The sequence below is a fragment of the Geospiza fortis genome, unplaced genomic scaffold (assembly GCF_000277835.1).
Source record: "Geospiza fortis unplaced genomic scaffold, GeoFor_1.0 scaffold166, whole genome shotgun sequence".
In the NCBI taxonomy this organism is placed as follows: domain Eukaryota; kingdom Metazoa; phylum Chordata; class Aves; order Passeriformes; family Thraupidae; genus Geospiza; species Geospiza fortis.
Window position 1 is genome coordinate 9,149,948 of NW_005054310.1, and position 72,089 is coordinate 9,222,036.

At 35.8% G+C, this 72,089-nt stretch overlaps 1 protein-coding gene across 1 annotated transcript; it reads right to left on the reverse strand.

Moving 5' to 3' along the window:
* Positions 1 to 8,420: 8,420 nt before the first annotated feature.
* Positions 8,421 to 40,322, reverse strand: SLC16A7 (solute carrier family 16 member 7). The gene is made up of 4 exons (XM_005419250.2): positions 40,077 to 40,322; positions 20,603 to 20,746; positions 18,265 to 19,077; positions 8,421 to 15,888 (listed from the first exon to the last, which is right to left on the reverse strand). Exons 1-4 carry the CDS (start codon positions 40,288 to 40,290, stop codon positions 15,617 to 15,619), a joined length of 1,443 nt encoding a protein of 480 aa, XP_005419307.1. The 5' UTR covers positions 40,291 to 40,322; the 3' UTR covers positions 8,421 to 15,616.
* Between the last annotated feature and the right edge of the window lie 31,767 nt (positions 40,323 to 72,089).

Here is a 72,089-nt window from a genome sequence, read left to right on the forward strand (position 1 = left end):
CAGAGAGAGTCAGAAAGTTGTAGATAGCCACATAATTGAAAATTCTCATATCCTTACATAAAAAGTTGCTTCAGCACATTAACCTGATATTTGAGGAGCCTTTTTTTTTAATGCATACAATTGGCTGTACTTTAGTACACCTCTTGAAACTACTTTAAAAGATGTAGAGAGTCCCAACTGGACTTCTTACAAGAAGACTTGCATCACTCTTTAAAGATTTAAAACTAAATTTCTATTCTCCTGAACTCAATTCTAAGCTGCAGTTTTGAATTTTGAGAAGGCCAAAGACGCCTTTCATTTCTTTTGTGAAAGTACGGATTTCATGAACAGAGCAGCAAGTGTGCTTTTTGACTTTACACAACTTTGATTGCCAGAACATTTCAGGGCCATTTCTTTAATCTTCTGAGAAGATTCTCTTGATGACTCAGATTATAAAGATAGATCTCATTTACTGATCTGTGCAAGCAGATGAAGTTTCTGACACTTTCATATATAATCTTCCTAACAGAAGAACTTAAGTAGATGAAATATAAAATAGACAGTTAATTATGAATATAGAAAAACTGCCTGAATTAAATGAGGATTGTTCCCTATGAGCAGAAAAGCTTTAGAAGTTGAAATATGAAACTTTTTTAATGATTAATATTTTAAATTGAAGGGAATCAAATGGAAATTCAGCTGAAAGTTAACTGGAGAGCTCCATAGAAATCGTATATTTAGTATAGCAGATTCTTATGGAACTTTGCGCATACATGCTAGGGAAAATGAAAGTGAAGAGATAAAAGCTGGATTCAGAATGGAGATTTTAAATTATTTGATTGGGATGAGAATTTTTTGTGTTAGTGATGAACTTGACTGACTCTTTTTACAACCCTATTTTCTTTAAATGTAAAGAGATCAGGAAAATAGTTCTGTAAAGTATTTGCTTTCTGAAGCAAATTAATTAATTTTTATGTTTGTGTTTGTTATATTTATATTTATATATACATAATATTCCTGGGGATTAATTTAAAAATTGAAATTCTCTGCAGTCACGGTCAGTTTCCAGAACCGCTAGCTGCATAAGAGCTGATAGATTTCAATGGTAAGATTTACCCAAAGAAATATATGCTGGTAGTTTCAAAGCTACTCCTGACATCTCCAGCTGAGAGCCATCAACTCATTTAAATCAAGTTGCCATCAAGCAAAAAAACCTGTAGAACAACTCTGAAATTTCCAGAGCTCCATGTAGACTCTTGGTTTTCATATGTATTCAGAAATTCAGTAAATCCAATGCTTTAGATGAACATCACGATAGGTATGTTCATTCTTGCTCTGTATTAAAAGCTCAACTGTAGAAGGCCACAAACTGTCTTCTTAAAGGTCTATTTGTTTCAACTCTTCTATATTGTAATTGAAATAATATTGTGAATAAAAAGTGACATTCAAAATTGCACCACAGCAATGCATATACTTTGCATTTAACCTGTAAATCTCTGTCATGTACTGCAACTGAAGGCAGGAGGCTAATTGTGATCTCCATTAGTTCATAAAATGTTTCAGAAACATTATTGTCAACTGAATCAGAGACACTTTACACTTCATAAACCAGACATTAACTAAGAAACAGAGCTGATCATGTCTGTGGATTGCACTCCTTACTCCCTTCTTCCTTTTATTTGTGCTTTTGAAACCAAGACTTTGGAGAACAACAGACTTGCTAATCCTGACAGGACACAGACATTTTCATTGTAGCATTCCACTCAGCAGCTCATTTGATTGTCCACAGGCACAGGTGGGTTGGAAAAGCTGAAGCAACAACAGCATGTGGCTCTAGAAGACCTCCTCACTCTCTTTGCTCATCTAATAATCTTACTAACAAAGCTAGCTTGAAGTGCTGCTCATCAGTCCATACTCCTCACACAAACACTCCCTTCAGAGCTGCTTTCAGGAAGATGCAAATAGCAAAAATAATTTGTAGTTTTGAGAGCTATTTGCTTGCTGATGTGGATCAGCTGGGTTAAAGGATAGCAGAACAGAGATGGTGTAGGTGATACTTAAACAGAGACAATATGTTTCTCTATTTCAAGTAATTTATTTCTCTATCTTAAAGCAAGTGGCTACTGTGACATAAATATTTCACTGAGTGACTACAACATAGTAGGTAACAACTAGTCATGCAGAGGCAAAACCATATTGCAGTAAGAATACAACTCAGCAGAAATTACATATATTTTCAGTTAGAAACCATTCTGAGAGACACAAGAGTGCATTTAGAAAGTCCCTGTGAAAGAAAAATGTGAGAGAAGTAGCCAGGTAAAGACCAGCTCCTAGATTCCACTTACCTGCTTTTAGCTTAGATATTATTCACACATTAATGGGAAAGCAGAGATTTTCCCCTTTGTTGCATCTTGTCTCGAGACTAGGAACTATGAAAAAGTAATATAGTAATAAATCCCATTAAAAAAAAAAAAGAAAAGGTGCATGAATAGAGAAATAGAGAAATGTCTTTAAATTTATCGGTTTTTTTTCTGAACCACGAAGATCTTTTCAGGCCAGAGGTGTTAGAAGGTGAGTAGCTGCGTTGTACATTTTCTTCAGGGATGTAGCAATTTCATGCTGAGAACTTATTGCCTGCAATTCTGTAACAGGGGAAGTGGTTCTTCAGCTGCTAAAAGGTGACATGGAAAACAGTGTGTGTTCTAAGAACATAAAAATGTTAGTGATCACTGATATTATCCCTTGAACTCATAGCTTTCACCTTTCTTTACTCAGGTCTCTAGCCATGACTTCTTGTATACTTATAAAGGTAGGAAAATAGGCCTAGAAAGTTGCTTGGAAATTTCCTGTAATAATTCATAGTACACACATGAAACAAATTTAAATTATCTTGCATTTTAATTTCTTTTTATTTATACTGTGATTCTATTTAAAAGACCAATTTTCTAAAGGTATAAGCTATCCTGTAAATTACATATTAAAAAAAAGTATTTTCAGGAGTGGAAGAGAGATCTATGGAGGTGTTCTGTGATTCTGTTACAGTTGAAATTTGGTTTTTGTTCCTTTCACCCAGCCTAAGGTAATTCCAGCATGTGATTACTAAGAATTTTCCCAGTCACTTGTGTTGGTCAAAAAAGTTTTGACCAAGAATGTATTTTTCCATAAGGTGACCAAACCCTTAGCAGAGAAACCATCCTCAGTACACGCACCCTTACGTGCAAGAATCTATTCACAAAGACCTTTGATTGATTCATGTGAGTTTTTTCATGCTTTTGGTAAAATATATCAGAAAGAGAATTCCCCAATTAAAAACTTTCCTTTTCCCCTCTCTGTTTTGTTCAGCCACACTTAAGGTTACAAATGCAAAAGAAAGAACCATGCAAACTATTTAGCCTGAGAGTTTTGCGATCATCCCTTGGCAGGGTTTGGGGCAGAGTGAGGAAGAGTCTGGACTGTGTTTAAAACAGATACTTCTTGATGTAACCCAGTGAGACAAGCCCCTGACCTGAGCACCTTGCAGCACTGAAGCAAGGCATTGCTCAGCAGTGTATTGTGGATGCTTAACTGTGTTCTGGAGAAAGTGCAAAAAGTGTGAGGCCAGCAATTTCCACTTCAGGCTCTACAGTCAGCTCTCTTGTCAGCACTCCGGGGAAGGTGAGAGAAAGGTTGTCCCGGATGCCTAGCAGTGACTGTTGCTTCAATAAACAGAAAACACATTGCTGAGTCTGAGGACAGAGGTGTGGGAAGAAGTTATTAACAGATACTCAAACAGGGGTTGTAAATGGCTTCAGGGTGATTCATGCTTGTTGTTGATGCCCTACACCAACTGAAGTGCTTAAAACAGTTCTCTGGTTGTAAACTCCTGTTAGTGTCACTCTTAAGGACAATGAATATGTCACACCTTCAATACCTAGGACGACATACTTCTGCTAACAGCCCACTTGCAACCCTTTGCCAGATGCACTGAATCTCCAGGTTGCTGCTGCTGCTGCTGTTACAAAAACAGAACTTAAAAATGAGATTCAATATGATTCCCTTGATTAATTTTAAGAGAAACATCTTGCTTTAATAAACCTGAGTAGATTCCAGAATTAAGACCATTTAATGACACTGTTACTTATGGGAATAACATTGCCAGAAAGATTAACTCTCTATGAAAATAATTGCTACTTTGAGGCAATTTCTCATTTTCAGTAACCTTTTGTATCCACATGAAACTTCTATGCCTCTGGGTTTGTGGGTGGGAAGAAAAATACCTAGTTCTGTGAAGCAGTCATTTTCAATTAGCAGTGCGGCCTGGCAGCCAGGAGGGCCGACCATGTCCCAGAGTGCATCAGGCACAGCATGGCCGGCTGAGCAAGTCCTGCTTTGCTCTGCACTGCTGTGGCCTCACCTTGAATATTGTGGGCAGTTTTGGGTGCTAAGGATATAAAGCTATTGGAGAGTGCCCAAAGAAGGTCAACAAAGATAGTGAAGCATCTGGGCAGGAAGCCTTGAGTAGAGGCTGAGGTCATTTGGTCTGCTCAGCCTGGAGAAGAGGAGACTGAGGGGAGAGCTCACTGTTGTCCACAACTCCTTCATGAGGGGAAGAGGAAGTGCAGACACTGATCTCTGCTCTGTGGTGACCAGTGACAGGACCTAGGGAAATGGCCTGAAGTTGTCAGGGGATGTTTAGGTTGGGTATTAAAAAAATATTTTTTTACCCAAAAGGTGACTGGGCACTGGAACAGGCTCTCCAGGGAAGTGGTCATGGCACCAAGCCTGAAAAATTGTTTGGACAACACTCTTGGGCACCTGGTGTGGGATGTCTTTTCCAGGACTGGAACTCAATGAGTTGAACTTGATGATCCTTGTGGGTCCCTTCATGAAATTGTACCTCAAACAAATGCAATAAATCCAATGTTAAAGTAAACAGAAAAAAAAATCACAAAAAAAACCAAAAACCCTATGGATTTTATTAATATCCAACAACAAGGCCTTTTATTGTTTCCAGTGGACAGCAGATGAGTGAAAAGAAATCGATTATCAATGCCAATCTACTTTTTTCCCCAGTCTTTTAAAAGCTGTGGGTATTGTGACTTTTCAAAGCAATGCATTTGCTGTGAAACACTCAGGGAATTGGGAATCCACAGGGGATTTTTGCTGTGCAAAAGCAATTTTTTGTGTACTGGCAATTATTTTTACTGGTGTTCTTTCACTTTGCATAAAATATTTGATGTTGGAAGACATATAGTCCAGATAGTAGAGTGTCACTATGCAAACTGAAATGAAAGATGGCTCATTTCTGTGGCAGGAAAAAAGTATGACTAGGAGACAAACTCAGTCCTGAATCCCCAGCAGCTTCAGAAGAGGGAATCATGGGGTCATTCATATTAAGAAGAACTGAATCTGTCTCTCAATATGTCTGATGAATAATGTGATCATTGCTAAACTCTGTTGTTTCATAAATTGAATCCAATTTTCCTTTTATGTCCATTTAGAAGGTTCAAAATGGAATTGAAAATCTTTGTTTTGTAATTAAGGCAAATAAGCACTTTTTCTGTGAGGGGAAAAAAACCTCTTCATTTCATCCTCAACCATTTTCCCCCAATTATTCAGTTCAGTGATTGAACTGAAAACCTATGGTGCCTAACTGCTATTCATTTATCATTCAGGCCAAACTGGAATTGCTATTATTAATCAAAGTACATTATGATTGTTGACAAAATGAATCACTGTTCCTCCAAAATAAACTCTTTGTAAGTGAAAACTGATACATGTATGATATATCAAAAAAATGTTGCCATTTCTTTTGGTACCTAGCTACAGCTTTAGGGTTCTACAGGACCATTTCTGAAAAGATTTATTTTGTGGAAAATACAAGCACAAACAAATTAGTGATATCTCAACTAGATTATTCATGATAAATGTTTTCTTTTAGTATTCAGTTAAAACTATTTCAAAAGAAAGCTTTGAGAGTTTTACTATGTTTTCATAACACATTTTCCTAAGTATTTCACATTAATTTTGTGCTGAAAATTTAATGCCATATAAAAGTTTAATTAAATGCTTGTGTAGTTTGTAGGTTTTCATGAACTTTCATGAGGACGGTAAAACAGAAACAGATTTTGCTGATGAACTTCTGCTTGTCTTAAATTAAGAAACAAGTAAAGCAGCATTAGCAAATTTTCCATTCCAATTTCATAAACATTAAAGCGTTGAAATAGACTGTGCACATTTCCAGCTTATGAAAAAAGATTTGAAGGGGAAGTAGGAATAGCAATAAGAACTGACTTCAACTCTATATAGTTGATACACAAGGCATGAAAATTATTCTGCTGTCACAGGTTTCATATATATATATAAACATATATTGCTTGATTAACTATGTTTACACAATTTCCAGGGGTAAAAAATTATAATTAAATTCTGAAAAAAAGAAACACATAAAAGAAAGAAAATTCATAGGTGTTTTTTAATGAAACAAAATAAATCCCTGTATAGATATTACTCTTAAAAGCACTCAAATTAAAACTGACAATTTCCAGGCAATAAAATCTAATTTGATCTTAAATTGAAATAATATTGGTAGGATTTTAGGATGATAACTGCAAATGCTGAGCAGTGTCTCCTCTGGGCATGCATTTTGATTCATTTTTTTCTTTTTGGAGACTTCATATTTTCCAAGAAATTTCTCAGAGGTCCTTTTTATCATACAAGGTCCAAACTATTGGAAAATAAGTTTATTTTGTGTTTTCTTGTTTTGGTTTTTGGGGTTTTTTTGGGTTTATTTTCCTTACTGTTGTTGTTGGGAGATTTTACAACTGAGACAGTTTGTGTATGGATGTTCACTCCTTCTGTCACACCCCCAAAAACTCTCCTTGTCTTGTCCCTGAGCAGCAGGGTTAGTGTGTACAAACCTGACCTCAGCAGATGAGCTTGTGGGCTGTGGCCTCCTCCACCATGAACCCAGGCAGAGATGATTTTCAGCACAGCTGGTGTTTGGCTTCCCTTGTGAATTCAGTCTTCTCCCTCGGCCTTGTTTACTTCTCCTTAGACCTGAGATATTTTGACAGAAGTACCACCTTTATCTTATCTGAAATTCCCATCAGAGTCCAAATTCCTGTCTGGAGGCATATTTAGGGAGGGGTGGCCTTCAGTGGACAGTAGTCCCTACAGTGGACAAAGGTACTTCGATGATCTTAACAATGTTTAAAACAGTAATCATTGATTCAGTCTCTCGCATTTGCATGATCAGTATCAGTGACAAAGTTAGGAGGAGAAGAAAATATGAAAGAAGTGAAGTAACTTAATTACCTTCAAGTCCCATTTAGTCTAAATTCTGACTAAATCCCAGAAAAGAAAATCATCTGAGTATTAGTTTTGACAAATTAATCTAAATTCTCATAGATTAATGTGAAACATTGATTTGAGGTAATACAAGTTATAGGAATGATTTTTCTGAAATCAGTATCTATAGAGGCAACATATCCTTAGGCATGAAAGTGATATCAGCTGTGTCTTTGAGCAGGGTTAAATATCATATCTTGTTCATTGTTTCAAAGGGACAATTTTGCTACTAGAATTTTTAAACATTTTTTTTTCTTTTGCTTGGTCAATGCCTGAAAATGGATTTTTATGATTATTAAAACAGATATGCAACTATTACAAGGATCCATAATCTAAACAAAATCTAAACATATTTCAGTAGCTGAATCAAAACTTCTGTATCATGAAGATTATATGTATAATTCTTTGAAAACAGATTTTACAGTTATTAGAAATATAACCATTTGATAGTTATTTCTTTCTTATTTGATAGTTCATTTTTTATATCTTTGTTTTCTAGTAGCCTTCTGTGCATCTACCTAAAAAGTGTGTAGATGGTATGCAAAGGTGCATCTTAATACTGTCTCTAACACTCCCCATAACACCTTAATTGTAATTATCCAATCATATTCTGTAAATAACAATTTAACTGGGGCAAGCAATCGTAGACTGAAGACAATTTACAAAAACATAGGAACCGATGACATTCAGAGGATACAAAGTAAGACTTATCTACACTATTTCAAGATGCAGATAAATTTCTCTTCTGTAGTGAAATGAGTATTGGTGACTAAGGAATAACATTCCATGTACATGGAATGTAGGAATACATCCAAGTCCAAGTAATGGGGAAAAGAAAACCTGGTGTCCAGATGGCATTTTAGTTATGTATGAGAATAAATCCTAATTATGGTGAAATTAGGAATAGCAAGGGGTTGGTACAATGTTTTGTTACTAGTAGTAGCTTTTCTCCACAGGAAATCTCGAAGTTCTGTTTCTGTATGCAACAAGAAGATTTGAGATCTTTGCTACAACTGCATAGTGAATCAATCTAAATATCTATGAATATTTGCACACTCTGAAGGTGTAAATAATATACTATTAAGAAGACTAAGAAAATAGAATTTACATCCTTTCAGAAAAACTTGACATGGAAATTTTATTTTCATTTTTCTTTTTTTCTCCCAATTGCTTATTATACACAATTTTCATTGTAATTTCCCATAAATATATATGGACAAACTTGACATATTACACAGTAGTACAGGCCTGGAGTAGAAGTTAATGAACAAAAATGGATTTAAATACAATTTAATGCAATGCATAAGCACTTTACAGGGTTAATATACATTATGAACAATGAATTTTGTCAGGTCAAAAAAAGGATTTGGCATCTAGAAAGTTATCATTCACTCATATCTCTTTGGAACATAAATAGCACCTCTAGCTAATAAATGATTGTCAAAAAAAAATCTAGCCAATATATTCAAGTAAAAACCATACAGTATTGCAAAATACAGAAAGGAAGAAACAACTTTATTAGTCAACAACAATGGTTACTGCACGTTTAATTATTGCATAGCAATACCAGGTTCTGTTGATAAACTGCAGATATGGTGAACTTTCCAAGTAGGCTGTAAGTGGAAAATGCAGCTGTATCACTCTTCAAGGAAGGGAATTTATGCAAATTACTTATGTACTACTCTGAAAAATCTCCCAGTAATTTTAAAGTATAACTTTTTTAAAGAGTGAGAGCCAAATGTAGACTTTTCATAGGCTTGCCTACTCGCAGACAAATTAAAACCACCAAAACCTGTAAAAGGTATGATATATTGTCAGTGTTTTTAATTACTAATGTTCTGGAGTATTTCACATATTAATCTAACAGGAATATTGTTTGCAGGGGCTTGAGTATTCTCACTTTCCATACTTGTTACAAAAAATATCATGTCCACCAATATTTTGTATGAACTGGTCATACATATCACATCAGCTGAAAACTCAGTATATTGGTTGCTGTCTGATCAGAGATCATTTAGTTATTATTTCCACAGCAATGACACCCCACCAACAAGTTCACCAACAATGTAGGTTTTGCCATCTATGTCAATGAACATTCTCAGTGATCTTAGGCTGCTTTGAACTGTCACGGTTGGAAACCAGTGTTACGTAATACTGCAGCTTTTTGAATTAATTTCTACTATAAATAAATCTAGCAGAAACTGAAAAATAGCATGTGCTCTTACAAAAAAGCTTCAAATTTTTCTGCCATTTGTGGAAGTTTTTTATTTGCTTACAATTGTGTTTCATTTATCAGGCACAATATGCAACTTACTCTAAAATATTATATATATTTTATATATACATAAATATATATAATATATATAAATTATAGTTTTATATATAGGGGAATACATATATACACATACCACATCTGCATATATATTCCCTTATATATGTCCATATATACATTCACAGACGACATAAACCATTTTCTCTGGAAATAAGGAAAATGAAGGTTATAAACTGCTCAAAGAAGGCTTGAACGGAAATAAATAATTTCCTTTGGGGTTAACAGACTTGTTTGGATACTTATTCAAATATATCCTCTGTATTTTATAATCTACATTCAGAGTCTATGGTGGGATTTTTAAAAAATTTATTTACATAGGCTATTAAAATAATACATGTTGTGCGTTAATTTAGGGACTGATTCATTGGGAATATTATGCAGGCATAGAAAATTTGCCAGCTGTAACAAATCCTGTGTTTAATGTGTTATATCTGATGGTCCTGAGATTTGTAATGGAGAAAATAAGGCTGAAGTCTCCACTGAAGCCACATCACCTCCAATGTCTAGTAAAGTTCTTTGATTGGTATTTTTGTTTTGGCTTTAGTGGAATATGTACTAGGTCCTAGAAGGCAAGAATAGTTTGAAGAATATCTTTGAGGGAACAATCATCTCTGGTTTTGTAAAGAGCACATGAAGAATAATTATCATTCCTTGACCCCAATCTAATATTTTGTGACTACTTCCTTCAACTGCCCTATTAAAGGAAAAGCAAGCTAAAATTTGCTATTATTTCTAAACACATTTTATTTTTCATGGATGCAAAATGTTCTGTAATAGTTTTATAAACTGTTTGGATATATTAACTTTGTTACTTTCCCTAACTCAGAAATCGTAAGAAAACAAAAAGGAATAGTGGGCCAGCATCTCACAGAAAAATCATTAGACTTTCGATAGCTAAATGACACACTGAGTTTTTAAACCAGATCAGTGATGCAAAAAATTCACAGGTAAGGATTAAGATTAAAGATATGTGAACTGATACAAAGATGTGGACACAGATATGCCCTGCCTTGAAAACAGAAATGTAAGCAGCTTTAAATATTTGGGAGACTTTCTAATAGTCTGTACAGGTTTTACCATTATGCATTTTTTTAACTCTATTCTTCCAGGGTTGTGCAAGTCTCCAAACTTCAGCTGAGAGGTAGATGATGAGAAAAATTTGAACTGCAAAACTACAACATGCAAATTATGTTGAAATCACACAGCAATGCTTATGCAAATTCTCATCAAAAATGTGATAGTACATGCAAGCACTTTCATTTTATATATATTTGCACAAATATCAGAAGTGCACCCACCCCCAAAAAAATTCCAAACAGCCTTTTTAAAACTGGTAAGCCATCTCTGAAAATAATTATTTTAAAATTCCCTTTATATTCCTCTCTATGAGTAGAAAAATAGTCATCTATAGAGAAACTAACAAAAATTGCCTGATTCAATTTTGTTATAGGCAAAATTGTCGGTGTCATTTATAACATGTTCATCTATAAAAGTGGTGACTGGCTTTGTTTAGTGAAATCCTGATAGCAGTCCAAAATCTGGCTGCATATAGTATCTTTAACTTATGTATCCCAGTAATATCTCTCCATTAATATTCACAGCCAGACATGAAAGAAGGAAGTGAAAAATGTTGCATTTGGCAACACAGAAAATGTGTCATTACAGGAAAAAAACCCAAGAAATATTTAAGGATAAGTCGCTACATCCCCAGTCCAAATTTTTTGTTACATCAAAACAAAGTATGGGGTGGTGGAGGTGGGGAATGTTTAAAAGGAATGAGAATTCTCTGGGAGGAACAATCATGTGCACATTGCCAAATGCTTTTTAAGCACAGTGGATGCTCATATGTAACACGACCATTAAAATTCATGTGAATTTTGCATTGATGTGAATCAGTGAAATTGCTGCCATTCACTTCAGCATAAGTGAAGCTGTACCTCCTCTCAATAAGGACAGCGTCACTTAAAAAAATCTATTTGAAGATAAAGTAAGATTTTCCCTAGCCCTGTCAAAGCAGTTCACAAAACACACTCCTGAAATAAAAGCATTGTAGTCTTTCATAAAAAAAGATGCATTTCTGAACTTCATGGAAATACAGAATTAACAACAATTGCAACCACAGTTCAATGGGGAGAGATAGGAGGGGTGAAATTTTGATACGCTCCTGAAATAGTACTGAGAATTATTAGTGAAGAGTCTTTCTCTGGAGTTGAAAAGGGTAATACAGGAGAATTCTCCAGCTAATAGAGTATATGACATAAAAAAACCCAAAAGAGAGAGAAGTATCTGCAAATGTATTCAAAACAACTTGAAATTTAACCCTGATATGAAATTGGGGAAAATATTATTGATGCTATCCACCTTCTTACTACTTTTAAAATTTTCACATTATATTTTCTAGAAGAGAAAAAGGGCAATCAGGCTTAGCAATACTGTACCAGAGAAATTAAAAGAATGAAGTACACATGAGTATAAAGGAAAACAAGACCAATTACGGATTTGCTTGTGCTGACTGAGACTACAGATTCTTAGAGCGCATAAGAGACGCATGTGCTAGAAAGTTGGGGTAAATTTCTTCATCACTGATCAGGGGAATGTGTTAGTACTGACCCTTCAGTGGTTCAAACTGAGGGTGAGGTAATTAAGAGAAACCAGAGCAATTCAGAGAAATTATGTATATACCCAGGTCTAATCTCAAAAGCAGAAATGTAGCAATGAAATGATTTACAGTACAAATTACAGGTCAGTGCAAGTAGGAGTGATATTCAGGAGTTTGAAGGCAAGTTATACTCATTTTGCTACTTGAGGTTCAGAATAAAGTTGATTCAAGGCAATTTATTATTATCACTACTTTTAGGAATAAGAGCTACCTGTACTAGGCAATTGCCCCTTTAGGACCTGTCATTTGGAAGACACAGGTTTTTAATTTGAGGCAGTTTTTGCATAGATACAGTTCCAATTTTCTTCACTCATTTCTGGGTTTTAACTTCTTTACTATTCAGTAATATCAAGAGTATGCTGATGGGTTTTATTTTGTTGCTATTATTAAGAGAAAGAGTAATGAAAGAGGTGTAAGGAAATGTTTAACTTGGCTCTTCCTACTTTATATCACTCTAGTTGCCTGCCACATCATTTTGCCTTATGGGTTTAAAAACTGCACATTGTTGAGTGGTGGTAAAGCAGCTCTTGCACTCCTATTAACTTTTAACATAATGGACCAGAGATGAAAGAGTAGCATCTCTGTAGAGTGTTTACAGAAATTTTTATTTCCTCTGAGATAGTGAGATAATTTTTGCAACTAGTGGTCAGATGTGTCTGTGGCTCAAGGAACTTTGTTTTTCCCTTATTTCCTATGCCATGTTGTTTTGTATTCTGAGATCCTGCATAGAACAGGCAAGTTGCCTGCATATTTCCTGAGAGACTTTTTTTTATCATCATTTTTCTGAATCCTTTATTTACTCAACAGCAACTTTCAACAGCCTTCAGTCAAAAGCTGACACTTCTTGTATTCTACCCTTATTCTTAATCATGCTCCTTTATTGCAAAGAGATAACAATAAGCACCTACAATTTTACCTCAGACATTTTGGTTCAGTTCCTGTATTAATCTCTTTTCAAATAATCTCTGCATTTCTATCAGTGGCTATCGAGAGCAGAGTGATGTTCTTGATGAGCACTCTTCAGCTAAAATTTCAGTTCATCTTTCATAATCCAGTATTTATAACTGATAATCCTCACTGTATGAAAGCTTAGTATCTATGAAACTCATCCCTTTCTGGCTACGGGCACACAAGGCCTTCACAGCTCCTGGAATTCACTCAGTATGTTTGTACAGCCATAAAGAGAGCAATGCTTCATGTCATGGGGTTCTGGCAAGGCTAAGGTTTGGATGGAGGTGCAATGTATTTACTTCCTCTCTGAAGCTGGGGCTTGGGAGCGGAACTGTAATTTTACTGGGACTGAATCATTCCTCTTTACAAAGTACACAGCTTGAGTCTGAACATGCAACCCATATTTTATCCCAAAACTCTGAAATGCACATATTTTGATTCTGATGCTCCTAAAAATTTATAGGATTTGTTGGAGAAGTTTGGTTTTCCTGAATATAACTAGGCAAAAAGTAGGTACTTAATTCTGTACCATGATGAGAGTAGATTCATATTTCTCCCCAAAACAGTGATGAGAAAATTTTAAAAACTCAGCATTATTGTGGAACTTTATAAAATGATAAACCAGTAAAACAGAAGCAAGCACTATCCATATTTTTAGAAGAAAAATTAAAATAATTTTGAACATAATAATATAAAGAAATTACTTTCTTAAAAGCCCTCCCATATCTACTAGATTTTACTATTGAGTTTTTAATTTAATTATTGGCACTTCAAAGTGTGTTTATCACAGTTAGCTCTCTGTCCAATATATTTCCAACTTTTTGAGATTTAGAAGAGGACTAAAATGAATAATTTTCTTTTCCTGGAATTGAGTGTAGGTGTATCCTGCATAAACAGAGCATAAATATTTTATGAATCAGACCCTTAATTTTCACAATTTTTGAGGTGTTTATAAGCATCCCTCCAAAATGAATAGCACCTTTCCTTACCTAGAAATAGAACAGAAATAATTTCACATATTATCTTCAGAAGCTTGCACTTTTAACTTTCAAAGCAGTACTAAACGATTTGTGTAAAGTAAAATTGTAGGTTTATGCCTTGTTTTGTCTAAAGGAAGGGGAACAATTGTGTACATTTTAATTTATATGATGGTCTGCATGAAATTGTAGACACAAGACTAAACATCCTGCATAAAACTAGTGCGTCAATACAAAGCTTCCAGACTGGCATTGTCAAGGTGCCTTGCAGCACTTTTGCTCAAAGCAGCACTACAAAAAAAGAAGTAGCTTTTCACTAAATTCCTGGGAAAGGGAAGTGGGAACTGGGAAGCTACCCATCTGCAAAGATCAGAAGTTAGATCTTAAATCTTCTCTCAAGACATCATCAAACAACTAACGACTTGTCAATAAAGCCAAACATCTACTTTGAAGTCATTGTCATGAAACTCATTAAGGCCACAAAAGCCAAGCGTTAGTATCCTTTTAACATCAGCAGATTATGAATCTAGTCCCTTTAGGAAAATGGCTTCACAGTCTGATCCAGATCCTTCAGCTACACAGGAATACATAGGCAAACAAACTGATTGCCACTCTTGTTAGAAATGTAAAACTTGGGTTTAAACCTTTTATGTACAGGCAGATTTTAGCTAGTTTGAATTAGCAAGGTATGAACATACTTTGAATTCAAATGTATATATTGAAGTACTATGTAATCAGCTATCACTGGAGGAAACTACTTCTGGAATATATTATAAATCAGCTTTTTATTGCATTTTAGAGGGGTGTTCACCAATTATTTGTCTCCTACACTTAACTTTTATATCCATAATTGCTTATGCAGCCATATTTTTTATCTAGTGGGTGTACAAAAGAGAAGAATGTTTCAGTGTGCTACAGTCAGGTATAATGTCTCTTTTGAAACAAATCTTTGACTTTATGTTCTCTTTAATATTAATGGCAAGTAGAATTTGGACAGATTATTTCAAAAGACTTTAACCACATCATAAAGGTGAATGCAAGTATCTTCCCAAATAAGAGTAGGAGATACTCTTGCACTAGATACACTTCTGAAACAAAACTGTTTGTCATTGGAAGGCTTTATAGCATGTTTTATCTGACTCTTGATTGTCCAGAGTCAAAATTCAATGGACTCATTTGCATTGAGTCACTATCTCTGTAATCATAATTTTGTATCTCTGAAACAAATAAACTGTAGATAGTAATTTAGCTTTGAGTCTTGCCATAGGGCAAAAATCTGTTCCCATCCAATATTGTGACTGATCATTTTTACCACAAAACCTGGCCTGTGTCTTGAAGACATATTCCTAATGGAAGTCATAAATATTGCCTTCTTAGCTATATTTCAGATTAAATATTGGTTTCTCTTTCTGATGGATCTTCAGGAGCTTTATCAGCTCTGCTGGAAGCATCTTCATTCTCATTGTTTGTTAATGGTTCTGCTTCCTTTGGGTCAGCGTTCTTCTGTGCTTTCTGCTTCTCATCTTCTAACTTCTTTTCTTTTGCCAAAAGCCTGTAGTTGATGGCATTGCCAATGAACAACCAGATACTGGCCACAGTCACAATCACTCCGCAGACAAAATACATGTACTTGTATTCCCCAGTAACATCTACTAACCAACCTGAAATACAAAGATAAGAAGAGAGAAAAAGTGTATTTAGACTAGGATACCAAATAAAATCCACATCTTTCCCTCGGTAAAAATATCTATATACTTTTTGGTTTTGAAGTTGGAGCAGAAATGCATTTTCAACATGTTAAAGCTGTCTAACATAGACAGTGGAACTCGTAAAAAAAACCCTGTATTAATCCAGATAGCGATTGAAGACCCTGACAATCATAAAATGTTGAAGAACAAAGTAAGTAAAGCTTAATGAATAATGACAGTTTTTCAGCTCTTTTATTTTCATTCTTTCATCATCTTATTATTTTATTCACCTCCTAATTGTGTTTTCCTATTGTTTGGAGTGACAGTCTGACACTCACTGAGGCTGCATAAAGACAATAGGATGAAGAGGTATGTGCCCTTTTAGGCTGCTGTCTCTGTGCATCAGCTGCCTGCTTTTCACTTTTACTTTGACTGGTGAGAGATAGAAAGGCTTCTCCCTTCAGCCATCACACTCAACTGCTGAGTTTTAAACTCTGAGCCCTGTACCTAAAACTTATATTCAGACCTCTGAGATTAAATTTCTTTATGACAAGGAGAGAAAAATATAACAGTTCTTCCAATTTATGAGACATTCCTTCTAAATTTTCCCAATTCCCAAATTAACATCTGTACGTTTCTAAGTATTTAGCTCTGAACTTTCCTACACTACAATTGAAACTCACAGGGTAAGCTGCACACTTCAATTTAGTATGCATTTAGATGCTTTTACTGGGCTGAAAACATAATGCCAGTCTATTCACCTGATACACGTTTACAAGCCATGAAATTATTCCAGACTTTTTTTTTTTTTCACAAACTTAGTATTAGGACAAATTCAAATAGCACTGCAAGTGTACAACTCACTTATTAGTGTAAATAGTGCAATCAGTTGATTTTTATTAATGAGCAGTCTCATAAAAATATATTTAAAAACAAAATTCTGAATTAGCAATGCTTCAGCATACTATTTTAAAACATATGAACTAGTCAAAACTGGAGCTTAGCTTTTCCATATGTTCACCCCCTTTGTTCCCTCTGTTTAACAAGTTAAATCAATTATTCATGGTGTAATAGCACACAAAAAATGCTTTCCAAAACTCCTGAAAAGTTTTTGTACTGAAAAATAAATAACTATGTAAGCTACTTCTCCATAAATACTGGATTTAATATCTTTTGAGTTGATACTGATTTCAGAACCTGACTGAGAAGGTTGGACTCAGGTGGTTAGAGGCTCACACCCCCCACTAGGTGGCACAGAAAGAGTCTGTGTGAGGATACATTTTGCTCTACTTTTGCCAAAGTGGATTTGTACATTAGATGACAAGAAAAATATGGAATGCATTTAGACGTATTAAAAATTTACTTGTATAAATATTCTTTTACTAAAGTGAGTGGAATTGTTTTAGCATATTCAAAATTGCACACAACAATGCTATTTTCATAGAAATACTGACAGTAATCTGAAGTATTTTGGTATACATAAATGCTTTTAGGTACACAATCTTGCTGACTTCTGAGGCAGTGCTAATGTAGGTACAGCGCTAATGTTCATTGGGCTGGCAATCTCATTATCTTTATATTCTTATATTGTTGGCCTTATACTGCAACACACACACCAAGATACTCACCAATGCTTCTCAATAAAATTAGAGCATCTATTTTTTTAATCTCATATCATCAGAAATCTCAATAATATAAAGCTTACTATCAGCATTACTGAATACTAAGAAAATAGATAGCAAACAGAAAATACTTTCTGAAAATACTTTCTGAAAATGCTGTTCATTTTTGCTGCTAGAAGCTCAAGTGTCATGAATAAAGTCTAGGTGATACACCTAGGCTCCCTTTAAGCTCCCCTTACACTTGGAAAGAGAAGTTGGTGATGCAAACATCTTTCAGTCAGTTCACCCTCTGCATTGCCTTGCCCCCATCTATTGGCTATAGAAACAGGCTAAAGGACTGGCTCTGAGACGAGCTGGGGTGTGAAATGATGCCAGGGTGCAATGCTCCACAGCACCCTGATGGAATCCCACCCCGTGTGCACCCTGTCTAAAATGCTGAGCAGGCCTGTGTTCCTTCTGTCACTTTCCTGTTAGTTTTTCCTCTCTGGAAATGCCGATTCTCTCTGTTTAGATAAATTAAAGGTGTTTAAGCAAGTGTAAGTAAGAACTCTTCAGGCTGTCCCTAGGTTGGAGAAAAGTAACTGATGCAGTTATTTTTTACTATCAGGCTATTACGGTACATTTCTAGTAAAAGGAAAACATTAAGAACAATGTTTATATTAATTCAATGTTACATTGCAAGATTATGCTGTAATGTCTGAAAAAAAGGAAAGAAATAGATTCTTACCTCCTAGAGGAGGGCCTATGAGCACAGGGCAACATTCCACAATGGTGACAAGTCCCACCGCACTGGAAAATCTGGAAGCTCCAACAAGATCCATCAAGGTCTCAAAAAGAACGCTGCTAACCATTCCAAATGCAAACCCAAAAAATACAGCATATATCACCAAGCCAGTGTAATTTTCTGCCAGAGGGCACAAGATATGACAGACTCCATTGTACAAGACAGCAAAACTAAAAAAATACTGAATCTTTGGCCGGATAAACCTGGAGTTTGCTACAAGTCCCATGGAAGGCCTAGCAAACATGTCTACAAAGGCTAAGATAGAGAGCAAAAAAGCAGCAGAATATTCATCAATTCCCTTGTGCTTGGCATAAGGAGCCAAGAATACTATTGGAGCAAAGAAACCAATAAACATAATGACATTTCCTGACAAATATATCAGAAACCCTCTGTGTTTGAAAAGGGACAGATCTAGATACTTATTCATAGTTTGCCAACAAGACTTCTTGCTGTTTTTGTGCAAGGCAGAATCTCCTGTGCCTTTTTCAACATCTTTTTTCACAGGAGGGACTTTTTTTGGTCCAACAGGTCTCATTAGTGACCCAGCCACACAGCAGTTCAAAAGAAGTCCTCCCAGAATAAGAAAGCTTCCTTTCCAGCCAAAAGCATTAAAGAGGAATTGATTGAGAGGTGCCAATGTGCTCAGAAACACTGGACTTCCAGCCATTGCCAATCCATTAGCGATGGGACGCTTCTTATAGAAATACTTGCCAATCATGGTCAAGGCAGGCTGTAAGTTGAATGCTAAACCCAGACCTAAACAACACATAAAAGACAGTATTATTGCAGGTCATGCAGTGGAAACCACATCTCAGCTCTTTCAAGTTATTTTTAAAATGACCAGTATCCAATACAGCGATTCTCAATATTGAAACCACTAGCATCAGAAAATGAAATACAGCCTCATTGACGTCTACGAGTGCTCATACCAAGACTGTGTCACGGTGGCATTTGGTCATTTCCCCTGCTGTGCTGCATTGAAAGCCAGAACTCCTTTTTGTGTTTCAGCAATGATAGAGACAGGGGAATCACATACAGAAGAATGATGGTATCTGTGCCTTGACTCACCATTTTTTTATTTGCTAAACTATAATACAATTCTCTCCTGGCTCATTTAACAAAACTTATTAAATGTCACCTCAGCTACAATGAATGTAGGGTTTACTTAAATGCATAAATCTCCTAATTTCCTATTTCCAACCCTAATTAAGATACAACTTGTCTGTAAAACTGGAGGATAAAATAGCAAATTATTTTCCAGCACATTCAGCTCTCCTTCCCCAGGTCACTATTAAGGAGTTTTAAAGGACACATATGGGAGCAGACCACCCACCCAGATCAGTTGAGTGTGTAAACTGAACCCAAAGCTGAACCTCTAGGCCTTCTCTCTGTATTAAGACATCTAAGCCATAAACTCTAATATGCCTCTGCTTGATGGTTCAGGAGAGAAACTCTCTTCCTTGATAGGCCCATTCCCAGACTCTGACATTACTCTTTCAGTAGGCACCATGTTTAGGATGTCAAAAATAAGACTTTTAAGGTTTAATCACTGAATAAAAACAGACTCCTTTAGTCCCAACATAAAGGAAGATGAGCCTGAATATACAGGTACTATCTCATTCATTTATTACCTGCAATATTTTACCTCTCCTTCCTTATTCTGAGAAGGGAGTTAAAAAAAACCCACAATTTTAAATAAGGAGATTTTTTAATTTACTGGTATTACAGTAAGTCATTACTCTAGGTCTGTGATAGATGATTATGAATAATTTTATTTGGTGACTGACCCTGGGGGATTTTAAACAAAAAAAATATTGAACTGAAAGTTGTTAGATTTTTCTGTGAGATTATATGTGTGTAAAAAACCTACAGACATCTGGTACAAGTTTTCATAATTCTACTAGAATTTGGCTAGCCTCTGCCACCCTGTTTGCAGCGCAACATGACTGAAAGCTAAAACAACAAATGTGAAATTGTACACAAGTGACTGTAATAAGTGCTGTCATGAGCCAATCAATTTTTATACTGCAATTATAGTGCAATGTGGAAAAGTACATACATATAGCATTTATTGAATAAATTCATCAGTTGTTTCTGAATCGTCCTAAGAAATAATTTAATATCATGCCAGTTAATTTAAAGGATTAGATAGCTGAAATTAACTGACATTACTACCTTCTTGGATTGCATAGAGAATTCTTGATCAGTGAGGCTCATTTGTAGAACAATATTAGAAATAGTTTGTTATAACATAATATAACCTTTTAAACGGGACTCTTACCTCCAACCACACCGATACATATATACAGCTCAAGGACACTATTGCAGAAAGAGGATGCAATCATTCCAAAAGAACAGAGGATACCCCCTGCTATCATCACAGGCCGACTACCATACTTATTCACCAAAATGCTGCTTATGGGACCTGTTGGTAGAAAGAAAATGCAATTTCAGGTAACAGGTAACTCTATCTTTGTATTTACAACACATTGGAATGCTTTCCTCTTCCATCCCAGAAAACGTTAAACTGTTTCTATACCAATCTGTCTTACAAACACTCTGAAATTGCAGACACAAGACTGGATGTGGATATACTGCCTCCATGACAATATAAATATTGATTAGTTATGGAGATGGATAAAAAGATTAAAGACATCAGACAAACAAGAGGGATTGTTACAGTTCACGAACAATCAATACCAAGATCGGTCAATGAAAGTTTTGAAAGAGCAAGGACTGAAGAATTTCAAGTATGAGACAGGTATCAAAACTCCATAGAGCAGGAGGAGCCTCCAGGCAAGCAGACTAAAATTACTTAAAACTGCAGCATGTCCTGCACCCCTACTTAGAACCACACATAGGCTTAAAAATATTGTCAAATCAGAACATAAATCTCTGGCCTCTGAGGCTTGCTTTCCCTTACCTTATCAAGAGAGGAGTACTAATGCACAGTAAGATAACTACAGACTGCCTGGGAAAATCTAAAATGTGGTTTAGCATAAAAACCTATAAAATTTAAAAATATTGCTCTAGGTCCATTTTCCAGTTTCAACTGCAATTCAGTTTATGGTATAATTACATCCATACTAACCAAACAGCTAGTGTGCAATTTAGCATGACATACATTATATGTTTTTGAACAACCTTGGCTAGAATAGATGGTGTGCTACATATCAAGACTAAGAGGTTGTCAAAGCTCTTTAGGTAAACCTGCATAGCATCTGGTTGCACTATATTTGGTCCAAACCATTACAAACAGTCTTGCTTTTGCAATAACATAAGTTATCCAATACAATTTTTTTTAAAAATAAAAGCAAAGAACCCAAAAAACCCAACATCATAGAAAGCAATGCATTTCAAACTTAAGACAGAGGACATACCTAGCACAAAATGGAATGCCTTGATTTGCATCTGAGTTCCCTGCACTATACTGGTAACAGTTTTAAGTCTCTGTTTTTATGAAAATCTAAAGGAATAAATCCCAGAAACTTCATGCAGTGAAAAGCCAAATCAAATGAAATTTAAAAGTGTGCTTTCATAGGCAAAGTTATATTTTAGACTCCAGTCTTTGAATTACCTTAAATGCATTAGAGAATTATTATTGATAGGCTGAAAATGTTAATTACTATTTGCATATACACAACAGAAGTCTTAAAAATATGCCAAATGATCAATTTTTACCTTACTTCCTTATGGAAATAAGCTTCTACAATAGAGTTGTCCTGTGCCTGCCTGTCTTTTCTAATAGCTCATTAATACAGAGATCAACTTGAAGTTAACTTGACTAGAAAGCAAAGATTTGAGTCATGTTTGGATCTTAGTTTGTGAATTCATTAAATAGCTTGAGTCCCAAGGAGTCTTAAGCATAGCTATATATTGAAGCCCACAGACGTAAACATCCACAAGCATGGAATGGACACCGAAATAGACAACAGCCCAGGGACTTATTAAAAGACTTTAGAACACTAATGAAGCACTAAAACGTTTAACTGACAGCTTACATGATGACATGACTAACATTTCTTTATTTCCATTAGAAGGGAGCCACTAAGCAGAACTGTGATAGAAAGGCTTTCCCCTTTGAGACCATATGAAGAAAGCAGTGAAACATGGAAGAACATGATTTCTTTTTATAGATTTATGTTTCGAAAATTAATGGTTGGGCTTGTGTCTGAGTTAGAAAGCAAGCCCCTTTGAAATATGTAAACAATAGAAATAATTTCTCTAAGTAAAAAAAAAAGAACTTTTTAACTGGAAATCTCTTTTTAACTCAAAGCAAAAAGTTTCATCCCATTATCAAATAATAGCTGTAAGTTTAAAAATAAATAAATCTAAGGCAAGTAAAAAATCTAGTTGTTATTGCTAAACACAGTAACAGTATTCACTTACGACATATAAAAACAATTATTTTTAATTTTTTTAATTATTTCCCAGTTCTTCTTCCTGTGATGACATGGAAGTATTTACAAAATTGAAAATGAAAAACTTGTTTAGTGCTTGCTAACAGACAGTTCCTTACCAGGAACAGGAAAACTGCATCTCTGCTGATCTTCACTGTAGCAGTTAGGCTGGGACTTTAAGTTACAGCTTTCCAGATCAAAGCACATAATGTTAGCTTCACCTACAAGACCTAATAACTGAGCTCAAATATGGATGTATTAATTCAGATAGGTTGTCTGAGCCTGACTCTATACTTTCAAATCACATAAATTTGGAATGTATCATGAATTTAAAAATCCTTCAAGTATAATACTCCCTTTGAGGTGTTTTCTTTAAGTTGATGATATGTACTTACCACCACAGCTCCCTTAATTTGAGGTTTTCTTTATGTATATTCCAGTATTTTAATTTAAAATTTGTGCATGTGGGAAATATTAATTTTTGTACAAGCCACAAAGTTAGTTTAAGCTCCCTAAATTATCTAGGACACTCTTCCAATGTGATAAGTAGGTTAAACATTTTATTCTGACAACTGTGTATACACTTTGTTATGAAATCTCATAAAATAATGCATTTTCATGCCTTAACATAGATGTTTCTACATAAATTCCAGCTGTTTTCCTGCCATCATATGTTTTATAGCCTTGTACAAATTTCATGCCACATCTAACATTTTCTACAATTATTTAAGTAATACTCACATGCCAGCATTCCTTGTATATTCTTTCTTTTCAGACAATGGAAGATTAAGCTGTTTAAATACTATTACACTGCCAAAACCTTGCTATACATTAATATATGTTAATGCACTAAAGGACTGCTGGATCTCTGAATCTACTTTTCCAAAGCCTGAAGTAACTGCATAACAGATGTTAAGTCAGGAGACCCACAAGAATATTTACTCTGGTCTCTCCCTTAACACCCACAAACCATCAGCCACAAAAGATTATACACTCCCTAAAGCAAATTTAAGACCATTATCATAATATGCTAACACTCTCACAGCTGTACTTTTGTTTTATATCTTTCTGTTTCAGGCAAAGGACCAGGCTGTGAGGCAGCAACTGTAACCAGCACCACTGAAAAACAGTTTCAGCAAGGGCTGTGCTTTATAAGACAAGAAAAAATAGCTGCTTTTCACATTGTTTGTCATTATGCCAAGGGAAAAGTAGCAAAAGTCATTTCAGCTGTGTGAGCAGAGATGGGATCATGCATTTTGGAGATGTTTATGATGTTTCATACAAAATCTATAATACTGTGACACCTATGCTCTGTTTCACAGGTTCAAAAGAGCATTTACTTGCACTTGTGCACAAAGAAGTTGGGGATGCTAAGAGTACATTTAGATTAGATGTCATGAAGAAAATCTCCCCTGTGAGGCTGGTGAGCTGCTGCAAGGGGTTGCCCAGAGAAGCTGTGGCTGCCCCACCCCGTAAGTGTTCTAGGCCAGGTTGGATGTGGCTCTGAATATTCCAGTCTACTGGCAGATGTCCTGTCCATGGCAGGGGGGTTGGAACTAAATCATACCATCAGTCATAGATTGGCCTGGGTGGCAAGGGATTTTAAAGGTCATCTAGTTTCAAACCCTTTAAGGTCATTTGCAAAAAAATGTCTCTCCATCCTTCTTGGAGGGTCCCTTCAAGTAGTAGAAGGCCATAATTAGGTTACACCACAGCCCTCTCTTTTCCAGGCTGAACAACCCCAATTCTCTCAATCTTTCCCCAAAGGAGAGATGCTTCATCCCTCTAATCATCTTGGTGACCTCCTCTGGACTTGATCTAACAGGTCAATGCTCTTTCCTGTGCTGGGCATCTCACAGAGGGATGCAACACTGCAGCTTGCAGAATATAGGGGCAGTACAGAGCAGAGCAGAGAGAAATCCCCTCCCTGGCCCCGCTGCCCACGCTGCTTTGGATGCAGCCCAGGACACGTTTGGCTCTCTGTGCTGGGAGCGCCCATGGCTGGATCATGTCCAGCCTCTCCTCCCCCAGCACACCCGAGTCCCTCTCAGCAGGGCTGCTCTCCATCTGTCCATCCCCAGCCTGTGCTGATACCAGGGTTTGCCCCAGCCCAGGTGCAGCACTCTGCCCTTGGCCTTGTCAAACCCCATGAGATTCCCATGAACCCACTGCTCAGGTCTGTCCAGGTCTCTCTGGATGCATCCTGTGTCAACTGCACCACTCCTGTGTCACCTGCACTACTCAGCTCAGTGTCATCTGCAAACTTGCTGAGGGAGCACTTGATCCCTTCATTCCTGTCATTAATGAAGATATTACATATTATAATTTATAACAATAAAAAATAAAGTCCCAGTGCAGACCCCTGAGAGACACCATGTGTCACAGATGTCCATCAGGACTCTGAGACATTGACCGCTATCCTCTGGAGGTGGCTGTCCGACTAATTCCTTATCCAGCTAAAGTCCACTCATCAAGTCCATCTCTCTCCAATTTAGAGACAAGGATGCAGGGGTCAGGTCAAAGAATTTCCAGAAATCCAGAGAGATGACCTCTGCAAACCAAATATTATGCATTCTGTGACAGTTTAATCTCTCATTCAAAAGCTTTTGTTAAATTCTTTTAGTATTTTTGGACAGGCTTTAGACAGAAAAAAAAAATATTAAAAAGTCATGCAACTATTTTTGCATTATTTTTTATATTTGTATTTTTTATCATGTTTCTGGGAATGGTAACCTGCATTTCTGACATATCCCATGCGTTTGTGTAACAGCAGTGAAGTAAATTAGTTCAAGAATCCTTGGACAGTTTTCTCTGTAGTTCTCTGTGCATTTGGCAGCATTTTTTTTTCCATTTCATATAACATTTACAACTGGCTGCACTGATTCCATAAACCTAGAAAACACAGCAACCTTGACAGAAAGCAATGAGAAAATATGCTCTTGCAGTAAATACCACCAAACAGAAATGTGTAACAATGAGTTAGGGCTGTTAGACTATGAGAGAGGAGAGCTCAGCAGCTAAAAGCTCAGCCTGCCAGGGAGGACGCAGTCAGCTGCTCAACCATCTATCACACTTGGCTCTCCACTTCCCCTGCTCTTAAATACATTCCCTCAGTGTCATTCTTCTGAATGCTCACATTCTCACTGGTGTCCTGAAGGAGCCTTGTATTCCATCAAGCTTTTATCTTTTGATCTCTAATGAACATTAATTTGACCTTCATCTATTCCTTGGAGGTTTATAAGGAATGTAGTAATTTTATCTGGTAACACACAGGAGCCTGATGGAAGAGTGCTCAACTCTGGCTTCTTCCTCACGGTTCTTCCTCCCAAAAAGACTACACCTGCAAGTTTTGAAGTGAAGTGCTGAGGTCAGAAACACATATGTCTGACTGCAAATATAAGCTGCCTTTTCCTGAAATGTTCAGGAGAAACAAAAGAAGTGATCAGTGGTGCTGGTACTTGCTCTAAATGTATTGCTTTTATGGAGGCATCACTTGATCTGCTTTGGTATTTGTGCTTTTCTAGCAACACATCAGAGACATGAATCAAGGGTTTTACATATTTTGATTAAAGCTCTTGTTTGGCTTGCAGGTTTTTTTTTGTTTGTTAGGGTGCAAATGTGTATGGAGTTATGGACCATGTAATTTAGAAAATGTCTTCAAGTTAGCAAATTGCTCTATATCTATGAATTTTAAAAAGCTGGAAAAGTGCCCAGTTTTTAATCAAGGAGTAGCCAGCCTGATTATTATTTACATGGATACGTATCAATGCTTTATATTAATTATGTTTTGCATGCTCTACTGCAGAATTTTTTTTCATGAAAGGCAAAAACACTTGATCACAATGCAGAAGACTTTAAGAAAAATTCTGACATTTCTTTTGAAATGAACAATATGAGATTTCATCATATTTAATAGGAAATTAGTGTAATTCTATGAGCTACTGAACACTCAGCAGATTTCAGAAACATATATGTAAAACACCGAGTAAAAAAGCTCTGGCCCAAAATTAACTGCCCACATTTCATATTGACACCTTTATCATGAAAAGAAACAAGATGCAGAAAAATATTTCAGCATTCTTTAAAAGTTTCCTTATATTTGGTTTCCTGTGTATGCACATGTGAACACAATAATTGTAGATGTTCATTACTCACCACCTTCTATTTATTATTCTCTATTATCATTCATTATTTTTATAACCCCTAAAAAATTCCTGGCTACTTTTCCTGGAAGCAGAATAATACTTTGTCAATTCTGCCCAGCAGAATTTTAGAGAGCAAAAAGTCATAACAAATACAATAGACCAGGCTATTGTATTCTTAGGAATGTATTCTCTCCAACTCAAACCAATAAATTTTTCAGATAATGCATTTACACTGAAAGATTCAGCCAACTTCAGTTAAGATTAATATTGTCATTTGGATTTCTCTGTCTTCTACAAATTGCCCATCATATTAAAGTTCATACAATATCCCATTCCCATCCTGCACCCCATCCTACAGTTTATTTGTTTTCTTCCAGAATAATATTATAACTAACTCAACTTAGAAATTATCCCTTATATACTGTTGCAGGCAATAATATGTAATTTCAGAGATAGCGCAAGACACTTCTTCCTGTCAGTTGCTCCTTTATCATATTCCTTTCTGCTCTCAGTTTTGCACTGTATAATTAAACTTCAAATTGAAAATACTGAATCTATTACCTATGATGTGTCTCTGGACCTCTTACTGTGAATTATGGATCATGAGTGGATCATTAAATCTCATCTACATACTTAGAATAAATGTGATGAGAAGTATAAATCTGTATGTATGTATTTATAACTTGGAAGTGTCCACAGAAGACATCATATTTAGGTCATTGTCAATAACACTGTAAGATTATTTCCAAATGCACTTAACATATCAGTAGCATCAGGCTTAAACTCTATTTTATAGAAAAAAACCCAAAACTTAAAGCATTATCATTTTAATTACAACTTTTTTACTAATATCCAGTAAAATGCATATGGCGTCTTTCAGTGCTAACATTTAGAAGCCTAAGTGTGTCAGTTTCCCAAACTCCTTTACAAACCATAAATTAGACCATAAATTAAACCATAATTTCTAAATAATTTGATACTAATAAAATATTATACTTAGTAATAAAATAAATATTTAATGATACATCGTTCCCAGCGTGCTGAGGGAGTGGGAACATGGAGGGAAAAGGGAAAAGGGAAGAGTGAGGGGAAGAGAAAGGACAAACGAAACAGAAGGGGGAAGGGAATTTATCTGTGTTTTAAAGACACCATATAAAATGGGAACTAAGCATTCTCATTAGTTTTTGGCACCAATTTAGAGTCTAAGTGGAGACAGTGGTAGTGTATTAATGGGACCATACTAGTTCCCCACTATTTTTCAAAATACATTCAGCTGCCAATTAAAACTGAGACTCTCTGTAAAGCTTCATTTGCTTTGGTTTTTTCCCTGTTTTCAGACAAGTGAAAAAATAGCACATGCTTATATTGAGAAAAAGCTGTTATATTATAGAATTATATATAAAGTAAAAAACACTGACTATTTGTCCTCCTGGTCAAAAAGACTAAAAGCAATATAAACTGTTAAATGCTTAGAAACATGAAGAAAAAGAAATCAAAATTAGAATAATGAACAGCCAAAAGTTATCAAAATAACTCTTGATCAAAAACAGTAACAAGATTTATGTGATGTGATGTTTTTCATTTTGTCAATGCATGTTCAACTGTGCTCAAATTAGTAGCCTTTATTAAACCCTAAAAGAAGTTGAAATTTTGAGGACAACTCAGTCAACATGCATAAAATTCTGAAAGTGTCCCAACCCAATCATTCAATGAGCCTATGATTTCCAATTTGCTTAAATTTGAGACAACCTATATTTAACTGCTTTCTAAAAATAATATTTAGTAAAATATTTACTGAATAATCAAAAATTTAAGAGTGGTTTCTAATATCTTCTCACTCTATTTTCCTTGCATGTCTCTAGCCTTTTATGGACAAACACATGTCTCAGAATAACTCTATGCAATGAAATTGATGGAGAAATCAGATAAATTTCTTAAATCTTTACATCTGAGTAGATATCAGTTTATCTTTGCATATTCCCATACCCACCTCACATATGTTTTCTCATCAGAACTGTCACTTTCAGATTTCCATCTGCTTTAGAAAAAGCTTTACTTGATGTGGTTTCAAATTTTTAAATTGTTCTCTGTGTAGAGTCACATGCCATTTATTTTGTGGACTCAATCAAAATTAGAATAAGTTATGACCAAGTTAGGAGTGAAAGAGTCAGGAAAAAATACTAGAAAAAGCCTGGGACTTGGACAGTGGAAAAGAAATATATTATAAGGGAGTTGGACAAAGGCTGTTATGGCATTTGCATTTTGGCTGGACTAGAGAGGAAACAACATTCATAACATTCTCTACACATTCTGCTTTGTAGAGCAGAAGATGCTCTACAAAGACAAGATGCTCTACCTCCATAGACAAGATTTTCTGAAAGTGAGCGGGTGGGAAAGTCTAGGTTGGCTCTGCTTACATGAACAAGGAGTATTTGAGCTCTGCTTCAAAAAGCAACATGAAGGGGCTTGGTGACCTAGTCCCATCCTCTTGCACCTGAAGATAGTATCTGTGTGGCTTTTGAAAAAAGAGGGTTTTTTTTACCTGCTGTGAAGAAATAAAACAACCTGCCACTGGCAGAAACCTTATTCTCCATCTAGTAATATAAAGCAGCTTTCTTCTAATGACTGTGATGCATCATAAATTCAAAATAAATTAGTGCCCATTAAAATACAGGCTTTTCATCATTTGTATTACAGATACTGCTGGAGCATCATGCATTTCTGGAGCTACCTTTCCACTAAAGAATTATGTTGACATTCTTCAGCAAGAACATATTAAAATAATCCAATGAAATATACCTACTTCTGCAAAGATTTACTATGTGTGCCTGTGAGGAGAATATTACTGAGGTTTACTGAGGAAAGTAATATTTTCTTCCTACAAGAGGAACTACATTTCTTTTAGTAAGTTTTAATACATCTTACTGGAAAGCAATTGGTCAGAACTTTGCCTGATCTAGGCAATGTGCATATCTGAACACCCTGTCAGGTAATTTTTTTATAACATCAGGTGAAATAATCTGGAAGAAATTCCATAATACAAATTTGTTCTTGTCTTAACCCCATTTGCCACTTCAGCTCTGGCTCTCTGAGCATAGGGTCAAGTGCTTTGCACTCAGCTTACTGTTTACATTTGAGTAAGTAAATATGAAGAGCTTCTAAATCACAGTGGCAAATGTAACCTTGCACACTCCTTCCACAGGTATAAACTATGGTGCTGTGTAAAAGACAAGAGAATCACTCCCATATATATTATGTGGCATGCTAGTTGATTTTTAAGGAACAATACAGAAAATTCAAAAAGCATTGCATGAACCAACTTTATGCTTTAACATCAATTTTATTCCCAAGCTGAAATAAAAACTTCAAGCCTCAGAACTTTCAGTTAAATTAAAACTCTTCAAAAAAACTCACTCTGAAATATCTCTAGTGTGTTCTGCCATATAAATAAACAAATTAAAAATATAACTGTGTGGCATTACCAGGAACTAATTCTTCCTCTTAGCTCAAAATAATTACAAACATTTTTTCCAAGGTTATTAGGTATCATATTGCATATCATTACCAAACAGTCTTAGGAAACTTGCAACTCTACAGTTTCTTATTTTAGTATAAGCCCAAAGTGGTGTTTATTACTGTATATGCAGTCACCTAACACAAACTGAATTTCTCTCTGAGATGAACTGCCACATCTCATTCTGTGAGGTGTACTCCTCTGAGTGATTGTTCATGTAAGGGGACTTGAGCCCCTTAGAGTCATCTCCAATGTTGACTACATTCTTTTCCCATGTGAGAATCATAAATTTTAGGTCACTACCTGGAAATGTTTTGTTACAGAATATGTTGTTTCAGTGAATAATCCTTACAGTCACAGTCCCTGATTCCTGATTTCTCAGAGAACTTTGCAGCACTGGAGCTCTATGGAATCCAATAAATTAAAATCCAAATTAGGACATTCATACTTTAGGTCAAGAATTAGGTGAATTACTTAGATTTTTGTTTTCCATTTATGAAGCAGATATCAGCTTACTAACAAATAAGTCAGAAGTTTTATCCAATGACTACTTCAATAAAGTGAATACCACCAGCTTTCCTCAAATCCTGTAAATCTTCAAAGCTAGTATTCTATATCTTATTTATATTTTATTTGGGGGAAAAGATATTAATCATTTATGAATCGTGTCTTTTTAAGGTGAATATAAATAAAAATGAGATCTTAATGAATGCCTCTGAAATCATATAAGTCATTGAAGGTGCACTGTCAAGAAATCTCGATGTTGCAAACACACCTAACGATGAACATATTTGCATAAATATATAAACATGTTTATATGTTGACTTATTGACTTTAGGTAGGTGAAAAAAAAATTTAACTTTGAACTTTATGAGATCAGTAAGGTATTTAAAATGAAGTATTTCTTGCAGGATAAGCACCAATGCTCATACTTGGAATGGAGTCCCAGGCAGTTGTTGTAGATGTCTCTCACAAGAGAGTAACATCATCAATAAAGGTGTTCCTTCTCTCCAGCTTTAGACCCTTATGCTCCTTAATCAAATGTTTCGTGGTACCCATTCTGGGGCTTTGGTTTCTTATGGATTGTATAGTTCTTCTAAAGACAATCTTTAAGTTAAATATTGAGAAGTAAAACCTCCTGTACTTTATTTATTTACCTCCTGCTCTGAAAATTACAACAATTCTGACAAGGCAAGTAATAGCAGACTCGTTCACTTTATTACATACACTTAAAGCTTAGCAATGCCACAAAAAGGAGAGATTAATTTTGCAGGTTGGGTATATGCCAGTAATTCAAATAATTTAGACCAGCACTGCTCTAGAAGCTTTTCTGAGTGAAATTTTACTTCCAAGGACATAAGATTACTCCACCTTCTAGGGAAGGCCAAATAGGACATTCGCTACCTCCTTTTGTGCCAGTCCCATCTTGAAAACTGCTGCAGAGTTTTTGGGAAATCCTGCAAATCTGGAAGCAATATATGTGGGACCGAGAAGCTCATCCTTTTAAAAGAACTACAAATTTCAGTCAGGCAAGTTCTGTTCCAGGAAGAGCAAAGGATTCCTCCATAGAGCAGTATGAGTAAGGTTTGCAGCATGACAAAGTTGGTGCTGCCAGCTGATACTGATAAGAGAAGTGTTTGGGGATCTTGTTACAAAGAGACTGAACTGTATTTAACTTTTAAATCATTCACAGAGCATAAGAAAATATAACAGGTCCACAGATTTCTATCAGCTTATAATCAGCTACAGAAGAATGTAAACCTAGACAATTATTAGACAAGCCAGTTATGGGTTTTTTTTAAGTGCTTATGGAAGAAAGGGAATTACGGGTATGAGGAAAGTCATTGCAAGGTAAGAGAAGATTTACAAGCTCAAAGGTACTGTTAAAATTACCAGGTATTTTTAATAGGACTAAAACTAATGCAACTGAGTCAGTGTCACTGGAACTTAGGAGAATTATAACCCATTCAACATACAAGAAGATTAAAGAAGAAATCAAACCTTAAACACAACAAGCTTAAAACCCCTAACAATGGGTGTGTATCTCAAATAAGAATGTTCTTAGATTTCAAGGTCTCTAGGTAGCAAAATATAATGTATTGGTGTAGGGCAACAATCACATAGGGTGGCATCAACTCAGATTTGTGGAGACTTTGAACTTTACCTCCGGATTCTTTTAGCACTCAAAAGCCAAAGACGTCTTTGTATTTGATGTGTTTTGGACACTTAGCTTCAGAAGGAATGAATTAGAAATTCCCATCTTTATTGACTGACAACAGAAGATGTCTAGACAACTGGTCAGATATAGGTGCCTTTGCTGAGGAACATGAAACACATGAATCCTGTTCATATTCTCTCCAGCTACTATTGCAAAAAAGCTGTAAGGATACCATTACTTTCTTCAAAGTTTTCTAAAAATTAAACCTCTTAATGGTACATGTTTCAAAGTATTACACATAGAAAACCAAACGGGCACACATTCCCATCATCAGTGCGAAACTGTTAACAGATATGTTTGAACCATATGAGGAAATCAACATCTTATTTCACAATAGAGTTCCTGTTTTAATCACATTCTTTCATTTGGATGTCATGTCATAGTAGACATTACTCCAAACAAAAATCAGAACTGCAGAACTGCAATGTAAATACTTTACTGTTTCTTGACAACAAAACAACACCTGCCAAAATTTGTGGAAAAGAAAGCTAAGATTTTCTTTGGCTTGTATGCACCAACAAAACATGTATTACCTACTAAAGCTGCATTTGTTTGTGTTCTTGGAGGTACAGAATCTCAACAGAATATCACTATTAGATTAAAAGGTTTTTGACCCCTAAATATTGCTTCATATGGTTTATGCATTTAAACACATTTACCATGTGGTCTTTGCAAAAATCTTCAAAATTAGTGAATCAATTTAAAGAGTACCTAATATAATCATAAAAAACATTCTAAACCATCACATTTTTTTATTTCTGCTGTTCCTCTGGCATCACCGTAAGCCTGTCACATAGTCTCTGGCACACTCACCCCTGCTAATGACTGCATAACTACATATCTTGAACCACAGTACGTCTCAGCTGTTGCCATTTGATACTGGCTCAGAATACCTTCTAAACATATCAGTACAACTCTGTTTTCCTTGAATATACTCTTCAAAATAAACAAGGGAATAGTTAGACATTCCAAAACAATGGACCAGTAAAATTCTATAATAAGTTCTTTGTAAAGTGCTGGGTTTATTCTTTCATTTGAAGTGCTGGGTGACTACAATGGTATACACAGACTTTTCCTTCCCCACGTTCTTCTCTGGTATCTGCATAAATGTCTCATGATTCCCAGTTGCGCTAGACCATTGTTCCATTACCTTTGAATTACCCAACACACATCACGAACACAGCCATTGTATGATCCCCTGAAAAACTATATGGGAACTAATCCAACATTTGTAGTACTCACAAAATAAGCATTCTTTCCTCAAAGTTTTACAAGCTCAGTGAACATATCAAAGGCCTCAGTTTGTCCCTTGGTACCTTTCTTAAACAAACCCAAAGTTTTAGCTCCTTAGAAAATGATGCATGTTATTTATTATTGTTAGACTTTGGCCTATTAATTGAAACTAAGTGGAAATCAAAAAAGCATCATTTTTGCAGATAAAAAAGCTGTCAATATTTATTTACTTATTGAAATCCCTGTCTGTAAAACCAAATTAAGATCAAGACAAAGTCTTACAAAGGGAGAGTTATTAATTAATGTTTATTATGCAATCCACATTGCCTACTTTTATGTAAATGAGACCTGTTTTAGTAAAAGGCTCAAGTTAATTAAATTTAAGTTACCACAAATATTTCTATAGAATCATGGAATTGTTAAAGTTGGGAAAGACCTCTAAGATCACTAAGTACAATCATTAACCCAGCACTGTCATGTTCACCTCTAAAGCATGCCCCAGGTGATCATATGAATCAAACCATGACCAATACCCTATGGCTGGAACATCAGAAGAGGATTGTAGAAACACAGTGGGAACTCTGTATCATGTAATGTCTTTCTGACAATTGTAGGAATCTATAAAGTTAGAGGGTCTTATATTGGTGTCAATATGCTTTCTCTCTGTGTAATTGGCTAGGATGAGTATTTGGTGACTTGTAACAAGTGAGTTTCTTTGGCTTGCTGCCTAGATGCGAACTGTCAAGATCTTTGCATAGAAAAAACTATGTATTATACAGATTCTGGAAAATAAACGGTTCCCGACGCATCCATCAGTGGTCCCGTCCTGTTCATGTCTGTATATAGCTAGCCAGCGCAAACAATTACTGAAAATTAACACAAGCACACAATAAAAGACAAAAAACTCCTCATTTCTCTCAATGGAAGCATGTACTTAGCTTTGAGACTGGCTTCCTAAGTGTATCCAGATCTGAGCAAAACCCTTTTTTCATGAAAACTTGACAAAATTGCATCCACAAAAGGCAATGACTGTTTAGCAATTAGGTCTTCTCTGTTCAGCAAAATGTAACAAGTTGCAGAGTAAAAACCCATCTTGTTCCTGTACATAAGGTGACAAGCCTGTTTGAAAAGAAAATTTATAAAACCGTCTAAAACAGATATGGTTTTGGTTTTTTTTCACCTTTCTTCCCTTGACCATTTTAGAGTGTTTTCTAAATATCTAGGAAGACATCTCTGTTTAAAACATCTCTGTTTAAAACATGCATTGCTTCTGCAGAACGCTACCCTACAATGTCCAGTTTTACGAAAACTCAAAGCCTTGCAAGAAATACAAGACTTGGCTGTATTACCCTTCACCGGCTTTAGCATCCAAGTCTTGTTTTTTAAGAACTGAACTAATGCATGTTTATAATATTTTGTTACTCTTATCTCCATTTGGTAGTAAGAGTCAAAATGCTCTGTTCTTGTGAAACCTCATTACGACTCCTTTTCCTTTTATCTGTGAGTCTCAAATTAACTTGACACAGATGCTTTTCATATATCTCAGGCTAAATGTGAAGTATTCCCTTATGCCCATGAGGAACTCAGAAAGTTAGTAAGTTCTGCTTTCAAGGGCACTCTAAATGAGGTTATTAAAATGCAACACTTTGCATATTCTGATGGGGAAAAACACTTGCCCCTGACAACAAAGGAGATAGGTCAATTCAAGAAAGCTTCTCAATCTCCATATTGATGGCCACTGAATTCCTTGTGCCAGCATTCGTAAAACCGAAATTATAAAATGTTATCAGGAAGGAAGAAAAGTGTAGGAACCCAGGTTCTGCCCAAAAGTAAAAATCCATAACCACCTGTTGTTTGTGTTACATGGATTTCACAACTGTCATCTCCACCGTGCATGCCATTTCATCTTCACAGCAATATCACCAAAACACCCACTGAGATAAAATCACAAATATTTTGAACATTCCATATGATATGTTATTTTCCAAATTAATATTAGACAAAGTCAAAATGAGGACTTGTCTATAGGTTACTTTTGTGCTGTCATATGAACAATCCTTCAAGGGTTTTCTATTGTTTGGAAACACTTAACTTCGGACTTGAATAACTTATGCAATACTGAAGAGAAAGGAAGATATTAAGTGCTACATTTTTAAAGAATAAGTGTGTTTTGAAAAATTATAATGTCCACTCCATACACTTATATAGCATCTTTATTCTAAAGCAGTCTAAAAATGTATTTTCAACTATTTACTCAGAAACATTATCCAGAATTTAAATGAAACTTTTATCTTTTCTGAACTTCAGACCAGCAAGACTGTCCCACCTTTCACAGCTGGGTATGGCTTAATGGATTTATCAGCTCTCAAGCTAATCTTCATAACCCAATGTTACACCCAAAAAGTGCTTTTTGAGAAAACAAACAAACAAACAAACAAACAAAAGAAACAAAAACCGCAAACTGAAACTGTCCTTGGAAAAATGATAGAAAAAGAGTTAAGTACCAGCGAGTGAACAAACTGCTTTTTCCCTGAGGAAATCTAAAACTCAAGGTCAGTTCTGTCTGAAATCACCAGACCTGTCACATGGCTTTCATAGTTGCCCCTGTGGCTCCTATCAAACCCACACTGAAAGCAATGAAAACATTTTTACTGGAAACAGATCGAGCTGTGATAAGAAGCTCCTTAATCACCTTTGGCTGATAACACTGCACAAAGTGAGAGGTAAAGTTTTGAAAAAGAGAAGAATGAACTAAGAGAACTTGAGGTCAAATGTATTCGACCTTTTTCTTTAATTCCTTAATTTCTCTGTGTGTTGGAGCAGAAATATTACTCTGTAAGTATATGGATACATATATATTTTATATACATAAGAATACATACATGCACATGCATTTTATACACATATCTGTTCATACACGTGTAGGAACACAGATTGTGCTGACAGGATAACTCAACTAATTCCATTTTATCCCAGCTTCTGTCCTCTAGTAACAAAAGTCTGGTGGTCCCAATCTCAGTCCTTTGGGTGTAGGAATCCATCAAAACCCATCACCCTTAATTTAATGCAATTGACAGTCTCTCCTCAAGAGAGGCAGAAGGAGTTACCATGGAGACTGAACGACTGCTCTTCTCCAGAGGATGCTTTTATCAAGCATGGCCTGAACAGTAGAGGCTGTGCAATACTTGTAACCTTAATCACATCACTGGATCTTGCTTTTTGGGATGCCTTTTTAGTAAACTCTAACAAACATCAAAAGGTTGGGGGCTGGGGGAAGAAGGAAGAGAGACCTTAAGAAAGCAAACAAACCAACCTCCTAAAACACAACAGAAAGCAGTATGAAACTGCATATTGTGCCAGACTGAGAGAGAAAATTAGTTTCATATTGATTTGATTTATCAGATTTGTCACCTCTGCCTGGTGCTTTCCTAACAGGGTGAATGCTGTGCTTGACCTATTTGCTGGAATTAACCAGGACTGCAGGAGACCATATGGATTGCCAGATGGTCTGCTATAATTTAATGCCATTTATTCTAAGTATGAAGTAAGTGATAAATATAATTAACATTCTTTTAGCTCCTTACTGGAGCTTTTTTCAGAGGCATTGAAAGGTAAGTTAATACCTTGTTGCAGAAACACAGATGCCAGCTAATTACTGCAAGAGGCTGCAGCCTCCAAAGCAAAAAGTGTCTGCACAGAGTCTAACTTATTCACTGACCCCACTGTGATGATTAATAGGTTGAATGCTAAGCTGTAATGAGGATGACAGATCTTAGATGTTTTCAGGTTACCTTCATTAGTAGCATGATGAACAGTGTTCATTGCAGGTGCACGTATCACACTCCATAGTAAACAACACACCTTGTACTTGTGGCCTGAATGTGTACTTCACATTACAGCACATCAAATGTGAAGGAAGAATCAAACCACCTTCAGACAGTAAAAACAATGATGTGATTTCCTTCAGAAATGTTTTTCCGGATTGCTATTTCATATTCTGCCAGTGATTGTCTAAATGGCCCAGTTTTTAGGAAGTGGTCCTAGAGAAGCTTTGGCTTCAAAGAGTGTTTATATCAGGCAGGGTCGTCACTATCAGCATTTTAAAACCAAGAGTCTGTAACAAGATATCCAAACAACTCTGCTTACTGTTCCTGTGCTGATAATCTCTGTAGTAAATGGGATAGGTGTCAGCAGAATGAATAGCAAACAATTTTGCAGTTTTTAGTGTCAATATAGAAGCGCAGTTAGTAACTGGTAATCAAAACAGTCAAAGAAGTACTAGAGAAAAGGCAGAAATACTGAATCTTTTGCATTTAATAGGAAAAGTTGTGCACATTGAACCTCACAGATAAAAATGACCACAGCGAAATGTCTAAGATTTGCACGTGCACTGGTAATGTAACCTGGGTGAACTTTGACCTGTCAGAAATGGCATAAATGAAATGCTACGCAGAGAACACAACATAGCAGCACCTTCAATATACAGCAAACCTGCTTCACATTGTTAAAGGAGCTCAGGGTCAGCAAGTCACAGCATACAGAAAGCAGAAAATATATCCAGCTTTTCAACACCGATGCTCTTCCCATACAGACAGGAAGATGGGTTCAACACTCGTTCAGGGGTTTCCACAGTTACTCAGGTACACTCCACAGTGCAAGGACTGATGCACCCTTAAGAAAGTGCTCCATTAGGGGGAACTTGAATATGAGGAGATATACCCTCTTTCACTCCATTCTTGAATACTTCAAGCTATTTCTTCACCTGGTGAATTTTGGTGAATTCACTTGACTATTGTCACTGGTCCTATAAAATCCTCTAAATTTCTCCACCAGCTTGTGAGTAACTCACAATTTTCTATTAGTACATGAATAAAAATAGTATCAAAATATGTCAATAGCATATTTTTGTTGAAACAGATACTATTTGTCAAGACATCTTCATAAGGTCTCTGTGATTTACAGAATTTGAAAAAGGATCCATTTTTCCATCCCATCAACTGAGGTGCAAAAGCTAACGCTATGATGGCTCCAGCTTCATGATTGTAGTCAGACAGGGAAAATGAGGTATTTGGAGAGAGCAATCCAGATAGCTTGATCCTCTTTCTAGGTATGCTCCTTACTTTTCCTGACTACTAAGTAAGGTAGGGCCATTTGTGTGCCAGAGTTTAGGGAGAATGAAATAAGAGATAAAAAAAAAAAACTACCATGCTGGGAATAACACTTTATTCACCTTTCAATAGATCATTTGCTGTACCCGACAACACTGTACTTTACTATTACACAGATACCAGTAAGAGTATTCTGAAAAATACTCTTCGGCGATTAAAGAGTTTCAGTATCAGTATGCTATCAGCACAGTGTTTTCAGTCTCTATGTCTATACATTCACACATATGTACATATACATAAACACACATTTGCAGATGTATGCATTTAATTGCTTCATCAGTGCAAATAGTCAGATGCTCCAGGTGGTTATCTCTTAACATTAAAAGAAAGGGAAATACCAGATGTGTTGCCTGAATTAACATAATTCGCACCTCTGAACTGTCTAAGTGTTTTGCCTAAGCAGCAGCTAACTCTCACCAATACTTAAAGGAGAAAAAAATTCTGATAAAATGAAGAAACCATGCAGAATTTAACAAGTTAGTCTTTGAGGTTGATAGACACAAAGCCTGTCAAAGCAGATCTGACACTTAGTTCTTAAACATAGCTTTATACTTTAAAAATCCTTTTACATCTGTCTTGTTCTCTACTTGCTTGCCTGCAAGAAGAAAGGTATCAGAGAATTTATGTTCCCTGTTCAATCCCAAGAATAAGATTGTCTGCATCTTAGTTGTCATACAGATGGCATGTTTGAAGAATCACTCTTAGGACAACTAAGGACCAGATATAAACCCTTGTCTACAGAGGAATACCTGTGCCTCATGAATGAACCCTCATTGCCGTAATAATTTTCTGTGATTAAGCTTCATCCTTGGATATACTGAGAAATCTCACCAAGTCAGTGGAAACTGACCAAATTCACCCCTAGACCCAGAAGAAATTATTTGGGCATTGATTTGTTGGGAAATTATACTCTTAAAAATTGTGAATTTAGGGAAAGATTGTGAGATCTTTTTTTATTCAAATTACCTGAATCTTAGGTAGAGGAACAAAGAAAAGGCCCAAAGGGAAAAAATGCTTTAAGACCATATGAAATAAACAACCAAGCAAAGTTATTTACTAATTTCAGGAATGTCTTACCTCCTGCATACATGACAGCAAGCATTATTGATGATATCCAAGCTATCTCACTATATGATGTGTGGAAGATCTCTTGTATTTCTTTGAAGAACACTGTGATGGCTTTGGGGAAGGCATAGGAAAATCCAATAGAGATAAAAGCCCCAAAGACCACAACCCATCCCCAGCCTCCGTCAGGAGGTGGGTAATCTGGCGCTCCTGTTGCAGGTGGCATTTTTGGTCTCTGTCTCTCCTCCAATTAGACTGAAAAACAAGGAAAGAAACAGATTGTCAATTTTTTTTTCATTTTTTTCATATCAAACTACATTATTCAATAGTCATCTGCAGGGAACATAAAAAACCCTTGGAGGAAAGATGAATTTCCATCTTTCATGGGACCACAGAACAAGAGTACCTGATTTTAGAAGCAAAAGCTGTTTTGCAAAAAAAGTTGTGGCAAGAATTTTTCCAATAGCCTAGTCAATATGTGGCAACTGTTAAAAATCACTCATCTCAGTCACTGAAGTTTGTATTTGCAATTAGTCACTTATTGCAAAGTGACTTGTGTGGGTTAATTTATGTAGCTCTACAATCTACAGTGTGGAGAAGAAACAATTTGAAAAAAGTTACACCTAAATTATAACTAAATGCTATAAATAAGTGTTAGTGAGATTTATTGGTACCGCACCAAAGTCATCATCAACAACAGAGAGGAACAAATTGCAAACATCTGAAAAGCAGAGATCTAAGCAGAGATTTAAAATTCCCTCTGTATCCATAAAATAAATACATAATATTAAAATTCCATATGTTACTCTTAAGATTTTGATATTTTGATGTTGATATTATTTGCAGGAACAAGGTAGAGCTTGATGGTATTAATTTTGCTGTTTCCACATATTAGAAGACATCAGGAAGCTTTCCACAGTGCTTCTATAATTTAGAATTGATCTTAAGAGCTGCCACCACAATGATACTTTACAGAGGTTCTAAGAGGTGTAGCCAACACATTCAGACAGCTCAAATCCACACAAAACTTCTGAGGCCTGAAATAAATTTCATATTGCCAATATCATCCTGATATCTAAAACTTTACTTTTTTACATTCTGCATTAACTTTTTTAGAAAATATGTAGCAGTGAAAATCTATTTGTTATTTCTGAGATTTTTTCCACTAACAAATCCAGTTATTATTAAACACTGAACTGGAGTCCACTGTGTTTTTTCCAGCCTACACATACAGTATGAACTGCAAATTCTTCTTTCCTCCCCGTTTCTTTCTTGGGCATTTAAGCAACTTATTACTCTTGATTGGTCTCCTGCCATACTAGTATTCAAAACTGTTGATGATAACAGTGAGTAGGTTGCTGTTATGCTTATGATTACCAGCAAGCCTCTCCATGATTTCTTCTGTGCCACTTACAGCATATTCCAATTTCTCACAGTAAACTGCATTAGCAGTGGGAGTCAGGTGATTACCTTAACAAAAACGAAAAAAAACCCAACTGTGTCAGCTTATACTTATCTCTTGGGATAGTGCCTGGAGTACTTTTAGGGTAAATGCCATGTAGCACTGCATGCAATATATGCCACAAAACAAGCAAAATATTGTTTTTAAGATTAGCTATTACTAGGCCAGCCCTGTGATAGAAACCCAGTGTACTTTTGATTCTCCAGTTCACTGAAGCTGACTGTAGACATCAGCTACAATCTCATACAGCTGGCACACCACTGGGGAAAGCTAAATCAATGACTAAAACATCAGGCTTTTAGGCAAAATTTTAAAAGCCCAGGTAGTTTGACTTCTGCACCATATAACTGAGATTTTCTGCTGGCAACAGTAGGTATCTATTGCTCTGTACACAGAGCATATAAATCTTTTTATATGCATGTCTAGAAAGAACCTCTGGTATGTACTTTGTTTCTGCTTATCCCAGTCTCAGTTTAATGTTAGTTCACTGAGAAAACTCAGAGAGGAAAACCTGGGCCTATCACTAGAACAAGCTGGACAAAGAGAAACAATTCTGGTTGCTGAGACTTAACTTTTTGAACACTGTTAAACACTAATTTCTTTTTGCTAATAAAGATCCATTAGAAGGAAGAGTATCTCAGAAAGCCCACTGTAACTTAGAGCACAAATAAAAATTATCAACTGCCTGTTCAAGAGCAGAAAAACTCAAATTTGCTATAAAAAGCAGAATTCTATTTCTGTGAGTTGAGTGGAAGTAAAGAACAAGAGTTTGCCATCTATCCCAGAAAAACTGTTGTTCTGCTCATCTGAGAAAACTTTTGGTTGTTTAATGAAAAAAGGGTAACTATTGTTTTCTTACACTTCAAAGGCTTGAGCATATTTGTTTTCATATTTAATATTCACATGACAACACTTCTATCGCTATTATGAATTTTTGTGATGGCAAACAACATCAACACATTGCTCTTCATAAAAATGGAAAGGGCTTATCAATTTACTGAGGAAGCACTCCTTTTCCTAAAAATAATACAAAAGCACTTTGAAAAATCACAGCCACCACATTAGTTAAAAGAAAGCTGAAGCTTCCTGAATGCCACTAATAGTTTGGAGAGATCCCACTATATCCACCCCTTTAGGGTAGAAGAACAGGCTCTGACAGTTCAGTGCTTTCCTCCCTTTAAAAACTTCACAGTAAATTACAGCAGCATTAAGGAGACAAGCAAAGGGGCATTGGCTGCTCCTGTGCCTTAGCCTAGAGGCAAATTGGTGTAAAGGCCACTGCATAGTCCTGTCTGCCAACCTACAGTGGGCATCATGCCGTCACAAAGAAGAGCCTAGCCTGGATCATAGTATCTCACACCTCCTGTTTATTCCACAAAGTAGAGCTAAGAATAGCTTCCCTGATATTCCTTTATGATCATCATGGCCAATATTAGCTCCAGTCAATGAAAGGGGAAAAGGAAAAAAATAACAAATGCATGTTTGTACCAAGGTGAAAATAAGTGTTCATTTTCTCACAAACATTAAATCCAACATCCCACACATGCTCAGGACCTAAAGTAGTATTCTCCTGTAAAATCTGCATTTAATGTCCTGCTGCAATCCAACAACAAAATCCATCAGCAACCAAAAAACCCCAGGATTTTACATTAGTAGACACAAATGTTGATCAAGGAAGAAGCCAAAGATGGAGAATGAAGCAGTGATAGTCAAAATGCCTTTTCAGAAACTCTTATAGGTTATTATGGGCTGTGAAGAATAAAAAGAAATATGGCAGAAATCCTAAAAACAAGCATGTGTGATGATGTTCACGCGCAGGACACAGTACCAGACCAAAATAAGAACAAAAAGAAACAGCACTTGAGTAAATAAAGATCACCACCAGTGTTCTTAGTCGGTCATATGAATTCTGTCATGTGCTTAAAGCTAGCAAGAGAGCATTGCTGGTACCTATGCCTTTATAGGCAAGCAGTGGGCGAGGAACACGGCCTGCCCCCTCCCAGGGAAACAGCAGGGGAATAGTGTCTGGAGTGGGTCCTGAGTGAAGCCATCAATCTCACTTCTCACTGTCAAATACACAGAGATTCCTCAGCCTTTACATACCCTGAGTCAGATGTGCACAAGGATTTTCTCCTAAGCTCTTTCTAATTCCCTTGTATAAATCCCATTCATGTAAGCACTGAACAAGAATGCAGTTTACTGTATAGGAGCTGCATGTGTCTGCTACCAAATTATAGGAGAGAAACAAGAGGACACTTTTATAACATATGATAAGCAACATTTTTATTGCAATTTTCATCACATTTGAACTTAATTAGGCATATGAGAACTAGTGAATAAAAGAGAGAAAGGAAAAAAAGGAAGGAGGAGGAAGGGGAAAAGGATAGATGTGAAAGGAAGGAAAAAGGGGAGAAAGAAATAAAAGGAAAAAAGTAGCAAGCAAGCAAGAAGGTCAAACTAAGAGCAAATGCTGCAAACAAATAATGTATCTTGATACTATGCATTATAGACTTCAGTCAGTTACAATCAACCTGTTCAAAGTGCTCATGTGCCTACCAATGCTTCATTAATATTTTGCAGTTGCCAGCTGCCAGAATCAGCTATCAATACAACAGCTTGTCAAAGACACTTCTGAGAAGAGTTTATATTGTTCTCTTGTTTACTAAGACTCTGATTTTACTGGGAGTTTTAGTTTTGTTTTTCTGCAAAGTTAGAGTAACTGTTTGTTTTCCTGCTTGCATTTTGTCTGCCTTGTCCTTAATGTGCCCCATCACCACTTGACTCAGCAGCCACATGTCCCAGACTATAAGAACTGGCATGTGAAAAATCTGTCCCCAGCTGCTGTTAGGCTAGTAGAAATACTTCACATTTGTGTACTGCCCTCCAGTTCCAGACAGTAAGCCAAGAATTGCAAAAACCTTTGCAAACTTGAGCAAAATCAGTCTTATAACATCCCTGTGAGGTGACTGAGAAATATAATCCACTTTTAGACATGGGAAACAAATGTGATAACAGACTGAGTGATCTAAGATCAGTGTCAGAGCTGGCAAAAAGACTAATGCCCAAATAAGATGTGAGTTATGACTGAGATTTTTAAACATGTGTGTATTTTAGAATCTCATTAAGTAGCCAATGCAGATTATTTGTACTGCTTAATACTAGAGCAAGGAGCTCAGGTGGGGTACAATGTTTGCTTTATAGGTTTGAAAAGTCTGTTGCTCCACCTTACCCTTAACACATGTTAATTACACTGCTGTATTTGAAATAAATTACTTAGAAGCATAGAAGCATTACGTAGAAGCATTAGAACATAGTGAGTTAAGAATTATACTCTTATCAAAGATCCTTGCTTAAATGCTGTAAGTTTTTCCATTTTCATTAACCCCTCTTTAATGAGTTCTAAGCAGGATGGCAGAATAGCAGGTACCATATCATCAAATGGCATTGCCTCACCAATCTCTGTACATTACTGTCATAATCTTGGGAACAATTTTGAGCCTTTGAAGAAAAACGTATCTTGTAAGTTTTGTGAGAAGGCTTTGCTCCTACTTGCATTGGTGTTTTTTGGGTTTTTTTTTCTGAAGAAAGGGAAGATGTGCAAAGACTGTAAGGTAGCAACAAAGTCTGTTCTCTGCTTTTAGCTCTAACTACTCAGATCTGGAAGCAAAGTATTTCCTAAGGAGCTCTGGTACCTAGCCTTAAAGAACAGGCTAATTATTCTGAAATGGGAAAATAGTCTCCTTTTTGTCTGTGTTCAGAGACTTAAGGGGTATGTGATAAATAAAACCCAGGTAGATGAAAGATGCACTCATAGTCGGAACTCACTGCCGTTTTTCCACTAGGGTTTAATCTTCAGGACAAATACGCCCTGTGTGAGACCAAGACTACTAAAAATGTGCCCAGCCTAGACAGCATCTTAGAAAGATGTTGGGTTTTGTAAAGTTTCTCCTACAGGCTTGAATCTAAGGGTCATGTCTGTAAAGGCTTTCAAGACTTCTATGTGACAATAAAATAATTTATATATATTACATTAAATTGTGCTTACAGGCCTAACGTTAGAGTTTGCTACTCTTGCTAAAAGTCTAAGTAAAAAACCACCATTGTTACTTAAGCCTATTTCACTTCATTCTTAAAAATACATCTGCAGGTATTTTAAGTCTAAATCAATCACCTATTGAGAAACAAAACATTTTGTTTTATCTTGAAGAGCAGATGAAGAAACTAGTTCTAAATATTGGTATCTATGAAACAAATATGTAATTATCTGCAGTTCAGAATCAGTGTTGTTGTGTACTTATCATCCCACTGAAGCAGTAACAAAACAAGTGCTTGAAGCAGTGTGGGAATGTGAGAGCCCCTCACACATCCAAGGCAGACATATGCAAATCATTGTTCCAACTGTCTAGGAGGTTGGCAGAGGCAGGCTCCATGGAGGGAAGCAGAAAAGAAGGAAAAAGCTCATGCTGTAAGATAAAATTAAATGAGAAATCCCCATAACTTTCTTTCTTCTTTGGGTCTAGCATTTCAATTCACTGATTCTTAGGAACAGCATCAACTGGGCTGATAATTGGATGTTACAGCAAAAACTGTTTGCTGAGCTATACCAGGATAATTGCAGATCTGAGTTGCCAATGGCTGTGAGAATATTCACAGAATATGCTGAGTTGGTAAGGATCACCAAGTCCAACTCTTACCTCTGCACAGACAGCCCAAGAATCACACCATGCACCTGAGATTTTTGTGCAAATACTACTTGAAGTCTGTCAGGCTGGTGCTGTGACCACTTCCCTGGGGAGCCTGTTCCAGTGCCCAGCCACCCTCAAGGTGAGGAACCATTTCCTAATATTCAACCTAAACTTCCCCTGACACAACTTCAGGCCCTTCCCTCTGTCACTGGTTACCACAGAGAAGAGATCAGTGTCTGCCCCTCCTCTTCCTCACGAGGAAGTTGTAGAGCACAAAGGTCTCCTCTTCCCCAGGCTGGACAGAGACCAGGTGACCTTGGCCACTCCTCACACATCATCCCCTCAAAGCCCTTCACCATCTTTGTTACCTTCCTCTGGACACTCTCTAATAGTTTAATGTCTCTTTTATATTGTGGGGACTAAAACTGCACACAATAATCAAGCTGAAGCCGCACCAGTGCAGAGTGTATTTGAAGGTCTAATTCAGTTTGACCAAGAAGAATTCCTTTCTTCCTCTTAGAAGACTCAAAATCGGATTACTGACACAGAAGTGAGTCCTGAAAGATACTACCCTATAAAAAGCAAAAACATATAAATTAAGCTGTTAGTGTAATTAAAATTCCATTTGCACTACAGCCAAAAGTTATTACTAGGTCAGTAACTAAAGTGAGTTTTTTTACAGTACTGGAACCTCCATCTGGAAAAATCATATTGTAAATATATTGGACTTATTACATCATTGAAATCAGATTTGGAGCATTGCTAAGTCAGTAGTGAGATGACTAACATAATCTTTCAAAACTAATATTAATGCAGTATTTATAAATAATTTGATTTTTGTGGCTGGGTTTGGTTTTTTAGTTTTTTTTTTTATTTTAAACTTCATATTTTGTACTACCACATTCTCCTGGGAATCCATTATCTGCATTCACAGTCAGTCATGAGTTGGACTTCCATTCATCATCTCTTCTGTTACTACATTTTTCCACTGTTTTTAAGGGAAATCTATATGACTGGCTTACTCTGGATGACTAAACATCTACATAGCTAGAGTTAAGTGAAATTAATTCCAACCAAAGTCATTGCAATTCTGTTTTAATTACTTCAAAAAGACAGTCAATAGAATATCTAACGTAAAGAGGTTGTCACTCCGCCCAAATTGAAGTGCACTGAAATGAACTGTTGATGGCTAAATTGAAAATGCCAGTGATCCAGTCTGAAGAATTAATCAGATTTAACAATAAGTTGATTGAAGTTGATGAAAAATTCTGCAGACCTGAAAAAAAACAAACCACCAAACTAATCAACTTTAAAAAAAAAACCCAAATCAAAACTTTCTTCTGCCATTAAATAACTAGTTTTAACAAGCTCAGCTAAACCCTTTATAAGCCAATGTCTTAGCTCCCTGCACTGCAAGAGTACTGATAAACTTATTAATTAATCTCTAACCACTCTTAAACTCTAGCACTACTCCCTCATATTTAAGTTTGGTGGTTACCAGCTTGACAACTTACAGATGCTTGATATTTTAACTCTTTTTAGACCAATATTGAACAATATTGGTAACATTAGCCTTTCAACTACATCAGCACACTCATTTTCTCTAAAACTCACACTGAATAAATGTTTTAAAAATAAGACTTCCCAGAATAACAGAAGTCGTGTAAATTTGGAGCTGTTTTGTTTGATATGTATTTGAAGAATTCTGATGTTTGGAAGGAGGGAGTTATAGATTCATGCAATTGTAATATTTTATAAATGGAAGAACTAAGGTTTTAAGTCAGTGTTAATGGAATTATCTGCACAGCTGTTGAACTTTGCTTGAGAAATAAATAGCATAATCTTTCTAAAGCAGCAGATTTTCCATTATCAATAATAATGGATATTCATTTTAACACCATTCTTTCAATTTTAAGCTGCAGTAAAAAATATCAATCATAGGAAAAGCTAGCCTATTCTTAGGCTGCACCACTAGTTAATATTTTCAAAATCTAAATTTTTATCTTTTTACATAAGCATGTTATTTGGAAGTGGCAATATTTAATTCATGTATTGCTGAAGATAACATTCACATTCATCTATGAGCTGAATATTTGGCATTAGGAAGATGCAATAGATTCCAATTGAAATTCTGCTGATATTAAATTTTGTAAACTTTATAAAAGTTACTCTGGGGTCTTGCAATCAGAATCCAACCCTTGGCTGTCTTCTCTGCTCCAATATTATGGCCCAGCATATTTTTTATGTATGTCCTACCACTCGTTTAAATTCCAGCCCAAAAGAATCATCTCTCACATACTGGGAAAATGTTTTTCTTCTATCCTCGGGCAACACATGACTCCCATGGGTGGAAATAGTTACTAATGTTTAAGTCTCAGCGACAGCTACTTAGATTATGTAATAGGAAGTAAACTGATCTGGATTCTGTTCCTAAGAGCATATGACAGGGAATATATAGCAGGCCAAGGCTGGAAAACAACTCCAGACTGTAGAAGTTTATTCAGGATTCACATTTCATTTATTCCTGCCAATGTGGAAACTGTTACCAGTTTAAGATATTTTTCTCTATTACTAATAAAATGGACAAATTTAGGAATGCTTCTGATGACATAGTCTTTCAGAAATGTGAACTAGGAAAGCTAATGAATCATAAATCACTTTTTAGCAAAGCTGCAGTTCCCTTACATAGTTTATAGAGAAATAAGTAAATAAGGCAAGAAGGAAAAGGCCAGAGCTATCAAAACTTACAATGAGGAAAAAAGAAAAGACCTTTGAAAAGAAATTACTTGGGGACCAATGCATGTTGAAAAAACCAGCAAAACTTCTGCAATTCTGGGGATCCAGTATGAAAACCTCCCCAGAGCTCAGGTAATAAGCAAGAAGCCATTTAGTTAATATAGATTTTAAAAGTTGTGTGTGCGTAGAGGAAGTAAGCTATCTATTTGTCTTAAATAAAATTAAAAATATATAGATAACTGAAACTGCAAAATCCAATTGAGTCAACTCTGCCTTTAAAAGCTTGATGTGCGAGCTCTTTCTGCCAGCAAGAGTTAAAATGTGAGCCACTGATTCTAAACACACTATAGCCAAAACGTAAATTAATCCAAAAGTCATTCTGGAATTACTAAAACATATTAGGTTACATATTAGGTTGGAAAAAAGAAAGAGAGAGAGGGAAAGAAGAAACGAGAAGAAACAAGAAAGAGATAGACAGAGAGAGAAAGAGAGGAAGAATGGAAGAGAGAGAGAAAGAAAGAATGAAAGAAAGAAAGAAAGACAGAAAGAAAGAAAGATTTTTCCCACTTACAGAATTGAGAAGAGATTAAATTTTTCATGCATTTATAAAAAAGCAGTTTTAGAACTAAATCAATGTGACTTTGCAAAACAAAGTGGAAGAATTTCAGAATATCAACATAATCCTCACAGAGACAACTAAGTGAAAGTTTTTTCCAAGTCAGAGGCACTAATTTTCATTAAATTTCATCTCATGACCAGTGATAGCCATGGCTCTGAAAAAGCAAAATTTGACAGCAAGTTAAATTAAACTCTCCAACAGTTTCCAGTTCCTGGCAAACACATAATCACACAGTATCATGTCAGGTATACTGACATGGTGCTTATGCTTGGGACCAACCAGGGGCCATCCCTGAAGATGCACTTGCCATTTCTTAAGTGCAGAAATCAGATGCTAATAGCACCTTGAGGACTGTGCAGGGGAATTTAATTTCTCTAACCACCTATCATTATAGCTATGTCCAGCCCACTCAACTTTCTGTCTTTCTTATGCTGATATTTATGCTGGTAAGAGATCATAAAAGAAAGTCTATTCCTATTTATAACCCACAACTTTGAGCAAACAGCTAAACAAATGGGGAGGCATACATGTACATGGGACAGTGTAGTACTACACAGACACAGTTGCCATCTCTTGATGACTAAACATGGCTAGTAGGAACAGAAGAGCTTTGTTAGCTCAGAATCCCATTGAGGGAACTTAGCTCTGTTTGAGTATCATGGCATGGTGCTATATAAAATAAGTACACGTATGATGTTTATTTGTCCAGTCTGGAACATAATGATAAAAAATTCATTTGAAGTATGCACCAAAACGAACATAATTTAGGCAGTGGCAATGCTCTAACATAAACAAATACAGTGAAGGAAGAATTTGTGATTGTATTTGATTTCCATGGGAAGGAAGAGGATGTTTAATTACAAACTTACTATGTACTTTGTCCAAGTGTTAATGAGATGACCTGCTGGTGTATATACAAAACAACTTTAAAGGCCAAGATGGTTTAATCAAATTCTGACACGTACTCCTCCATCCATTGTAAGAAATTGAGCATGGGGAGATCAAAAAACCTCTCTTGATTATTACAGAGGACACTTTTTCCTAACACAGAAAGTACACAACATCCAAAGAGTACAACATATCACTGTACCTCTTAGAGAACAGTTCTACAATGCGACAGCAAAAATAATCTTCAATCAATTTCCAGCAAGCTTTAGAACTTATCAAAGGTTTTATGTAAATCTTATTGCTTATACATTATCACTTTTAACTTTTTTACTCTGCCACTTACTAAGTCCTCGTAGAATACCCAGAACATACACATGAAGCCCATGGTTCTGCTCTGGCACAGTGGCAGAAATGTTGTCTGGTGCTTTGTCAATACGTTCAAGGAGATGACCAACCAGTGAAGGATTTGTGAGAACTGCTAGACCTTTCTGAAAATCCCCCCTTCTGACATCAAGAATTTCTGAAGAATCTAGAAACCAAATTTTTCCCATTTTTTGGTCATATTTTCATTTTTGAATCTCTATTTAATCCCAGCACTATGGATTTAAGTTAATACCATCTATTTTCCATTTCGTTTATGATGAGAAAAAAAAAGCCTTCTGGAACATAAGTCTTTTTATCAGAACTTACCAGCTATCTCAGCCTGGTATGAAAGTGCTCCTTTCAAACATTAAGGCAAGAGGAACTCTTTTTCTTACTAAGGACAATCCATAGGTCACTGCCTGGGTTGCAGACCCAAAAGGCAGACCTGAAAGCTGAAGCCCTGAAGTACCACAGCCTGTTAGTTATGGGATATGAACATGCTCATGCATTAGCTGTATTTTAGCTGGCAAATGTCTCATTTTGCTTGACAGAGCATATGGGGTAGCACTGCTTCATTGCGCAAAAGCAACCTGATAAATCCAGTACAAGATTCATTTTTGTTGAGTTATGCTGTACTCTTAACTGTGAAACTTTTCCCACATACCAAAGTGCTTTGCTCTACATAACCCCTCTTCACAAAAGCCATACCTACGTAAACAGACTCACAAGCATAAGCTCTTAAATTTCTGCATCAACACAAGAAAAGTTTTGCTCTTCAGATTATTTTTCTGCAAACTGAGATAATGTAATACTCCTTATTATTGAGAATCTAGAACAATAGAATTCAGAGCCTCAAAATTTAACTATAACAGCTACATGGAAACAGTAGTAGAATTTACAAAAATATATAGCAAATGAGACAAGAAATATAAAGATCTCTGTGGCATTTGCATCCTTGCAATTAGCAAAAGGGCACAAGAAAAATATTCACAGAAGGGACTAGTTAAGTCATATCCACCAGGAAACTTAATAAATAAAGAATAAACCATATCCAGTGTAGGGCAACAAGCATATCAATCTAAGAAATGAGTCTGTTGTCCCTTTCAGGACAGACATTTAATCAGTTCAGAGGCAAAACACTGAGCTGTATTTTTCCTTGTAAAAAGTAGATATATACACATATTTGGTTGTTCATGAACTCTCCTGAAGGCCCATGTACTTATGAGTTTAGACAAATTTTCTATATGCAAAATTGTTTGCGACACATAGAAACATGTACAGCACACTCCACATACCTATTCATTTTGTCTTGATAACACGACAAAGAAGTGGTAGTGGAGTTGTGTAAATCTCAAGGTTTTTCCTTGAAAAGCAATAAAATGCTGGGATTCAGAGCCTAAGCATTATAGTCCCCTGAAGGCCATTTGCAGTCTTCCAGACAGTAATATTCTTCTTTGTGTACAAAACAACTCTGGAGTTTGTGTGTATTTCTAAAGTCTTTAAAGACATCTCTTTTAATTATTTTCACTGGTCTTAAACTGTTATCTACCTATGCATAGGTATGCATAGAGTATGCATACACTTCATATACATAACCTTTCACATACAGCCTAACTGACTTCAAAGAGGAGTAAATAGATTTGAACTCCATTCAAGTTTTATTTAGCTAGATCCTTCCCCAGTCAATAGCTGCAGATGAAACAGCCACCACCTCCTGGGACGACTGGGTTTAATTATGGTTTTGTTCCTCTGCAGATTCTTCTCCAAACACACTTTTCAATATTTCTCTTACTTCTCAAAATATTACTAGATACACTGTGAGGTGTTCCTGAGGGGAGGTTGTTCTTGTAATCTGATTCAAGCATAAAATCTATTTTCTATTCAATCCTAGCATTATTATTTAATTTTTATTATATTTTGCAATTTGAATATTAAACATGGATTTTGGGTTTGTCCTTTTTCTTTTCTTCCCTTGAAGCTAACCATTGAGAGATTCAGCAGTCAAAAAAATGTTAATATGAAAAAGAAACGTTGGTTAAAACAAACTCTGCCCTAATGAACTCCAAATAAGTCTGTATGGTTTTTACGTATAGAAAAAGGATGGGTTGTTTCTTTCCTTTTTCCCTAGTATAACTTACTGATTGAAAAAAACATGTCTTTTAAATGCCACATGCATTTATTGCACCCTTTACATGATGACAGAAGCATATGATGGAAAAACATTTAAGTTGGGGGTTTGTGCCTGTCTACATCAGGAAATGCTACAAAGTATGTAGATGATGGTACCTATGGAATGACATTTCAATGCACAAAGTTTTTTATTTGGCCTTTGTAGGAAAAAGTGTGACTGACCCCTGCATAATAAAGACGACTGTTAAAAGATGTAGAACTGATAAATCTTGAATTTTTAGGAAGATAAAAGAATGTACAGATTTTCAGAGCAAGTATCAGAGACAAAAAGATGAAGTAAAGAGTGTTGTTTTCACCTTCAAAATGTGAATAAAGCTATAAGTCCTCTGCAAAGCAAAACAGGATTTTGAGGTGGGAGCACATGAGACGTTATCTGGCTCTGGATATTTGAATATTTCAATTGGCTCTGCCTTCTATCTGTTCTGCATCAGACCCAAACCTGCTGTGTAGGGTTAGCTGAAGTCTTGAATACATTTCCAGTTCATATACATTAACAAAATAGCTATTATTAATATGCATGAGAGCTGAGAATATTTTAAATGGTACATTAACACAAAGTACTATTTCATTTCCACCAATCAAAAGAAAAGCACACCCTTTTTCTAGCAGCATCCCTAAATAAGGCTATCTTTTTCATAGGCCAGTTCATATGTTTCATATGCCAGTTAAGTTTCATTAAAAGGAAAAAAATAGAAATGCAAAGATTATGTACAAATTCTGAATGTAAGTGAATAAAATGTTTTCTAATAAAGACTTCTTCATTCACGTTTCTAGAAAAGACAGAGTGGGGATTCTATACCTTACACATCAGTACAATAACAGAGCAGAAAAGCAATAACATGTAATGCAAAAATCTCATTTTGAATGATGGAAAACTTTTAAGTACTTTTGATACTTTTCACACCCCACGTTTGAACATGCAGGTAAGTGGTGGTTTCTAACAAGTGGATGTTTATGTATCTACCTCCTGCAAAATAAAGCATAAGTGCTCACTTAAGTTTAAAAACAAAAAGCTCCCTTGAACTTCATTTGGATTTGACAATTAATTCTGATCCGGAAGGCTGTCCCACATAAACAAAGATAAAACCTTTTTAAAACAGAACAGGTACTCTAATAATTGAATTGTTCTTAGATATAAAATTAATGGATTGAAATTTTTCACTTAGAATATTTATACTGCTATTCTGAATTTGTACTATTAGAAAAGTCAAACACAGAGCTACAATATAGTTCTTAATAAGAATACTTGACCAAAACTGTGACTAGAAGCACTATAAGAAAACATAAATACAAAACCAAACAAACAAGCACTCTTATCATATAAAGTTGAATGCCTTCTCTGATTCAGGAAAAAATACACAAAACAAAGCACCTCCTTTGAGGCACATAGGACAAAAACACATGTAAAGCTAAAGCAATACTTTAGTAGATTTAAGGTTAAGACTGAGTGATTACTCATTACTTAGTGCTAAGCAGACATATTTCAGACAGAAATCATCTAACATAAATTTTTCTTTTATGAATGCTCTGGTTCATCCTGATTTCTTAAAATATCAAGAAAAAAAATCTCCAGGAAGAGATCCAGGAATCTCCATAGCATTTTCATTGCTATGGGTTGCTTCTAAGTAAGTTTTGGAAATGCCAATTTTCTGAGCCTTGAGTCACTCATGTTCACCCTCTGCAACACTTCTATATCATTCACTGAAATTCACTGTATTTTGGCTTCTGCACGAGGAATGTGTCCAAAGTTCATTTGGAAAATATGTTAATGCAGACACTGTGGAATTATTTAGTGGCTTATTTATTTGGTGATTATAATAAAAACCATATTTACAAATTAACACAGTTTGAAAGAAAATTTTTACAAACTGTATGTTCCTCTAAAAACCTAAGAAAGCGAAACAGGACAATATCCTCTGTCAATAATGGTTATATAATATCAAAAAACCACTCAAAATTGTGAAAATTACTTAGCCATAGTAATGATGTTGACATAGGCTAAAAAAAAAAGGTTGTACTTAGGCTTCCCTCATAATCACATAAGGAAAAAATAACTTACCATTACAGAGTTCACATTCCCAATATATGTAAAAGTCTTTATGATTAACCTAGGCACAGTTATACCTTACTTCAATAATTTTTTTGTCTGTTAACTGAGTAAAGTGATGGTTTATTAACTTTAATATATCCTACATACCTGCTCTGATGTGAAATAATGTACTATCACCCTGCCATGTGCTGCCAAATAACTACAAAATCATTGGTAATTGCCAATAAAGCATTTGAAATAAAGTGCTTATTTAAGCACAGCAAAGATGGCTCTAGGGCGTATTTGCATCATGGGACTGACTTAAAATACCTCCCTAACAATTCCAGATGGAGTCTTTATCCCTATCAATCACAAAGAAAAGATGCATTTTATTTAAAAAGCATTATCCAAAATAGAATTATTATCTCCATTCCAGGATATTACACTTCATAGAGGAATGTGCATACAGGTAAATATAATATAATTTAATATAATAATTAGTCATAGATTTTTGTTTTATCTGGATATCAATGCTGAGGAGCTGAAAGTGAAAAAAATATGCAGTCTTTCTGAATTACAATGTTTATTTTATAAATAGCTTAATGTACCCAGCACAGGACACACAGAGCAGAGAGATGTACTAAGTCTTTGAAAGTGTATGTCAGGTCTTTCTTTTTGTAACATATTTCCACTCCAGTATGAGTTGATTGGTTTGTACCAAGTTGATTGACACATTTAATTCCTCCTTTTTTGAAAATTCTTGCTTTTTTTATAGGCAATCAAGGCAATGACATGGGTTTCTAGTGACCTGGACTCATTCTCTCATTCTGCATCAAGATTTTCTTGTATTTTTAGGCAAGACTTTCATCTCTCAATTCCACAAAGAGCTTAATAATGTGCATATATCCATTTGTATTACAAACAAAACATTTAGGCTCAAGACCTTTGCAAGCTGGTTATTGTTACAGTTGTCTAACACCTGTAGAGGAAAGACAGTCACTTCAGGAAAACCTAAAGTCTACATATCCACCTCCAAAGTGGCAATTTCTCCTGCTTAGAGTACATTTTGTTAGTACTTGTATTTTTAGCAGCCAAGGAACATGAGAGCATTTTCTTCAAAATAGAACAATTTTATCAAGATCAACTGACAACATCCTCCTGAATAGTCTCAGAATTAAAATTCTCTCCTGAAAGGGAACAAATGTTGGCTAGAATCTTCTTGCATAGAAAGAGAACTTAAACATTATGAAATGTCCTAATTATTGTCCAAGTTCCTAAAAAAGGAACTACCCGTGTCACTTAACAAAACCAAGCGTGGCACACTATTTAACACGTAATCTCTAAAATGTAGAACAGTCCAGACTGAAAAAATTACCTCATGTTGTTTATTTCATATATCCAATGAGAGCAAAACATCCAGCATAATAAAAGCTGGGGCATTTCTGACCATGCTAGAAGCAGAACTTTAGCCCTATAAGCCAACTAGGAAAAGAAATTTAAGAGCCTTCACTATTATACAGCAGTTCTTTGAGGTTCTGGTTACGAGAGTTTATATATATGCTTATTTTTATTACCATATACCAAGCTTACATATGAAACATACTCCTTTCTGTATCAAACTTTACTATAGTAAATTAAAGGATGATGAGATCTGGTCAAACACATCTCCAATGCAAATAGCAAACAAGACCATTCTCCAACTATGAAAACCTCACAGTTTAAGTTCTTCTCCCTCTCTGTATATGTGTGTGTGTGTGAGTGTATATATATATATATATATTTATATATATATTATTGGTGTTGTTATCTTTGTTCTGGCCATTAATATATTGTCTAGCAGTTTCTCCTTTCCTCATTCAGTTTTCAGCGAGAGCCTATGTATTCTATTTAATGAAAGGTCCCTAACACTGTATTATTTTTGCCCTTTGAAGCTGCCTTTTGCACAGATCACTGTCACAACTTACTTAACCTATCTGCATTTTTAAAGCGTTTATCACTGTGGCACTGCCACCAGACTGGTGTCAACAATTAAAAAACAGCAGGCAGGCTGTCTGCAGGTAGGCAGGGGAATCTATGTGTTCAGAATACTGTAAGACCATGAAGTTTCTCTTGAACAAGCAAGGGCAACATAAAAAAAAGGTTCTGCATAAAACTTTCTAAAATGAGAGTGGTAGAGGAGAATCCCAAATTTCACACTTTTTGTAATGTATTTATTTTCCCTTATTAATGAAAAAAACATCAGTGTTTTGTTTATACAAATAACCTACCTCAATGGAGAAAAGGTTATTTCAGAAACTTCTCTCTTACAAAATGAAGAGAGATAAAAAGAACATTAAAATAAAATCAAATCTACAAAAAACATGCAAACTTCCTCTCCCCCCCCAAAAATCATTAAACTCCCATTTTTAATGCAAATTTTTCTTTCCATTTAGTGCACTCATTTAAGATTTATAAATGCATATATTTTGCAAGCTGAACAAGTCTGTTTTAGCTGAAAAAGAGACAAAAAAAATCTTTAAAGCAAACATTTCAGATGAGAAGTTCCAGTGATATGTGAAACCATTGCAGATTAAAGCTAATACACCAGTTTTTTAAAAATATTCCCCTTTGTCTTCAGTACAATCTTGGCGACATTAATGCCAATCATATTTTCAATTGCAAGCAAATGAAGCCTCGGGGTAGTGTTAATTTGTTGACTGCATGCTAGCAACAGTCCCTCTGCTCCTCATCCCACATTATTTTTCCTAGGCAAAGAAATACATATTCTTGATTATTCTGAATACAACAGATTCCATCTTCAGCGGGCGAAGTGGAAATCCAATATTCAAGTCATTCTACTGGAAAAATATGACATCTTGATTTTGAAAATTGGGAATAAAAATGTAGCAAGAATCCTTTCTTTTTATATTTTGCAAATGAAAAAAGCAATCTGTAAAAAAGTCAAGTATTCATCCTGAAATCTCCTGATTTACTGGAAAAATTGAAATCAATGCTGGCTTTGGTGTTACACATCACTTATCTGAAACTATACACGCAAAGTCCACATATCGAGCACTAATCAAGCTATTGCCTGTTTGTATCTTGCAGCATGAGCAAGTCCTTCCTTAAAAGACACACACAGAGAAAGAGGAGCACATTAGTATTTTTCTGCACCAAAGTAGAATTTACTCAAAAAAAAGAAAAAAAATTACCATGAAAAAACAGGAAAGCATTCTGAGATTAGCATTGCATACATAACATTTTTTGAAGACTTGGTTTCTTCATCACATTGATCATATTTAAACAGTCTCCTATTTCTCCAATATTTTAATATTTGTGCTCACAACTCAAGGATCTCTCAGGAGGCCTCAGCTGAGTTTTGGCACCACAGCACAACAAGGTCACCTTTTAGTCTCATGACCAGAGCTTTTGGCTCACCCTCATTGACCCTGCCTGTACTATATTCTGAGTTAAGTCATGCAAGGAGGTGGAAAGGATTATGCAAGAAAATGTGGGCAGGCTCAGCAACATGTATAACCTTATGCACTTCTTAGAAAAGAAGCACTCGACTCTCCCCTCTCAGTATGGTTTGCATATCTCCGTGGTGTTCAGTTGTCATTTTCTTTCTGCCCTTTTCTAGTCAAGCCAGATACAAATCCTGCGCTTTCACACAAAATTAAAGGCACCTTTCTTTTCTACTCTATGGCAGAGCCACAGGTATTTTAGAGAACTATTTGTGCCTTGCTGACACCCTGAAGCACTTTTTCCAACAGCCATTCTCACCTCAGCTGACCAGCACAGAACAACATGCCATTTCTGGAGAAGAACTGCCATGCCAGAAAGCTTTCAACTGTGAAATCATTCAACAGATATAGGAAACAATATAGCCAACTGGGCAAAACTGCTGGGTTTATTTGAAAAACTTTATAAACACAGAATTTCAGGGATATTTATTAGTTGATACTTTCTTCATCTAGTGGTGCAAATAAACGCTAGATTTAGGTAATTTTTATTCTCTGTAGCAGTTTTCTTACTCTTTAAATTTGTTTCCTGGCATCCAGCATACACCCAGTTCTTTACAGCTATCAGATTTGTTATTTCTTGCTAGAAATACAGACGCATGGGCCTCTCCGAAACACTGCTGGCCAACAGAGCAGTATGAGCACAGCCACAGCTATAATGAAGAAAGCACAGCAGCAAAGTTGCTTTTTACCTTGAACAATCAGATCCTGAACCAAATTAGGGAGGAATATCAAAAGGAGTTAATAACTAGGGCCAGAGCAGGGAAATATCTACCATAAATCTTTTTTCCTTCTCTTAATTTCAGAAGTCTTAAATATAGGGCAGGGGGACAAAGAGGGTAGTAAACCAACCAAAAAAATTTATGTAAAACTTTTCACATGCTTTTCTTCAGATTCTTTTAATAGCAGTGTCCAACAATTAAACCTATATGAAACTTGGGCTGTGGATTTATTTTTTCGCCACTATGTCTGAAACAAAAGTTATATGAAACATTAATGTTGACGACAAAGTAGTTGAAAATAAAAATTGAATTACATAGGTAAACAAAAAAATCAATATTATTTTAAAACCTGTTGAATGAATTCTCCAGTTTCATTCTCTGTTTGATGCATGTCTGTCTTAACTGTGCATGCAAATGTTAAATGGACTTCTCTAGAAAAAAGAATATCTTATAACTGTTTAGGTTTCAGTGAGGACTCAGAAATTATTTTTTAAATCAAACAGTTATTTAATGAAGCCCAGTTTCTCAGTGTTCAACTCATGTCATGCCAAAGAAAATACTTATTTTCAGAAACTGTAGAAAACACATTCTGCAAAGTAACATGGTATAATTAGAATGTTAGGCAATAGAAACATGATTCCATGTATGCAAGACACTGAACAAGTATTTCAAAATTATCTCTTAAATCAGAAATCATTAAATAGCAATGATGCTTATTTCACCTTCCAATTTCAAAACAGATTTTTTCATTTTAAGTATATATATGAAACTTAATCTTGATGATGCAAATGAAGAATAGGATCAGAGTATTTACCATCCAACACATTGTTTTATATGTACCAAAACCAATTTAAGCATGTCATGAAGTAATTTAAACACAGTGTGTAGTATTTTTGAAACATGAGCAACAAGGAAAATAAAGCACAGTGAGAAACATTGAAAATTATGTTAAAAGGTATAAAAACAAATCAAAACCAAACTTATCTTAGTTCAGTTCCATATAAGCCCAGCAATAACTCTACATCCTGCAAAACCTGATGCAGGACTTCAAGTACAAAACTGTTTGCTGCTACCTGACAAGAATAATTAATGATCCATCAAAAATGGTGTGGAAGTAAATTTTATACTAACAGGAAACATGCTGAACCACCCTCAGTTGCCTGAATCCAGACAAATGAACCAAGGCATGCTGTACTACAGCATGGCTTAAAAAGAATTTTCCTACTTGCATGGTATGCCTGGGACAAACACAGCCTGAGGTTTCCAACAACAGACATGTTGTTATTGTGGCAGCTGCACAGGGTAATAAAAGAAACCTTGTGAAAACCACATGTGACAAAAGTTGAAAGTCACAGTAAATAATTGCTTCCCTGAATGTGAGCTTACTGCTATTCTTTTAATTACATTCATGACTGCTTGTTATTCTATCGATTACAATAATTCTACAATGAAATTATTTTTATTAACAGGTATGTACATCATGTTAAATGCTGAAATGAGAAATTTGTAAAGCAAGCTTGAGGCTCAAAGAATGTAGTGACATTTGATTACTATATCATTATAGCATCAGTTCATTTTCCTTAATAGACTTCATCCTCACTTACAGAGCATAGGTAAGAAAAAAAGTTGGTTCTCTATTCATAAATATGCTGAGATGTTCAAAACTGAAAAAAGTTATATATGCCCTTGAGATTTCCAAAACAAATTTTATCCTAGTAACTGTTTAAACAGGTAAGGTATTTCTGATTTTTAACACAGTGATTTGGAAATTTGATGCAAGAGAAATCAAGGTGAAAATAAATCAATAAAGAACAGGAGGCAAAAAAATTTTGAGGAAATGTGCTGATGTAACAACAGGTAGCTTTGTGGCAATATTAATGTAATGCAAATAACTTTTATAACTTGTAATGCTTTCAACATTTCTTCCTGACATCTCCCAAAAATACTGTCTATAGAAATCTAGCACTTCTAATGCTGGACATACCTTTTCAGTTCTGAACAGGTAGAATCATGTTTGTACTGCTCATACTGTACAACAAAAGAAAAGATTAACAAGTGGCTAAATGCCAGTACCTAGGCACTTCTAAATTAGGCTACAGGTTAAGAAAAATCCTCTTTCCAGTCCATTACAGAGTCAAACATACTTCATACTTCAAACATACTTCATACTTCATACTTCAAATAATAGTACTCAACATGAAAAAAGAAAGCAGTGCTTTTAAAGCAAGTTCAGACACTGTCCTCATAAGAAATGAGAAAGTATTAGAAGTAAGCCTTCATGTGAAAGAACAGCTCTCTCTTGCCTGGTATTTTGAGATACCACAATGAGGTATCTCACAAACCAAGATCTAGCTCACTAGTTTAAAATTACCCTCAGATTCATCAGCAATGTTTTTTGTGTGATGCCCTATTATATGTGGCCATCAGGATACAGACATAAGGACAGTTATTCATACAGAAAAATATTTTCGACTTCTTAAATGTTATGGATAGCAGGGAAAGAAGAATGAGGACTTTATATGTAGCTAAAAAACTACATTTCCCACGTAACATAACGAAATTAATGCATACCTGCTTTTCTGTGAACTTAAGCCTGAATTGCCCTTCAGCAACCTGCTAGAAATTAGATGTTCCCCAAGAATAGATATCAACTGTTACCTCAGGTTTTAGAAGTAACTTGGTGCCTCATCAGATATAGATGCAATAACTAATGAAGCTGCATTTCTGTCATTGTTCTGTTTCACTGTGGTATGTATAATGCTTCTATTTGGGAAGGACTTGTAATTTCTCTTCAAAACTTCTCTTTCAATCTACAATACCTGCCAAATATGAGCCTTACAGCATGATTTGATTGCACAGAGAGCTAGCAGCACATTTTTCCTCCGTTTGCATCAACTGCTTAAATTACAGTAATTTTATTTTGGAACTAATGGTATTCTCCCATATATAAAACATTTCTGCTTTGTCAGTCTGTTTAATCAGCATTACATGAGAATACTGGGCACTTGAGCCTAAAATTATGTATATCTGCATGCCATTTTCTTTTACTTCTATCACACAACTAATTCAGCTGCACTATGTGGCCAGATGTTAGTACACACTGTTGATCTACATCATTCTTGCCAACTTAAAAATTAATATCATGGGATAGTTTTGAACAAATAAAATACTTACCAAGGGACAGAAAACAACCTGTTTTATGTGAAGTTTGCAATGCATCCCACAACACTTTTTTTTATAGACTGTAATTAACTTAAATATTTTCATACATTACGGAAAGTTTTCCTCATAAGTCAGAGATAAAATATTAAACAAAGATTTCAAGCCATTTAACTTACAGAAGGAGACACCCAAAATCCCAGACAGCCCAAAATGGTTGTTTTTATATCCCTATTTTAGTAAAGCAATGGTCTACTTGTCAGTAGTGATTTCAAGTGTCTGTAATGCCATGTTTGGTTAAAATACTCTTTAAAGATTCCCAATTCCATCAGATGGGAATTTCTCTTTTCCATTTTTTTTAATTTCTCTACTCAATATCTTAAGTATGACTTCGGTGGGCATGAAAGTGAATGAAATGAAAAATTGCTTCTTCCACACACTATGCTTATTCTTCTGATTTGCATAAGGTGCAATTTTGTCCTGAAAAAATAAAAATTTTCAACTTGACTTTTAGCCTTAAGATGACTGTTTTTAGCAACAGGGAGAAGGATGATGGCTTCCCCTCTTGCAGCTGAAGGATTTCTGCATTGAAATAGCTAAACTAGGCTAACCATGCACCAAAAAAAGCTTTTTTTTTATCTTATAGTCCCATCCTTTTGTCCTAATCCAGAAAACACCAATAGGAAGGGATTTTTGGCTGCTTCTCATGGAGCCTTCTTCATGATATACATCACATAAATCATACCAATTATCTCCTCAGTTCTTTTGCCTTTCAACTGCATGTTTCAAGATTCCACCTGACTTCGTGTCTGCCATCACTCCCTTTAAGCAAAAGAGCCAATCCTAATGGTCTCGAAAAGACTTTCTTTCCCAGATCAAATGTCCTAGTTTTGCTTTTCTGCCTCCTTCTCTTGACCTAACGCACTCAGCACATACTGCTTGAGGGGCACACCACCATCAGACACTCAGCTGAAGTTACAATGACCTCAGACTGAAGTTATATGAATCTGGCATTTACAGTTTAGATTAAGTTTCTCTTTTTCTGGTCCCCAAATTCAGATACTTTCATTCAAGGCCTAGCCAGCAGCAGAGACATGAGTTACCTCCTAAGTTCTAGAAGTGCTGCCTGCAGTGCACAGCCTGCCAGGGGCTTCCCTTCTACCACAAACCCAGGCACCCAGGCTGCACCAGCAGATCTCCACCTCTGCCTTCTGAAGGAAGTGCACGCTGCAAAGCAGGCACACAAGCCAAAACCACTATGTTATCTAATGAGTATCAGGTTCTTTTGCAATATCACATATTACAATCAAATTTCTATCACACTCTTCTTTCACAAATAGCTGGCATTTACCGTCAACCAGGGAAAGCGCTTCAGCTTCAATGAATCTGACAGCAGTGAGGGAGGGTGGAAAAATAAATTAACACTTGATACAGCCACCACAAATAGATACCAAGAATAAAGTGAAATACATGAAAAAACTCCTCGCACTCAATCTAAAGATGATGTAATGAGATCAGTCACATACTCTTGCTGCTCAGTGTCTGTGACATAGTAAAAACACAAGGATGCAGAGAAGGATAGTAGGTGACAACTATGTGCTATTTCTCACAATACAAGCATGATGACCTACTCAAATAAATGATAAGGCAAATTCTTTAATGATGTGTGGTTTTAGGCAAAACTATGAAGATTGAATTATATTTCATTATACTTCCCTAAATAAACTTTGAACCTTGCCTAAAACCTAATGTGGAGTGGGGAGAGGGGGGGAACCAAACAAAAAACTATTACCCTTTCCTTAGAAATCCAACTCCTCAAATAATCCTAACAACCACATCAACATTCCTTTCTCTCAAAACAAACATTAAAAGGGTGTTTTCATGGTATTTTATCCTGCTCCCACAGGTCTACATTTCAGAAGTCACTGTGAATTGCCCTTTTGCACTCACTGTCAGAGCATTTCCTGATTATATCGCAAAATTAACCATTTTGAAAAAGGAAGAGTAATTATTATTTGCAAAAATGGGAGTAAGTCCTTAGAGACAGTGATGTCTCTTGACACAAGGCAATAGTATATTTGATGAAATATAAAACAGTTGGTTAACTACCAAGCATTGTAAATGAATCGCTACCAAGAAAGCGCTGATTTCTTCCAACAATAATCCCCCATAACAAACCTCAAAACACAATTTCATTATCAAGTCCTAACAAGGCCTTTATTCTTCTCTCTAGGAAAAGACTCCTCAATGATTCAGTGACACAAACACACACTAAATATTTTTCTGGGTCAAAGCTAGAAAGCCCAACACACCCAAGGACTGAATTTTAGACAGGAAAGTGACTGTGAAGTGCACCTACCCCTTGTGATTCATGTTTGCAGCTCAGCTGCATGATGGCTCAAGAGCATAACTACTGCTGTCAGGCTGATCTCATGAAAAGGAGGGGTATGTACAGGACAGCTGGCCAGCAACAGATGGGAATATGCTGTTCCATCTCACAGGTTGGTAGACTTCCTGTTGCAGCACATGCTGTCCAGAAGGAATTCTAATTCTAATGCAGCACCGGTCTTCCAAAGGAGGCCTGGCTTTAAGCCACAGTCAAGTCCTAGAATTCAAAGAACTTCTTAAATTGTCTATCAACTCCTTAAACAGTTCAGTCATTTATAGTTCAGATCTGTTGAGAATTAATTTGTGTTGAGAATTAATTAGTCAGTCCTTTTAATTCTTTTTGTGTGTTTGCTTTAAGGTGAAAGGTTTTATGAGCAGAACTTGATGTAACTGCTGACAGCTTAAAATTGTTTGCCCTTGAAGAAGAAAATTATTTAATTTTCTAATAACACGATAGATGCAAAAAGGTCATCATCAGTTGCAGTCACTACGAGGATTATTGCTTTTGCTCATTCTGCTTTATGGTAACATTAGTTTTGACCACCAATTGACTTCTAAAATAGTTAAGCTGCATTAAAATCAGACTGTTGTTACTGCAATTTATAAGGCAATTCATTTATCTTTCATTCATTCTCTTAACACCAAGAATTTTTTTTTTTGATGTTTCAAATTAAATATTACTTGAAAACAAAAAAGTTAAATGCATTTGAAAACTTAGAGAAACACAAATTAAGAAACCAGCTCATTCTGTCCTTCTGAGTGGAAAGAAATTAATAAATTAAACATTCATGCCACTTCTCATTATCAAGGTGTCTGGAAACAACTGTAGGGAGCTCATTCCATTATGCAAACTCACCCTGACCCAACTAGTCATTGGGTGTTAATGTAAAGAATTATCATATCACCTTCTAAAAATAGAGCCATTGTTGTGGATAAGGTTATCTATACCATAAAAGACAGTATCCATTTGTAGTGCTACATTCAAACCAGGGATTAACTTATGAGACACTAATATAAATTAATGGAAAAGCAGGTTAAAGGGGATTAAAAAATAGGATGTGGTTGAGAAATATTGCTTTTTTGCATTATCAACTGTGACACTGTGTACAAAGTGATACAAGTTCGCAGGGTACAACAAGACACCTTGATTTCACACTTCGCAGATGATCAGAATTTCTATGCAAACAGTGCCTGTACAATTCTATACATACATGAGTGTTCAATAGCATAATTTTTCCTTTTCTCTTTTCAAATGCTTTCAAGTAAAAATTATATTAACAGTGATGTATAAACTAAACTCTGTAGTAAATGCTTTTTAAGTACATAAATTACAAATTAGAAAAATGGGTATGGTCTAATATTCATTAAATACCATTTCTGTATTATGTATTTCCCTTCTTTTAAACTAAAACATCAGTTCACAGAAACACATATATAGTCTGACATTTTGAAATGCCTCCTGACTTCAAAGAATACGTGCCTAAGAACAATCATCAATGTTTTACAGTTTCTTCCTCATTCTCAACAAGTATTTCACTATTCAAACTAAGGGAGCAGTTCTTGTGAATACTTATACACAGCATTTTAGTACTTGAGCATATTCTTACTAGACCCCACAGTGATATATTTCACTGTGCTGAGCTTTAAAGAGGGTTCTGATGAAAAACAGACATAACTTTACATAGTATGCTCTACAAAAAAAAAACACCTGGATACTCTGAGTACTCACACTAATAAAATTAATATTCAGTCTAAATGTTTACAAATATGAAGCTCAAACAAATGCAGCAAGCTAGAATTGAGTTTAACTCACTCTCTAAGCCACTAATTTGAACAGCACAAACCAGAACATTGATACAGTTCTACTCAGAAAAATAAGTTGAACGTGCTGAATTAAATACTGCTAGTTTAATGTTTTCTCTTTTTCTGCAACCTCAGAGCCAACCCTTTTCCTTTTTTATGGTCTCTCCGCTCTTACATTTGAGATCACAGAGCAGCAGACAGCTTATCAACTGTCAAATATTTTTAAATTATTATTAAAATAATTAGAATAATTCTAACCTATTATTCTCTCTAATTTCTTCACACATCAGATATTATTGTTGTTTTTTTACACCCATGAGCTACAATATTAATGCAAATGACAAATCATGTATCAGAATTCAAAATTTAATGTTAAAGGACAAATAAAAGTATACATGCATAATTTCCATAATTTCCATAATTCATATAATTGGTGCATATAGTATATATAGCTTTTGCATCAGCAGACATCATATACACTGACATTTTTGTGATTACTGCAATGCATTAGTTATGATCTACTCTTGCTAAATATATAATATTAATTTGCTGCACTATAATAAAAGAAAAAAAATTTAAATGGATATCTGAAGATGGAGCTAGTGGAGTGTTTTGTCAGTTTTAAGACTCTTAAGAACCAAACATCACAGATGGCAAATTTATGTGTGGTTGATGACCACTTCCATTTGTCGTCTCCTAGAAATTGATTCCATCAGTTTTTGCTGTGAATCACCAGATGGCACTTCTCCCTACTCTTAAGAGTTACCCTCTGAGCATGTAGGAGTTAGATCTGGGACAAACATTTCCAGCTGAACTGAGATGCTGTTTAGATTTTGAGATCCTTACCAGTAAAGAAGCACTTGTCTTGTTTCAATCCCTCTCTTTAACTGAAAATATTCTTTCTTAAATTAGTTGCTGTAGACAAGCTATGCCTACAGAAGTGGAAAAAAAAAAGTAATAAACCCCCCCACATACTTTTGTCAACACATATGTACTGCCCTGACCAGAGACATTTTTAAATGAATTCTTTCACATTCTCCACAAGACTATATTTAAAGCTGCACATCTAGCCTGAATAAAATAATATTGACAAAACAAAATAAAAATGTACTGAAAAGTTTGTCCATTTCTAAGCAGCATCGTAATTTCACTGCTTCTATTCTGGCTATGTTCTTCAAATAATTTCTCTCCCTTGTTTCCACGTGCATTCCACAGGAAGAAAAAAATCAGAAAAGTGTGCAGTTATGGCAAGAGCTCTCAGTGAAGTACAACGATGATTCAATATCATCACATACTAATGGGATATCTCGGTGGAAACACCATAAAGCAATGTTTAAACATCAGGCAATGATTGTTTTATGCCTGTAACTACACTGCATGCACATCTTTCACTCTCCTGCTTTCCTCTGGTACATGGGTCAAGCACAGTGCTTCCTTTTCTCTGGGACTCTGGGGAGAAGAGACAGCCTGATTTGGATTTTTTCCCCCCACTCAATTTCTTTCCTTCTTGTAGCTGTTTAACGGGACAGAGAGTTGTAAATAAATTTTGTGTGAAAATCTGAAAAAAAACCCCAGGTTTTTAGGAGGAAAGTTAAAGCAAAAGGAATTTTCTTCATACTGAAACTTCACCAAGGTTGCATGCAGCATCATGAAAAGTCATTTGTTCAAGCATGACTCCTTTACACAAGGACTTGGGGACCTCTCTACTATTACCCTGTAGCAATACCTTTCTTGTTATCTCCTGGTTTTGCTAACAGTCTAGGCAATATTTTTAGTTTTGGAGAGCTACAGTACATCAGTTCTGCATGAGAGTGGGACTTTGAGAATATACACTGAAATCTCAACCACTGGTAAAAACAAAATATTACTTCTTTTTCGATCTCCCAACTAATTTTTAGAAACATTTTATGAATAATATTTCATGTAGATTTATTGAGAATTATATCATAAGCAAACACAAATGAAAAAATATAAAGCAAGGTATAAAATATCCATTGGAAGTGTTTGAGGACTCCATTGAGGAGTTTTATCTTTTTTCTTTTTTAGAATTTGACCCATTTAAGTCCACAGCCTTAGTGCGTGATAAGCCCCTACAATGCTTCTGACATCAGAAGAGTTGTGAAGGTGACAGCCAAAACTCTAGCCTCTAAGCCACCAGCCTACCCTGGTGAAATCAAAGACAGCTTTAAACTCAGTTTTGAGCTCAGTAAACAAAGATTTAGACTTTAAGCTTTGATAACAGGGATGACAAAAAACAGCCCCAAAAATCACCAGGTTATCTCCATGAAATAAACTCAGCAAATTTTTCTTCAAAATTGTGTATAATCAGCCATTCTAAAGCTCGTGGACTATTTGCAGAACTGTTTACGTTGGTGGGAGATTTTAAAGGGGTTGGTATAATAAAAAAAAAATGGAAATTACTTCTGCACTTGATCCTAAGGAATCTAATAATTTTTAAGCACCTATATATGAAATGAGGCATACAACACTGAGTTCTGACATTGCAAAAGACTGAAAGGAGTTACTTGTGTCAGTAAAATACACCCCCACATTGTTTGCTTTAAAGCAACCCCTCAACATTTATTATAAAAATCTCTGGTATTGGAGAACTGTCTGAGTGCTCAGCGAGGATGAATAACCTTCATTCCAATACTTGGTTTCATGCAGGGGGGTTATGTTATTGCTTCCCTCCCAAATTCTTATGAAAATAAGATGTTTATCATGAAGACTTGTCTTGTAAGTAAAACTGATGTTGCATTGATAAATTAGGTGTTACTTCACAACACATGGCATTAATTATCCCTATCTGACCTAAGCTACACTGATGATTCCCCTTCTTTTAATTTTCTCTTTAGAAACTCATCTTTGAAGTCTTTATTTTCTCAGAAATTTTGGCAACCTATATGAACAAATATGTCCATCAAATCCATAGAGTGTGGTTATACTGGGAATTGTCAGCATTCAGTCGTTAATCCTTGCTATAACCTTCCAGGAGTGGACAGAGTATAAGAATATTTTTTCTTTGAAGTGCTTCACACTGTTTTGTCAATACATGTTAGATAATGATTAAAAAGCCAACAGCAAATACTGTGCAACATGTGCTAGTGCAGTGACTTGTCTTGCATTTAATTAGTCAATTAGTTTTGCATGGATTACCACAGTAATCTGAAACTACCTATTGCTACTAAATAAAGCTAAAAGGAAATAGAAAAACAGCACATTACCTGGCAGAGAGCTGCTGTCCAAGACAATAATCGGAACTTGAGATACAGAGCCTTTGTTCAGTTTGAACATTTAAAGACTCTTTGGAGACCTGATTGGCTGATTATCACACATGGTGTTTGGACCGTTTATTTTGTGTGACCAATGGCCAAACCAACAAGCATCTCAAATTACTGAAGTGCAGGAGGTTATGGTGAAGCTCAACAATCAGAACACAATCCCTCAGAAGGATACCCTTGGTTTATTAACATTCCATCACCTGTTTAGGGTTTCTTTCACAGCTTCTTTGTCTGACATGAACGATTTTTCCTTAACAACCTCTGTTCAGTTTCAAAATTCTATTTAGGTGTTATATGTAGCCTTTTAAATGAGTGCTAATGTCTGGGGACACCTTAACATAGTTTGTGTCTAATGCTCTAGGAGTTCAGCAATATATAGTGAGGCTGGTTGGGAAACTGCCTTTTATAACATACACTAAGATCAACATTAATATTATTTTGTTTAATGAATAAAAAGTGTAATAAAAATGCTCTAAAGATCATCAGTAAAAGCTTAAAAGGAAAATTATAGGCACTTAATGCAACTATCACGTTGCAAAAATCCAATTTTTTCTCATTTGGACAAAATTGTCCAGCAATTAACAGTAAGTGTGCAATTAACTTAGATGTTTTTAGACTGCTCAATTAACAGTGAAAGTATAAAATACTGCATAAGGCTTTATACAGTAATTAGAAACTTTGTATTAATAAGCAGTATTAGCCATGACAATATTTAAAAAGCTGTGTTTTGCTGGAGATAATGCAGAATTTGCTGTAGAGCTCCAAAAATTATTTTCCATTATTTCTTAAATTTTAAAAAAACCTCACTATTTTTGTATAGGAAAAAAATGGAATCATATGTAGAACTGATGATACAATAAATATATTACAAGGCAGGTTGTACCTAAGACCAGATCCTACCTTCACTTAAAAACTCTGAGCAAAATGCTTTTCAAAGTTCACATCAAAAGCCCTTTCTTTGTAAATGCAAAAATGTTGTTAACTATATTGCTGGAAAACCAGGCAACAAGGTGTGCATGTCCTCACAACTGTTATTTTTTATCAGTCTCACACACCATACTTGCCTTGACCCAAAAACTGCTGGAAAGGATGAAACTGCCTGGCCAAAAGAAACAGAAAAACAATGTGATGACTCAGGCTGGAAAAAAATTAAAGCTTTTTCTTGTCCTAGATATTCACTAAGCAACAGATATTAAAACCTCAAAGCTCTTAGAAGTGCTTTGTTTGGGAATTTCTGGCCGCCTCTGGGACAGATTTTATGGGCAAACTGCTGTTACTTTCACTACCCACCACTTCAAATGTTCATAGGCAAGAAAGCAATTGTCAGAATAAATTTCTTAATCTATATGAAAATAATGACACTAATGACGATCTGCATTTCTAGGACGTGTGGCAATCTTATATGAAAAGTGAAACAAGGTCTAGAATTACTGAAAGCTAACCCAATAGGAGACTTGCTTAAAGAAAAAGACCAGCCTAATCACGAGAAAATATTATCATTTAATTGATCTCTGTATTGTCAAAACTTTAATTTGAATCTGAAACAGTTCTTTTGGGAAGAATGAAACATACTGGAGATAACACATGGCAGCGATAGGTGAGCCTCTAATGCCAAACTGCGAGGAGGATACTTGCAAGGGTTGTTCATCTCATCACTGAGGACAACAGCAGGAAGGGAATGTGTTTGCTGACACAAGCACACAAGAAGGGGACAACAAAGGAAGTAAACATGGGTTGCTGAACTCTGACAAAGACCCTGCAGTGACAACAATACCACATTTCCTATAATTGTAGTGAAGTAGGAAGGGAGGCATTGTTACTGCTGGACACCTTCTGTTACGTTTTGACAGCTTGTGTTTAGTCCCGGGTACAGCTTCTCACTTGTGTCAGCAAAGCTGCTCTCCCCCACTGTGCCCACAGGCCCTTCCTTCCACAGGATCCTCATCCCTCCCCAGGCAGGGGAAGAGAAAATCACCGCTGGCCCCAAGATTTCTGCACCCATGAGAACCAGCCACAGAAGGATAGATTAACAGCAGGCACCACTGCAATGTCTCCAGGGATGCTGGCCACAAAGGCCACACGAGCAAGCACAGCACAGCACCAACTTGGCATCACACTGGGGGACCACAGCTGCTTTTTGTCCATTGACTTCAGACAGCAATAAGGACTGAAATCTGTGCCAATCCTGCGGTTGAGCTTT

Coding starts and splice junctions, on each gene's coding strand:
- SLC16A7 (XM_005419250.2), bottom strand. CDS start 40,290: ATGCCACCTGCAACAGGAGCGCCAGATTACCCACCTCCTGACGGAGGC. Junction 19,078..20,602: donor ATGTATCGGTGTGGTTGGAG/GTAAGAGTCCCG, acceptor TGTGTTGTTTAG/GTCTGGGTTTAGCATTCAAC. Junction 15,889..18,264: donor CATAGGCCCTCCTCTAGGAG/GTAAGAATCTAT, acceptor TTTGTATTTCAG/GTTGGTTAGTAGATGTTACT.